This window comes from Sarcophilus harrisii, chromosome 2 (assembly GCF_902635505.1).
Source record: "Sarcophilus harrisii chromosome 2, mSarHar1.11, whole genome shotgun sequence".
NCBI classification, from domain to species: Eukaryota; Metazoa; Chordata; class Mammalia; order Dasyuromorphia; family Dasyuridae; genus Sarcophilus; species Sarcophilus harrisii.
In genome coordinates this window covers 2,804,895-2,857,528 of record NC_045427.1, presented here as the reverse complement: position 1 = coordinate 2,857,528, position 52,634 = coordinate 2,804,895, and the positions used below count along the sequence as shown (strand labels likewise).

The 52,634-nt window shown below is 53.5% G+C and overlaps 1 protein-coding gene and 1 pseudogene across 1 annotated transcript; one reads left to right on the top strand and one right to left on the bottom strand.

Moving 5' to 3' along the window:
- Positions 1–2,876: 2,876 nt before the first annotated feature.
- On the bottom strand, positions 2,877–18,496 carry LAPTM4A (lysosomal protein transmembrane 4 alpha). The gene is made up of 7 exons (XM_003758736.3): positions 18,232–18,496; positions 6,971–7,091; positions 5,975–6,051; positions 5,547–5,669; positions 4,837–4,932; positions 4,429–4,527; positions 2,877–3,334 (listed from the first exon to the last, which is right to left on the bottom strand). The coding sequence occupies exons 1-7, from the start codon at positions 18,331–18,333 to the stop codon at positions 3,260–3,262; spliced, it is 693 nt and encodes a 230-aa protein (XP_003758784.1). The 5' UTR covers positions 18,334–18,496; the 3' UTR covers positions 2,877–3,259.
- Positions 18,497–44,506: 26,010 nt separating this feature from the next.
- LOC100921216 lies at positions 44,507–45,637 on the top strand (annotated as a pseudogene).
- Positions 45,638–52,634: the final 6,997 nt, after the last annotated feature.

Sequence of the window (52,634 nt, the reverse complement as noted above, 5' to 3'; positions counted from 1 at the left end):
GCTATCTGGATGTGATACCTACTGAGTTCTCTCCCAACCAGAGCTATTTTTTCATTCTCCGGAATTGTGCATTGTCAAAGTATTTACACATGTATCGATGGTGAGTGGAATCATCTTTGCAAAAAATCTTTGTACACCAAAGAAAAAATAGGGTACCTTATGAAATGCTAAATAGACAACATCGATTACTTTAAATTGAAAGTTTTGCACAAGCAAAAGCAACACAAACAAGATTAAGAGGGAAGCACAAAGCTGGGGGAAAAAATTTACAGCCAGTGTTTCTGATAAAGGCCCCATTTCTACAAGACACAAAGAACTGTGTCAAATTTATTAGGAAACACGTCATTGCCCAGTTGATAAATGGTCAAAGGATACGAATAGACAATTTTTGGATGATGAAATTTAAGTCATCTATAGTGATACAGATGACCTCTCACACCTCTCAGATTGGCTAAGATGACAGGAAAAAATAATGCTAAACGTTGGAGGGGATTTTGGAAAACCGGGACACCAGTGCATTGTTGGTGGAGTTGTGAATACGTCCAACTATCCCGGAAAGCCATCTAGAACTCTGCCTAAAGGGCTGTAGAACTGTGCATATGTGTCATTTCTGGGTCTGTATCCTAAGGAAATCTTAAAGGAGGGAGAAGGACCCACATGTGCAAAAACGTTTGTAGCAGCTTTTTGTGGTAGCAAAATACTGGAAAGCGAGCGGATGCCCATCAATCCGGGAAAGGCTGAACAAGTTGTGGCGTGTGACAGTAATAGAATATAATTGTTCTGTAAAAAATCGATGAAGAAGCTGATTTTAGAAAAGTCTGGAAAAATTTTCACCAACTGCTGCTGAAGGAAACAAGCGGAACCAGGAGCACATTATACACATGAACGGCGAGATTGTGCCATGATCAGCCATGAAAGATTCGGTTCTTCTCAGCAGCCCAGTGATCCAAGGGGATCCCAATGAACTTTGGATAGAAAACGTCACCTGCATCTAGAAAGAGAACTATGGATATTGAATGTAAATCAGCACATGCTGTGTTCATTTTTTCTGGGGGTTTTTTTAATCTCTCATGATTTGTCCCTTTGGTTCTGATTTTTCTCTCTCAACATGATTCATGAAGAAATGTTTTTAACTTTTAAAAAGCATCTGCATCCAGAGAGAGCATTGTTGGGATTGAACGCAAATCCGCACACGCTGTGTTCCTTTTTTTGTTTGTTTGTTTTTATGGGTTTTCCCTTTTGTTCTCATTTTCTTTACCAACATGATTCATGACGTGTGTGCACCGGATATAATCAGAAAACCAAAACCATAAACAAAGTATTGCCCTTTTTGTAGCTTTCTTGCTGTGACCACAGGGTTGGGAAAAGCAATTTCTTTTTTAAATAACAGCTTTTGATTTTCCAAATCCATGCAAAGATCGTCTCCCACACTGACCTTTGTAAAATCTTGTTCCAGACTCTCCCCTCCCTCCCTCCGACAGCGAGTAATCCCGTATATGTGAAACACGTGCCATTGTGACCGTCTCCCCACATTGAGCAGCAAGCACCTTGCGTGGCGTGTCCTGGTGCCGGGCGGGCAGCCGGGCCTCACAAAGGCTGCCGGGACCCGCAGCAGGTGTCCCGCGGCCCGAGCCCCCTCTGTGCACCTTGTACTCGGGCTCCAGCCTCTTGGGGCCACTGGGGAGAGGGACACCCACGGGGCGGGGCAGCCCTGAGAGAGGTTTGGCAGCCCTGACCCCCACACACACGTGATCCCCTTGCAATGATCCCGTGGGAGGGGGAGCCTGGTGCTCCCCTCATCCTGTAGCCTGACCGCTGGCTCCCACGCTCCCCTCCCCCCGCTGGAGCCGGGGGTCCCCCAGGCTCCTCCCCCCGGATCTCTCGGGGACCTTCCAGCTCCTCCTCCTTCCCACTGGGGGCTTGGGGCCACCTTGGTCAGCTCCACATTTCTCCCGAGCCGCGCCGCCCACCAGGCATCTGGGGGGGGGGGGGTCAGGGCCTCCGGGGAGGCCGGTCCGAAACTCTGGCCGCAAGGTGGGCGGGGCTGGAGTTGAGGTCGGCCCCCCCCACGGTTCCGCTGCAAGGGCAACCGGCGTTGATGGCGGTGACCCGAGCTCCGGCCCCCAAGGTGCGCCAGAGACCCCTTTTCTCTGCTCCCGTTCCCAGGACCGTCTCCATGTGGACGCCCCCATTCCCACATCTCCGTCCAGCCTCAGTCTGGCCTTGGTGCCCGCAGATGCCTCCTCCATCTCCGCCCTTGGACCTCAACTCTCTGGGTCCCGAGCCGGGGCCCTCGCTCCCTCTCCCTCCCCCAAGGGCCAAGCAGAGACTGAGTCACCTCCTCACATGCTCCCCTGGGACATCAGCCTGGCTCTCCCGACCTTCCTGTCATTTTCGAGCAAGCTCTCTTCCGACTCCAGAACCTCCCAGACCTTTCCCAGGCCAGCCAGGGGTCTGCGGGGGCCCCCAGGCCTCCCACTGGGCTCTCTCCCAAGAGAAGGGGGCCCCAGGGGCTCCTGACTGGGACCTGAATGGGCCAAGGCCTCCAAGGAGCCCCCTACTTGCTAAGAGTAGACTGGCCGGCTGCCTCCTCCCAGAGGCCGAAGCCCCTCTCCACCTTTGTCCAGAGCCGGCAGGAGGGAGGGGACCCCAGCTGCTTTATGCCCCACTATCGCCTGGGCACCTACTGGGGGGCGCTGAGCCCAGAGGACCCACAATCTAATTGGGGGAAGGGGGTTAGGGGCCTGGAGGTGGGGCTCCAGCCCCAGAACTCTGGAGCTCGGAGACACTCAGAGACTCACAGCCCCAGCTTGCCTCAGTTTCCCCAAACGAGCGGGGAGAACACAGCTGAGCAGTCAGACAGGAGATGAGGCCAATTTTGTTGAAAAGGTTTATTAATGCATCTTGTCAGAGAGAGAGAGAGAGAGAGAAAGGTTGAGACCCAGAGCCCGGCAGGGGGGCCTCCCCCCAGGGCCGGAGGGGGCCGGGCGGGGCATCCGGAGGCCCAGGGAGTCCCTGCTCTGGCCCGGCCCGGGGTCCAGAGCCCCTTCTGTGAAACCAATGCACTTAAACCAAACGTCAACCACAACGAAGGCCAAAGTCCACTCTACAAATGCCCCCCTCCCCCCAACATCCCATAATACTCATAAAGAACAAGGGTTCAAGCAATCGGAAAACAGGTCGTAGTGTGTGCGGGGGGGCCGGGGGGCGGGGGCTCCCCAAGGGGGCCCAGGGCGGGCGTGGCGACCCTGGCAGGGCCTCAGGCTGGGATGTACGGAGGGGGCGGATCCTTCTCGGGCATCTTCACCGCTGTCTCGTAGGTGGGCAGGATGTACTGGGGAGGAAGAGGTGGCGCATTAGTGGGCGGGGAGGGGACGTACTGGGGGGCACGGATGCCCTGAGAAGCTGCAGGCTGGGGGGCCGAGCAGGAGCCCCATTTTGTCCCATCTGCCGCCTCTCCCCCCCCGGGGGCCCCCCATGCCCTTCCACAGCCCTGCACACCCAGGACAGGAAAAGGGGGGCTGGCTGGTCCGGGGGAGTCGAGCCCAGAACGAGGCACCATCTATGCCACACGGGGGCCCGACCTACAAGTGACTCCCGGAGTTTGGGAGTCAGAGCGGCTGCCGCGATACCTGGCACACAGCAGGCGCTTAATAAATGGGCCTTGGATCTGGAGAGAGGGTGAGGAGCAGCAAAGCCCGGCCAGAGCGGGGGAGGCCCCGGCCACTGGTTCCCACAGTGAGGGGCATGGTGCTGCCTCCTGGAGGCCCGGGGGAGCCCCGGCAGCCCACTGAGCAGGGGGCGCCCCAAAAGGCCTGGGCTTTGGGGGAGCGGGGGAAGGGCAGGGGCAGAGGAGAGCCCAGTGCAAGGAGGGGGAGCAGGAGCTCTGCTTTGGACACCAGGGACACATCAAGGGACTGAACCAGGAGGAGCGGGTCTGAGAGGACAGGTCAGAGAACCCGGAGGAGGAGAACGGGGAGGGGGCAAGAGACCCCGGGGCCCTTGGCAGGGGGCAGCCCCAGGGGATGAGCCGCTGGGCTCCAAAGGGCAGGAGAGGTTGGGGGAGGGGTCCTGAGGATGGGGGAGACTGAAGGCAAGTGAGGGAGGGGTTCGGCCTGTTGGGGGAGTATCCTGAGTCACCCTGACACACGGACCCAGCTGGGAGGGTCCGGGCGAGGCGTGTGCCCAGGCTGGAACCCTGGGCTCAGGCTTCACATCACATCTGGGCCAAGGGGGGGGCGGGACTTCCTCCAGGCTCCGTGAGGCCGGGCTGGGCCCTGAGCTCAGGAGGCCTCTCCCGCAGGGCCCGGAGCCTCCCCTAAGCAGGCCTCGGCAACTGAATGGATCGAACCGTCCCCGGCACCTCTGGCAGCCCCATGCTTAGCACTTGCCCAAAGGGGGCCTAGGAAAGCTCTGCCCCGGCCTCACCTGCAGAGAAGCCTCGAAGGCCGGGTACACGGCGATCTCGGGGAGGTTTCTGTGGGTGATGTACTTGTAGCAGTTCCAGACACAATTGATGAGATAAGCCTGAGAAGAGAAGGGGAGCCCGTCACCCCAGAAGCCGAACACCCACAATTTCCTGGGCCATCCCGATGCCCCGGGCTAAGGCCAGGGCCCTGTCAGTGCAAACAGGTGATTTCTCGGGCTGCTCCTGGCCCTCATCCCTGGCCCCCTGCTCCACTCCCCAGCCTCAGTCCCCAGCCCCTCCCCCAGGCCCTACTCCCTGCCCCCCATCGTGCAAGGGTCATTTCTGGATATGTCTCTTGGAAGAGACCAGAGGGCCAGGCTGGGCCACAAGCCCGGGGGCAGACGGGGGCGGGGGTGCCAGTCACCCACCTTAAAAACGATGAACAGGGTGAAGAACACGAGGATCAGGAAGAGGAGGCAGCTCGAGTCCAGAGCCAGCAGGTCGTCCTTGTAGGGGAAGGGGGGCTGTGGGGAAGGCGACGGCTGTGAGTGCCCCCTGCCGGGCGGGCCAGGACCCTCCCCCTCACAGACTCAGGGGCCCAAGGCCAATGTCCCCGGCTTTCTGGGGTCTGCAGGGGGGAGGGGATGCCCACCAGCCCTGCCACCTTCCCATCCCCAATCACATGGCCCAGCCCCACCTGCACCTCCTATGCCCAGGAAGTCGCCAGCCTTGGCCCCTCCAGGCCCCTCACTCCTGGGCTGCCCTCAGCCTGCTCCGGCCCACCTGCCAACGGGCTTCACCCGGGGGGGAGCCCAAAGGCGGGCAGCAGCCCCCTTGGCCCCCAGGTGCTAGCCCCAGCACTGTGTCAGCCTGAGACCAAAGTCACGCCCCGGCCTGGCTCCGGGACGACCCAAGACCAGGGGGCCTTCTGGACCTTCATCTCCTTCTCTGCGAGGTCCCCACCAGCCCCGTGACCCAGCGCCAGGGACCGGCCCCCAATGGGAGTGGTCAAGTTCCCGCCCAGACCATCCAGCCGGGGCGATCTCTGTCCGCTGAGGGGCTGGGGGTCAGGAAGCAAAGAAAGGCTGAGGTCATCACCAGGGTGACCGCCAGTCCCGCCCCCACCACGGATACTCACGAGCTGGTCCAGGTAGTCTTTGATCTTGGGCAGGTAAGTGAGTGAGCTGATGGCCACCAGGCAGCTGAGGACAAAGTCAAAGAGCCGGTAGCAGAGGAAGGGGATCAGCCAGCCCACGCGATGCTGCGGAGGGAGAGGAGGAAGACACGCGTCAGCCGCCGGGGGAGGCTCCGGACCAGGGGCCCTCCCCTCCCCCCGCACAGGCTCCTGAACAGGGACCAATCCCTTCCCTGGCACCACCTTTGGACCGTCCCCTCTCCCTGCACTCGGGACTGGGGTCACACTGACTTAGGAAGGCCCCTTCCAGCCCCGGGCCCCAACACCCCCTTGTGGGAGCCGTGCCCTCTGGAGAGCGGCCCCTACCCCACGCTCCCACCGCCAGCAGGGCCCCAAGGTCAGTGACAGACAGAAAGGGGGCGGGCACTCACGGCGGCGGCTCCATAGACCATCATGGCGCTGATGGTGAACATGAGCAGCGAGAAGGCGAAGAGGACGCAGGCGTTCTCTAAAGACAAACACAGGAAGGTCAGCAAAGTGTGCAGAGTCCCCCGGCCCCACCTCGCGGGCCACAGCCCCTCCTCTGCCGCAGATGCAGGAAAAGCTCGGCTGCTCCCCGTGGCTGTGGTCCCCGAAAACCAGACGGGGGTGTCAAGCCCAGCCTCTGGGGCCCCTCCTGAATGTCTGAGGGCCGGAGGCCCCAGATCCCAATCTGACCCCCAGACACAAGGTCCTTCCCCTGACTCAGTTTCGCCAACTCTAAAATAAAGAGACAAAACTGCTCCCTCCCCAGTGGTTCAGCACTTGGCACAGGGCCTGGCACACAGGAGGGGCTTGGCTGTCAGTTCCCGCCCCGTGGCCCAGTGCCAGCCCCCTTGGCATTCCTCATTCGTGGGCACTTGCTCGGGCCATGTCCTGCTGGAGCTTCTCTCTCTCAGCGAGCCTCCTGCAGTCTTTCTGCCAACCCCTGGGACCCATTTCCAGGACACAGACGCCCGACCGGTCACAGCAGAGACGTAACAACTGGACAACAGGCCCATGACCTAAGAAGTCCGGACCCTTCCCTGCCACGTGTCTGCACCCCCAGACTTGTGGCTTAGCGGTGCCAGGGGGGAAAAGCAGAGCGCAGACTGGCAGGGTGCCAGCCCGTGGTACCCAAAGGTCCTGGGGAAGGAGCAGCCCACTTGGGCCCCAGGCTGCCCCGGGCCATTTCCTTCCCGGTTTTGGTGAGAGCTCTCCTTGATGCACACAGAGCTCTTCTGAAACACGCTTGGAAGACAAAGGGGAGAAAGGCAAGGAGCCTCGGGCGGCCGATGGGCGGCTTCAGGAGTCCAGACACAGCTATGCCCCTCAGCGCCTGCCCGGGTCAGCCCCCGGAAGGCCCAGCAGGAGGGAGGGGCTATGCCAGAGTGGAGCCTCCCACTTACCAGCCATCCTTTCCGAGGAGTAATAGTTCCCGATGACTTCATACTGAAGGTTGACAGTGGCCACCGTGTTGGGGTGAGTCACCTCCAAGGTCAGCAGGATTCCCACCAGCAGATTCACCACCTGGGAGAGAAAGGGCCGGCTCAGCTATCCCCAAACCTGGCTGGGCCTCCAGGGGCAATCAGAGCCTCGCAGTCCCTGGCAGCCATTCCCTCTAACTGGGGCCATTCCACGTGATCCTGGCCCAGCCGGGCAGAACGGCCAGAACTCAGACTGAGAACCGGGAGGGCCCATGCTCTGCCTGGCTCCCTGCCCACTTGATCTGCTTCAGGCTCAGCTTCCTCCTCTGCAATACAAGGGGAAGGAGTGAAAGGGAGCAAAGGCTAACAGATCCTCCCGACACCTCCAGGAAGGAAGTGCCTCTGTGATCCCCATTTTACAGATGAAGAAATGATGCAAACAGAAATTTGGTGACTTGTCCAAAGTCACTCGGCTAAGAAGTTTCTGAGGCTGGATTTGAATTCAGGTCCCCCAGAGGTGTGTTGTGAGGACCCAATGAGACAGTGGGTCTGGCGCCTCCTAAACTGCCCCACAGACACTGACAGCTGTTGCCATTTTGTCACTGTCGCCAGACAGACATCCACACCCCACCGAACATCGGAGACTCCATGGGAATTGAGAGCTGACATTTGTTGCAGGTCCCGCACAGGGCTGGAGCTCAGGTATGGAGCTGGCCACATCGAGCCCCTGAGGGCTTTGTTTTTCCACCCAAAAGCCATTTGTATTTATCTGCCCTAAATAAATATTCTTTATTAAAAAAGAAAAAAGGATTACACATCCAGAAGGTAGGTCATTACACTGCGGGGACAAGAAAAGTCATCTACTTGATGGAGAATATTTTAACTCTTAAGTCATGAGGGTAAAAAATATGAAAAAAGAGCAATACAATAATTGCCTATGCATATGCTTTGTAAATAAAAAGTTTCAATAAAAAATTTTTTTAAAAGAGCAATACAATAATTCCATGATGCAAACATTGCCCTGAAGGCAGAGAAAAACCAACAGTGAAACAAGGCCCGGGGATTTCACACTATTGCTCTCAATTAACGCCCCCTTTTAGAAAAAGAAAACAAACTACTTAAGTCAGGCCCAAAGCCTCAGGAGATGTGGAAGTGCTAAAAGCTGTATATTCTCTCTGTACATGATCTGGCGCAGAGACCAACCTGCTGGTCTGACCAGCATGCCCATCTTTGCCCCAAATGGGTCGCAGGCCCTCTCATCTGTAGCCCCAGAATCCAAGCTCCGATACTGGAGGGCGGCTCCTGCTGGACTGCCCCCAGCCCGATCTCCTAGGTCACTCTCCAAGCTGATAAACCCCAACAGAGCCTTGCAGAATTAGACGGACTGGGGAGTGGGCCCGTTAGGATGGGGCGGCTCTGTGGGAAGTCCCAGGCCTTCCCCTTCACCACCACCCATAGGCTGCTGTTCCCAGAGGGCCTGCTGGCTGTCCTCAAGCAGCTCAAGGACTCTGGACACAGGTAGGCTTCCCCCTTGTGGTCAAAGCTGAGCACGCTTTAAATGATCATTTGTGCCACGTGGAAGCCCTTCATATTATCTACTGGGAGTGGATGCCATGAGACGCATCTTTGTGCCAGCCTAGCCAGCTTCAGTCCCTGGAACGGGCAGGAGGCACAGCCTGTACTGCTGGCCAGGCCTACGACCAAGAGCTGGAAGGCTGGGGTGGAGGAAACCCCGGGGGTCCCCGTTCCTCGGGTTTGTTTCACTAAACTGTTGCCCACAGACAAGCAGAAGCCTACATCAGTGCCCATACCTAGCAACCGATGGGGGATTTTGTGCCAGGCTATGTGCCGGGCACTGTGCTAAATCCTGGGGTTGCCCAAAAAGGCAAAACAGCTCCTGCCCCCCAGAGGCTTACAATCAAGCAGGGAGACAAGCAAAGCTCTGCACAAACGAGCTACAGACAAAAACGGGAAGGTCTTTAAATGAGGAGGGATCAGGGAGGCCTTCTAGAGATGGGCTCGAACTTGGACTTTGACGCCAGGGAGGTCGGGACTGGGAGCAGGAGGAGAGCATTGCAGGCAGGGGGAAGCTGGAGAAGGGCGGAGTCAACAGATCAGTGTCAACGTGCATTTAAGAAGCGCCTACTATGTGCCAGCAAACCACCAGACACACAAGATATAGACATGGTCGCTGAGGAGCAGTCTGAGAGAAGGCCTTTGTTCTTGGGGCATCTGCAGGACTCAAAAGCCCAGAGGAGGAAAGGAGAGCCTGGCAGCTGAGAAAACGAGCAAGGATTTTGGCCAGCATCGTCAACGGGATGCAGGAAGCAAAATGGCCATGAAGGGTTTGGTGTGCTGGATTCTGAAGGGGCTGGGGAGGCTGGGGTGCTAGCTGCTCTTCACAAAGGTCACCCTGGTGGCCAACTGGAGACAGACAGGAAACAGGGGCCTGCACCTGGCAGCGCCATGATGTCAGAGGAGAAAAGGGCCATAATCTAGAGATGGAATGAAGGGGACATCAATAGGTTTAGAACAACAACTAGAAAGGGGAAAGGATATGAGGGATGAGAGAGAAATCCAAGAAAGGGACGGGATGTGAGGGATGAGAGAGGGAGGAATCCAAGCGAAGATCTGGTTTGTAAACCCGAATGACTGGCAAGTGACTTAACCTGTCTGCCTCAGTTTCTTCATCTATTCAATGGGGATCATAATGACACCTGCCTCCCAAGGTAGTTGTGAAAAGAAAATATTTGAAAATGTTCAATCCAATACCTGGCACACAGTGAGCATGACATAAATGTCAGTTATTGGAAATAACATCAACTAGCATTTATAGTTTTAAGCTTTGCAAAGTATGTTACAATTTAACCTCACTAGACTCACAACCACCCTAGGAGTTAGGGGACATCATCCTCACTTACAGGTGAGGAATCTGAGGCAAAAAGAGGTTGACTTGCTCAGGGACACCCTGCCAGAAACTGTTTCAAACTGGATTTGAACTCAGGTCTGGCTCCAGGTCTGGTATTCTGTCACAATGGTGCCTACTTAGCAGAGGTTCTGAGGAAAAGATCAGTTCAGTCTCATGTTGAATGAGACTGAAGGTCAGGAGAGAGGTAAGAGCTGGATAAATGGCTCAGAATCATCAGCATGGAGATGGCCTGATGGGAGGAGAAGGTGGGCAAGTCAGAGTCCTGGGCAAGAACGGCTTGGGAAAACTTAGGAAGAAGGCACACAAGGAGAGAGGAAGGAGCCTTTGTGTGTACGGCAGCCACTGTGAGGAGCTCGGCAGGACCATGTTAGGCAAAAGTCTAGCCGAATGGAGATAAGTCAGAAAGCGCTGACTCTCACAAGGCCCTTCCAAAAGCATGCTGGGTGAAGAGCAAACAAGCCGTTGAGACTGGGCATCTCTTCCAGCCTGCGGGAAAGAGCCCCAGGCAGCCGAGTAGTCCTCAGTCTCTAGACACAGGGTTGCCAAGCCATAAGGATCCTTCCTGCCTGTGAATGTCTGGAACATTCTGCTTGCCCCCTTCTTAAGACACAACAGCCCAGTCCCAGAGGACTCATGGTGAACAAAACAATCCACCTCCAGAGAAAGAACTGACAGTGTCTGAATACAGACTGAAGCATGCTATTTTCCCTTTTTTACTTACTTTTCTTGAACAAAGCAACTAATATGGAAAGGTTTTACATTATTGCACACATATAACTTATGAGTGACATACACATAAATACACATCTAGATATATACCTGTGTGTATGTATATATGTGTGTGTGTATGTGTTTATACATACATATAAAACCTGTATCGGAGAGGGAAGGTAGAAGGAGAGAGAGAATTTGCAACTCAAAATTTAAAAGGAAAAAAGTGTTAAAAATTGTTTGTTTGTTTTTTTAAATATCATTGAATAGCATACTTTGGTCCGTATTCAGACACCATCAGATCTTTCTCATTGTATTGCAGAGAATAGCTAAGCAGATCAAGTATAGCCCTCAAAAACAGGCTATTGCAACAGTCCAAGGTAGGAACAGTGTCAAAGGAGAGAAAGGGGCCTACTGGAAAGATGCTGCAGAGATGAAATCCATAAGAGATGCTGCAGAGATGAAACCCCCAAAAGATGCTGCAGAGGTGCAAGCTACAAGACATAATGCAGAGTTGCAAGCTACAAGGAATGATACAGAGATGAAACCCCAGGAGACGCTGCAGAGTACAATCTACAAGAGATACTGCAGAGGTGAAATCCACAAGAAATGATGCAGAGATGAACCCCCCCAGGAGATGCTGTAGAGTACAATCTACAAGAAATACTGTAAAGGTGTAAGCTACAAGACATGATGCAGAGTTACAAGCTACAAGGAACGATACAGAGATGAAACCCCTAGGAGATGCTACAGAGTGCAATCTACAAGAGATGCTACAGAGTGCAATCTACAAGAGATACTGCAGAAGTGCAAGCTACAAGATATGATGCAGAGGTGAAATCCACAAGGAATGATACAGAGATCAAACTCCCAGGAGATGCTACAGAGTGCAATCTACAAGAGATGCTACAGAGTGCAATCTACAAGAGATGCTGCAGAAGTGCAAGCTACAAGATATGATGCAGAAGTGAAATCCATAAGAAATGATGCAGAGATGAAACCCCCAGGAGATGCTGCGAGTGCAATCTACAAGAAATACTGTAAAGGTGTAATCTACAAGACATGATGTAGAGTTGCAAGCTACAAGAAATGATGCAGAGATGAAACTCCCAAGAGATGCTGCAGAGGTGAAATTCACAAGAAATGCTGCAGAGGTAAAATCCACAAGAGATGCTGCAGAGTTACAAGCTACATAACATGATGCAGAGATGAAACCCCCAATAGAGGCTGCAGAACTGAAATCAACAGGCCTTGATGACAGCTCAGATATGGGCGATGAAGGAAAGCAGGGAGTCAAGCAAGTCTTGGTGACTGGAAGGGGAAGTGTAGTGTTCTGGTTGATTTTTTGGAGGTCTTGGACCAGCCTTCCTTTCAGCTTAGTAATCATCATGAGAAAAGCCAGGGATAAAGTCCAAATGCTTTATTATCTCCTTCACAATCTAGTTTCCTTGCCTGGGGCCTGGGCCAGCTTTCTTGAGGTCCTCCAGAATGTGCCTTGGTTTCTGTGGAAGAAGCAGGAAGACCACCACCACAGTCTCTGTCTTGAAGTCTGTCTCAGTCCGAGGGCTTTGTGCTCCAGCCTCCAGCCACCACAAAGGTGGGAGATGAAATGAATCTCTCTGGCTCAGTTTATCCCAGCTTATATGCAGTATACTCAATATAAACCAATCATTATATCACTAGGGAACCATTATTTGTTGCAAGATTAAATCAATCATGCTGAACTAGAGATCGATTAAGCACCATGCTAAACCAGATAACCATAGTCTTATCAATTCCACTAACTTCCACCTAATAAGAATCCTTGTTTCAAGTACAAAGTTCTGGCCCCTAACAGGGAAGTGGTACCCTTACCAGTAACAGGAACTTTTAAAAAGGGAGAGAGGACACTGAAAAATGAATGAAAATGTGTTAATACTTGAATAGAAATTCCTGAAGGCTCAAGGACAGAGACAAGGAGAGGTAGAGCTGAAGGGGAAAAGGGTAGTAAAGTTTCAGGAGCAGAGGGAACTTACTTTCAGTCAACTGGGATTCAGTATCACTGAAAATGAGAATAAGAGGGAATGGGAGCTTTTGAGTCAATGGGAATGAATCTAGGCAGAGTAACAAAGTATGGGAACAGTTCTGATGATGATGGAAGATGATTGAAATGATCTCTCTCCAGCTAATTAACTTATTTCTTCAGTACCATACCAAACTACCAAAGAACTATTTTATAGTTAGAAAAATTACAACAAAATCCCTCTGGAGAAACAAAAGGTCAAGAATATCAAGGGAATCAATGAATAAAAAAGTGGAGAAGGCACTAGTTGTAATCATCTAAAAATCTAGTACTGGCTAAGAAACAGAGTACTGGATTAGTGAAATAAAATGGGTACATGATACACAGAAGTAAACAGTTATGGTTACCTAGTGTATGATAAACCCAAAGATTTCAGCAAATAGGGCAAGAACTCAACATTTGACAAAAATTACTGAGAAAGCTGGAAAGCAGCTTAGTGGAAATTAAGAATAGACCAACATCTCATCACACATGCCAAGAGAAGGTTAACATGGGTACATGAATTGGATAAAAAGGTGATATCACAAACAAATTAGAGGCACATAGAAGAAATTATCTGCCTGATCTACGGAGGACAGAAAAGTTCATGTTCAAACAAGAGACCTTAGAAAGGCTCACAGGAAGTAAAGTGGATAATTTTGATCATATGAAATTAACAATTTTTTAAACAAAACCAATGCAATCAAAATTAAAAGTAAACCGAGAGGAAATTTTATTGCAAGTTTCTCTGATAAAGGCTTCATATCTCAAGCATATGGATAAGTGAGCCAAATTTGAATAAAGAGCCATATTCCAATTGATAAATGGTAACAGATGAACAGGCAGTTTTCAAAAGAAGAAACAAAAGCTATCAATAATTATATGAAAAAATGTTCTAAATCCTAACAATCAGAGAACTGCAAATTAAAATAATTCCAAGGTACTACCTCATACCCATCAGTTTAGCTAATATAACCAAAAAGGAAAATAACACATACAAGAGAAAAAGGAAGTATATTCATCCATTGTTGGTAGAGTTGTGAACTGGTGCAACCACTCTGAAAAACAGTTTGGAAGCATGCCCAAAGGACTAAAAACCTGCATGCCCTTTCACCCAACAATATCATTATAAGGCCAGTCCTCCAAAGAGATCAGTGAAAGAGCTAAAAAGGACCTATGTGTATAAAAAATTTTTTTTAGCAATTTTGGTGGGGACAAAAAAACTGGATGTTGAGAGGATGGACACCCAGCGATTGGGGAACGACTGAACAAGTTGTGGTATACTACCACTGAAAGAAATACTGTTGCACTAGAAGAAATTAGGAGCAGGATGGTTTCAGAAAAGCCTGGGAAAGCTATATAGATTGATGCAAAGTGAATGAAGTGAGCAGAACCGGAAGAACATTGTACATGGTGACAGCAATGTTATACAGGGATCAGCTGTAAATACTTAGCTACTCTGGAACTATGAAGTCTGATGCATTGTCTCTAAGGCCAGAAGGCAGCTAACATCCCGGGCATTCATGAAGTGGATTAGTCTGTACTCACGTACTCATAGTACTACCATGGCCCACTAACCCTGGCTAATACGAACACAACACTCGTTTTTAGGTTTGCAAAGCGCTGTATATATCCTCAAAACAACACTGAGAGGGAAGTCATTATTATATTATTACCCCCATTTCAAAATGAAAAGATCAGAAAAAAATATGGCTTTAACTACCTGAGTCTCAAAATCCGAGTCTGAAAATTCGCTGGGAGGTCATATAAATGATATGTAACAGCTGTATTTTAATTCTAGCACTTCCTGATGGGATCCTGAGCAATTCTTTTCCAGAGGGCCCCTGACCTATGATGCTGCTAAAAGCATTCACATAAGGGCTAACCTTCAGAGCAATCTCAAACTCCGAAAAGCAGCCATCAGCTTGTGCTCTGAAGGAATTTCTGCAAAAACTACTCCCCTCCTCTTGGCTCTGCTGCTTCCTGTTCCTGACCCTCAACAGAACTCATCACTGGGGGCAACCGTAGCTTGGTAGCATCCCCCTTCTGTTTCCCAAGGGCATACTCGGTCTCAAGTTCAATGCTTGCTGTTGAGATTGAAATACAGTGTAGGGCTGCTTCCTCTGTACCCTCTCAGCACTGGTCCTCACAAAACAAGGATGCCAGTGGCCTCCAGGGAGCAAGGCCATCAGCTTCTTGGACCGTTTCAAAACACCAAAAGGAAATGTGAGGAGACCAGCTTCCGCTCAGACTTTTCTAGGAACGTTTCTTCAATGAAATGTTTGCATATATGTTAAACTGGGATTCGCCAAGCCAGTCCTTGTGGCACTAGTAATTAACAATGCAAAGAAAAAAGATTTTTCAAAATTTCAAGCAACTGATAAGCTAAAGTCAGGGATCAGATAAAAAGGGGAAAGGAATACCACAAGGGGCCACAGGCTGTGAGGGGCAGGAATGGCGTCAGAGCTCTGACTTCAGGACCACGAGGGACTTCCTGCTGGAGGAAACTGCCGTGGGAGGTCTGCATCTTCTCGACATGGCCAGGACGAGACCTTCCTGCTTCTGTTCAGGGCCCTAGCCACCCTCCTACACTGTCTCTCTGGGGGATGTGAAATATGGAAACTTAAATTTGGGGAGTTAGAAAATAGTTTGCTTTGTTCACCTTTTAAACAAACCAAAAGGATGGAAGAAGTCCCAGTGGGATGGATCCTGTTTCCTCCTTCACATCAGCTACAGCTTCCCTAGAAATACTTCCTCCTGACACTCTAAAATTGAAAATTCACAATGAATAAACTGACCCAAAAGGAGGATTCCACCACAGCAAGGTAGGGTCGGGGGAGAGGCCGTTCAAGTGGGCTTGGGGGAAGAGGGCAAAAATGGGTAAGATCAAAAGGAAGGGGCTCCTCTGAAGAAACCAGCAATCCCGTGGTTTGGCTCAAACTCTGTCCACTTGCCAATGACAAGAATGCCCTGCACCAGAGGGTCCTTCCTCCAGTTCCCATCCCCTTCTTTGGGCTCAAGGGTCCTTCCTTCCATCAGCAGAGGACAAAAATGAGGAAAAAATGCCAAGTGCTCCATCGGGGCACCACAAACTCCCATTTCCTCTGATTTTCCTGTGGGTGAACCTTTTTAAGTGGGTATCTTCCCGACAAGAATGAAGGGCACTTTCCCCACTGGGGGTGGAATAGCAGCAGACAGGAGCTGTGGCCGGCTGAGGTGGACCAGAAACTAGCCTTAAACTAAAACTTCCAATCGGTGCTCACCTTAACCTATGCCAAAGCCTGCCCGATGAATGCTCATCTTTTTCTTGGCAGAGAACTAACCCCAGGGGTGGAGGGGGAATGTGTTTACACGGTGCCTCCCCGATACCAGGCTCTGGGCTAAGCACAGCCCTGGCCCCCGCTCCCACCGTGATCTCATTTGGTCCCCACAAGACAGAGGGTGGACGCCTGCTGCCACTGCTCTCCTCCACCCCCTGGCTGAGCCGTTTGGTACTTTTACCAAGGGCACTTTATCAAACTTGCTGATGTCTTCTACAAAGCTAGAGGCAAGAGCTAATCTTGAGGCACTGACAGGACAGAGAACTGGGCTGAACTGGAAACTCCTCGGGGGGGAAATGACAATCTTCCACCTAGGCCCTGTGAGTCAGCAGAGGGAGGTCCCGATAAGGCGGTTTGAAGGACGGAGGAAGGGAAGACAAGATGGCCCTCACCAAGCTTTAGCTGACCCACAGGAGGCCCGGCTAGGAGGACCACTTGCTGGGCAAGCAGGGACTGTCACACATGGGCGGCATTACATGGGATGAGGTGGGCCCCAACATCTCTCCAATTCTATGGTCCAGGCCTCAGAGACCAGGACACGAGCTGCCTTCTTGGGGCACACTGAGCTCATCCCCTCTCATTTGAGCCCCTCTGGGTCTCCGGCCAGAGGCAGGATCTCTGGGAAAGGGCCCGGATGGCTTGGTCCCCTTCTCAGCCTAATTGTAAACTACTTCACACAACCTCAACAAACACCTGCCTCACCCTGGTGAGGGAGAGTGCCAAGGTGCCGGGGATAGAGACTTAAAAAACAAGGAAGACAAGACCCAGAACGTTGCCACCAAGTGTGGGCAGAGACAGCAGAAAAGGCCGGGCCGGGGCCCCTGCTGCTTCCTCCCCCAGGCAGCTCCCTGCTGAGCCTCCCACATCTGGCCCTGGGAAGGCTTCCTAGGTCCAACAGGAGGAGGCTATTGCTGGCAGGGCCCCGTCTTTTTGCTTCCTTGCATTTCCACATTCATATTCTAAGCAGGCTGTCGGGCTGGGGACAGAGGGACAAAGTAGATGTCCGGCCCCCTGGGAACTTACAGAGCTTTAGAGGAAACAAGGTATAACTTCGTCAGGACAGGACTTTCCCTTCTTGTAACCAATGATCCCATGTGCCTTTTTGGCCTTGGGGGTGAGGGGGTGGAACCTGACCGGGACCCAGAGCGATGCGGGGGAGTCTGGGAAGCAGACGGGGGCCGCCAAAGGCTCAGAAGGGGAGACGGCCAGAGAAGCGGGTCAGTCTGGCGGCCCATGGAGCCCGGGGGAAAGGCAGCCGGGCCAGAGGAGAGACGGCGCTTTATGGAGCACCCAGGAGCCCTCCCTCAGTTCTGAAACACAAGCACAGGAGGAGGGAGAGTCTGACTCAGTCCCTCTGCGTCAGAACCGAGGAATTGGCCTCCCATGGCCCGGCCCCTCCCCACCCCCTCCCCCTATCAGTTTTCTACTAAGGGTCAGGGCCCCCCCCCAGCCCAGGGCCTTTGTCTGACGGACCGAGACCCCGAGGCCCGCGGCCCGTATCTGCGGCAGGAGCTGAGGCCGGACCTCTCCAGGGCCCGGGGCCCCTCCCCCCTCCAGGGGAGGGCCTGGCCAAGAACAGTCACAAGTTTATAAACAGCAAAAAACGCCAGTCTCGGACCGACAATAAATCTGGTCAGAAAAGAGCGCTCTCCCCCTCCCTCCCCCAGCTTGTCCGAGAATCTTTCTGTTCCCAAAGATACAATGGAGGAAAAAAGCAGCCGCGCAGAAGGCAGCGGGCCGGGCCAGGCTCCGAGGGGGAGGACACAGGACCCGAACCCCGCCCCCCCACGCTAGAGACCGGGGGAGGGGGGCGGCCTCCGGGGGGAGGGGCGGCCTCCGGGGGGAGGGGCACGCTGTCGGAACCCCAGCCCCCCCCCCCCCCCCCCCCGCATCATCTCCCACGGGGATGGGAGGCCCTTCCGACCTCCGGGCCTCGGGAGTTCTCTGCCTAAAGTCTCAGACCCCAGGAACAGACAAGCCCCGTCCTCCTCAATTCACCGAGCCCTCCCCTCCGAAACTCAACTCAACACGCGACGTTTAAAGCGGGGCCAGCCCACCGCGGCGCAGGCGCGTTCCCCAAAGGGCCTGCCGCCCTCACGGCGCATGCGCGAAGCTCCGGGTCCTCCCCCGCCCTCCCTCCGGCTCCGAGCGCATGTGCACAAGCGCAGAGGCGTTAAATTTCTCCCACACATACATACATACACACACACGCCCGCCCCGCCCCCTCCCTCCGCGGGCTCACCATGTACCAGGTCCCCAGGATGATGGCCCCGGTGCGGACATGGCACAAGCCGCAGCACCAGGTGCTGTAAAACCGGTCCCCGCGGCTCCGTTTGAACGTCATGGGTGCGGTCGGTCGCCTTATCGGCCTCACGCCAAAGGACCGGCTTCCCCGACGTCGAGCGAGCCGACACCCTGGGCCTCCTCAGCAGCTCTGCCTCCGCACTTCCTCAGGCCACCTCCTCCTCCTCCAGCCTCGGCCCCGCCCCCAAGCCGATGGACGCCTGCGCACCGGACAGCCCCGCGAGACCGCCCCGTCGGCCCCGCCCCCGACCCGGGGCCCAATGGAAGGGGGCGTGAGGAGCCGGAGGGGCGGGACCCACGCGCCTCGGCCAATCCGGAGAGGTCTCGTGCGCCTTGCTCCCCCTCCCCCCGCCCTTTGAGCTGGCGTAGCGGGGCGACGGCGGTCCGTTAGTGTACGTGAAGGACGCTCGGCGTCTTCGAGGAAAGGGTGGGTTTTTCCCGGCTGCCCCGAGGTTCCCCATTCTCCGGCTCCCGAGGGCTGGGGATCGGGGCCAGCGAGTTAGGAACCTCAGGGGAGCTGTGGCGAGGCGGGGCTGACTTCGGCCGAGGGGGGGGTGGGGAGGGGCATATGACTGTGGGAGGTGCCTTGGATGACGTCACCTCGAGGGCGGGGCCGAGGGAGCAAGAGAGGACCGTCCTTCTCAATCCCTGAGGGATGGAAGAAAAAAAAAACCTGGTCGGACCCGCCAGGAGCACCGGCCCCCGCCTCCCGCAGCGGCCTCAGTTTCCTCTTCTGTGAAACGGGCACAATGACATCCCCGCCTTCCAGGAGTAATGATTCGCAAGATCCCGATTTGCGGGCGCCTAATCGATGCCTGTTCCCTCCTCAGGCCATTGGCTGATGGCCCCCCAGCCCGCCTGCGCGCTTCCCGGCCCCCGCCTCCGCAGCCCCTCGGGGTCTCGCCCCAAATTCCCGCGGTGAACGGTCCGAGAACTTGGGGGAGTCAGAAACAAGCGGACCCCCAAAGTCAGAAAACAGACGTTTCCTTGAGAAAGTCCCCGGGAACTGGGACAGGAGCAGGCCGCTCTCTTCCCCCCCCCCCCCAAGGGATTGGTCGGTTCCCCTTTGGGTTACATCATCCCTCACATGCTACTGCCCCCTCCTTCCTCCTCATCCCCCGCACGCTCTGGGGCTCCGTGGGGGGTCCCGGCGCTCGGGCTGCGCCTGGGCTCGGGCCCGCGCCTGGCCCCGGGGGCCGCGCCTCGGCCTGCGGGGCCCCGGCTGGCGCTCCGGGGGGCCTGACCGCTCCGGGGCCCGCGCCTGACTGGCGCTCGGGCCCGCGCCTGACGCGCTCCGGGGGCCCAGGCCTGACCCAGCGCTCCGGGGGCCCGCCCGCTGGGCTGGGGGCCCGCGCGCGCGCTCCGGGCCCGCGCCCCTGGCGCTCCGGGGCCCGCGCCTGGCGCTCCGAGGCCCCGCCCTGGCGCTCCCGGGGCCCGCGCCTCGCTCCGGGGGCCCGCGCCGCTGGCGCTCGGGGCCCCTGACTGGCCCTGCGGGGGCCCCGCCCTGGCCTCCGGGGGAGCCGGCCTCCCGGGGCCGCGCCCCTGGCGGGGGCCAGCGCCTGACTGACCTGCGGGGGCCCCGCCTGGCGCTCCCGGGGAGCCCCGCCTGGCGCTCCCGGGGCCCGCCGGCGCTCCCGGGGGCCCGCGCCGCTGGCCTTTCCGGGGAGCCCGCGCTGGCTGGCGCTCCGGGGCAGCGCCCGGCGGCGCTCCGGGGGCCCGCGCCGCCCCGCTCCCGGGGCCCCGGCCCCCGCGCTCCGGGGGCCCGCCTGCCCGGCCTCCGGGGCCCGCGCCTGACGGCTGGGGGGCCCGCGCCCTGCCCGCGCTCCGGGGCCCCCCCGGCGCTCCGGGCCCGCGCCTGACGCTCCGGGGAGCCCCCGCCTGACGCTCCCGGGAGCCCGCGCCTGACGCTCCGGGGGCCCGCGCCTGACGCTCCGGGGGCCCGGCGCCCTGGCTGGCCTGCGGGCCCGCGCCTGGCGCTCCCGGGGGCCGCGCCTGGCGCTCCCGGGGCCCGCGCCTGGCGCTCCGGGGCCACGCCTGACTGGCCTTTGCGGGAGCCCGCCTGGCTCCGGGGGCCGCGCCTGCGCTCCCGGGCCAGCGCCTGGCGCTCCGGGGCCGCGCCTGGCCTCCGGGGCCCGCGCCTGGCCCGCTCCGGGGGCCGCGCCTGACTGACGCTCCGGGGAGCCCGCGCCTGACTGACGCTCCGGGGAGCCCGCGCCTGACTGACGCTCCGGGGAGCCCGCGCCTGACTGACGCTCCGGGGAGCCCGCGCCTGACTGACGCTCCGGGGAGCCCGCGCCTGACTGACGCTCCGGGGAGCCCGCGCCTGACTGACGCTCCGGGGAGCCCGCGCCTGACTGACGCTCCGGGGAGCCCGCGCCTGACTGACGCTCCGGGGAGCCCGCGCCTGACTGACGCTCCGGGGAGCCCGCGCCTGACTGACGCTCCGGGGAGCCCGCGCCTGACTGACGCTCCGGGGAGCCCGCGCCTGACTGACGCTCCGGGGAGCCCGCGCCTGACTGACGCTCCGGGGAGCCCGCGCCTGACTGACGCTCCGGGGAGCCCGCGCCTGACGCTCCGGGAGCCCCCGCCTGACGCTCCGGGGAGCCCGCGACTGACGCTGCGGGAGCCCGCGCCTGAGGCTCCGGGAGCCCGCGCCGCCCTTGGATCTGGCCAGCTTAAGCCAGTTTCTAGCAGCGAGTCTCCGTCTGAAAGCTCCTTGGTCAGACTTTACGTGACCTTGAGGCTCCGGGTTTCCGAGGAAGCGAAGTTTCTGTGAAGCTCTGCGGAAACTTGCCCACGTCTGTCCCACGGAGCGCCGGGCCCAGAATCCGGGAGCCCCGAGTTCGGATCCGCCCTCAGACGCGTCCCTGGGGGCCCCCCGTCACCCCTGGGCCTGCCGGCGCCTCCGGGGAGTCTGAGCCTCCAGCTCGCACAAGGGGGAAAGCCGGCTGCCCGCGGCGGCGGGGAGGGCTCCCCCCTGGGATGCCTCCCCACCTTTAGTGGGATCCCGACTGTTGTAGCCTGCGGGAAGGGGGCGGGGGAGGCTCCGGGTTCCGCTTCCTTGAGCAGGTCTTTATAATAAAGTTAATAGAATATATACAATATAATAAATGAATTTGGTGCATCAAACTAACGCAATGACTTGTCCGACACTTGCGCTTGAATGGAGCGGAGAAAGGAGACGTGGGGAAGAGCCCACATGGCCAGAGAGGCTCACAGACCCTCCAGGGTTCTAAGGGCATTTCTGCCCGGGGACTCTGCGTGACCCACAGCCAGCTGGAGGGGAATAACACCAGGGTGTCTGGAGAGGGAGGAAGGAGTCGGGGGTGGGCAGGAGGCGCCCCCTTCTCAGAAACAGCCGGAGGACCGGACACTCGCCACACGCTTCTGACAGTGGGCCTAGAAATGGGCAGACTCTACCCCGGAACCAGGAGATAAGGAAGCCGGGAGACAACCCTGGAGGAGACAGTCACCGAGGCCCCACCGCAAGGGAGACATTAGAAGGAAAAGGAAAGAACAGGCATCCCAAGCAATGCCAGTCAATTAGGGAGTGGCTAAACTGGGTCATCGGCAATGCCCCCTGACCCCTCTCTGCCCCCTCCCTCCGCCCTCCTCCTGACCGGACTGGAAAAATGGGAAAATGTGCCTTTTTCTTGTGTTTCCCTTCAAGGCTTGGTCTGGTATATTTTCTAGATCTCTTTGGAACAGTTGTGAAGAGCACAGCAATCCCCGCACTCCCATTGTCCGCTAGGGCGGACCTGTGTCTAGGGGATGTTGTCCGCTAGGGCGAACCACGATGCCCAGAGCGCTGGATCTGGACTCAGGAAGGTTCACATTCCGCCATCGACCCCATGTGACTTGGGGCAAGTCATGAACCACTATCTGCCTCAGTTTCCCCAATGGTATAATAGGGATAGTAACAGCTCCTACCTCTCCAGGTTGTTGTCAGGATCAACTAAGAACCGTTTGCAAAGCACTTAGCACAGTGCAGCCCCAGGAGGAGCTTAACAAGTTTGTTTCCTTCCTTCGGGGAGCATCTTTTCTGGGTTCCTGCCCCGAGTCTGAGAGCAGGGCTGAAGCATTCTGATTCCTTCCAGGGCAGCTCTCCCCTCCCCCCGAAGGCAAATATTCCAATATCTTGGTTCATAACTGATCCCAAAGAGTGATATCCGCCACATATGCTGCTTGTGGAGGCGTCAGGCCAGTTCGCCCATCGGAACTGATCAGGGACTTCAGGGCATTTAGTGTAAAGCCTTCAATTGACCGATTCGCCTGAAAGATCCAGACTTTGCTGAGACCTAGGGAAAAACCAGGGCCGATCTCTGGAGGCTCTCAGAGGGCAGGGAGCCTTGTGGAGCCCAATAGTTGTGTGGGCAGGCCCCGGCCTCCCTGTTCTGAGACGTGGCCCATCAGGCGATTGCCAACATCCCCGGGCACCAAATTGGGATTGCCCAACTCGCTGCACTCTCAGGGGTGGGCAGCTGCCCAGTCTCCTTAAATAGAGCCCTTCTGAGGAGAGATGTGCACCCCTGCAGGGGCGGATCTGTCTGAGGGGACCAATGTCCACAAACGGGGCCGCCTGCCTGCGGCAGAGCTCGTCCTTGCCCCCGACCGGAGTGCCGGCAGAGGCGGTGGAACAGTGGCAGCTGCTGGGATTGGGAAGGTCTTCCTCTCCCCTCCCTTCCCTGCTGCTAGTCTGGCTCACCCAATGCTGTCACTTGCCTCTCATTCACACTTGTGCTTCTAGAAGACCCTTGTCTACATCCTCCATCAGCTGGTCACAAGGGCTCACCCTCGCTCCTCCTTGCCCTGATGTGGAAGGGATGACAGAGACCCACATCCAGCACCACTCCATGGCTCCGACCCGACTCCCCATCTCACAGAACTAAGCGGTCTGTTCCCATCCTGGCTCCCGGCTCCCCTTGTTCTGGAACCGCCCACATGCTCCCTCTGTCTCTCCACTGCCCGCTGACCTTCAGTACTTTGGAAACTGTTGGGTTCTATGACTCACTGTCACCTCATGAGTCCAAAATGTCTCCACCGATTCGCCCACAGTGCTAGGGGAAACAGCACACAGAATGGCAAAAGCAGGGAGAATTTTGCTTTTTCTTTTTAAGTACAATTTCTGAGAATTTTTCTCAAATTGTAATGCTGGAGAAACTGAGGCAAGATAGAGAGATCTAATATTTTGAGTTTCTGAGAGGGAGAGATTTTCGGGGGGGGGGGGGTTAAATCAGAATCCATTATTCCCCCCAGGGCTGAATTGGACTTTCAAAGAATTCAGCATGGAATGTGAGATTCCAATGATTTTTATATGGCGTTAGAGATTGGGGAGACAAAGGCAAGGGGGTGGAGTCCGAACACTGGTGAGCACGGGAATTTCCAGAAAGGGACCATTAATTCTGTTCTGACAGGTTGGGGAGTGAGAGCCATAAATTCTTGATAACTTAGGAGGGCTTAGGAGCCAAGATGTCAGAAATAGATCTCCCCCTTATCTGAAATTAAACATTTACAGTTTATGACCCCAGAGTAGCCAGCCCTAAGTTATATCAGCCCTAATAGTCAGGGAAGGGTTGCAACCAGGGGGATTGAAGCAGAACACTTTAGGGAAACTGAGGCACAACAAAATGATCTCTACATTTACATGTGACTGGCAAAGAAACAAAAATAAAGCAAAACAAATCTGCTTTATGAACATGCAAATTTAAGCTTGATAGCAGGAAACGCTTCCTACTACTAGGAAATTATCTGAGAGTGACATGGGTCATCTTGAGAGGTGGTGAGCTCACCGTCCTTGGAAGTCTTCAAATAGAAGCTGGAGGACTCCTTTGGGAAATAATATAGAAGGAATTCCTATTCAGAAGTGAAATAGATTCAATGGTGACAGTCTCCTTGAGCTCTGAGACTTGGAGATTGCCTCTTCCGGCCCTACTGATCCAAATGGCCCTTTTGATTCCTTCTACTAAATCCAGGAATAACCCTCTGTGGGCTGGGCCGAGGTTACCCTAGAGCAGAACTGTGGCAAATACAGTGAGTACTTTCTCTAAGACCACTCTTGGAGACCCACTTTGGTCCTGGGTACCTCTGAGGGGACAGGGTGACTCTCTTCCACCACTGGCAGCTCAAATCTCTACTCCAGGTGTGTTCCCCACCATTGTTGTTCTCCAGGGAATAGTGCCCCATGGAACCACACACTGACTAGCTTTTACAAAGGGCTTTATACTTTGAAGATCTATCTAAAGCAGAAATGCAAATATTTCGCACCCACAAAACCCTTGGGGACATTCTATACCAACTTGGTCTCAGGGGATGAGCTGAGATATAGCAGTTTCTACATGACAGAGGGCCCACCGAGTTCATCTCCAAATGCCATGTTGCAGCTAGACAAGTGACATTCTCAGTTGCTCTTGAGTTCGCCCCACGGAGCACCAACGTTGGGTTTGGTTTTGGAGTCCCACACCCTTGACCCCCAGCTCTGTGATTCCAAGACTCCATTTGTCTCACTTCCCTCGAAAGGAACTCACAAGGTTAAGAGCCCCTAACTTCTTCACTCGAAAAGCAGAAAGGAATATGGAAGCGACCAAAGAAACGAGGGGCCCCATGTTGGTCTCCAAGGCAGAGAAGGGTTGAAGTGTCCCCCTTTGCAGCTCTGTATCTCCTTGGATTCTGTCAGCCAGAAGGAAGGCAGCTGAAGAAAAGAAGCTATCTTTTAAATGAATTCAGTTTTGTAGTAATCTATCTTATAAAAATGAGCAGAATCTCATCCTTAAAATAAGCAAATCATTGTAATTCTTGTATAATTGTAATAATAATGTAATATAATAACTGTAATAATAAAAAATAAGCGAATCAAGTGTAAAAATTGGGTTCTGATTTTTTACTTGCATTTGAATTGCCTAAATATAATCAATAATTGATGGAATTATCAATATAATAATCAAAACTACAATTAACCCACCTAAAAATGGAAATTCCCTGGTCCAAAAGTTTCTAAATCTGATTTTCTAATAATAGAGACATAAAGGTTGAGGTAACTTCCATTATTTGACCTGGTTATTGGCAAAGTAATTAAAATTGTGTTTTAAGATCGATTTTGTAGGAGACTTTTAAGAGAGAAAGAAAATCTTTACAAGTGATTTGTCTGTGAAGATAGTCAGCTGGAAACTGCTTTGAGACACCCAGACCAGAAAGCGCCATCAGATGGCGTCCTAAATCAGATGACTGGAGATGAACCTTCTGAGCTTTAAAAGGACTTTTTTTTTTTTTTTTATTTATTTATTTTACTGCTTACTTTTTCCCTTTGCATCTTTTGACGTATAAGGTTTACTTACCAAAGGGAATTTCTCTGGCTTTATCAATGTGTCCATCAATTCCTCCCTTTTCCTCCCTCACTTTGTTACCCGTCATCATAGTTGGGAACCTTTGTTCGTTATACCAATTAGTGACTCATTAAGGAGACTGCCTTTCAATTAGAGTCAAAAGGGAGAAATGATTATTTCTCTTATATTTAGTAGCTAATTATTATATCAGGGCCAAGGTTTTCCCCCCTTTCTACTTCCTCATCCAGAAACCACCCAGGGTGGGAAATTTCTCTTGAAGATTTACCCAGACCAAGAGCTAGTCAGACAGCAAAAGAAATTGTAAATATGGGCTAATGGGTGTATTCCTACTCACTTTGTTCTCTCAGACAGAGCCAGAGAAAAGCTGCTTCTCCCTATTATCAAGACTGATAGTGTGGAAAATAATATACATTTGACCAAAACTTAAGCGAGCCAAGTCACATACCCCAAGACCTTCATTTTGATACATCCCACACCGGTTTTTGTGTTAACCAAGGTGAGTTGACTGCTGCCCCTCAGGAACACTTCCTCTTCAGAAGGCATTAATCTGTGACCTCACTACTATTAGGATCGTCGGTGTAAGAGACACAGCCAGATGACCATCTTTTTATTAATAACCCGCCGGCCTTATTAATAAAACTATTAAATTACCCAGAAACTATGTCTCTCAAAACTCTTAAAATGTCCATTGGGAAACTTCTTAATTTCCTTAGTTGTCTATTCTTTCTTCATCTTCAAATTATATTGGATTTATTCAAAAGTCACATACCACAAATTGAATGTTAACTTTTTCCCACCTTGATATTTCCTGTTTCTAGCACATAGTAAGTGTTTAATATATGCTTGTTGAATTGAATTGCACACAGTAGGTACCTAATAAATGTTTGCTAAATGTAACTGAACAGAACTGAATGTTTATTTTGCAATTTTCCTGACTCCTGTGGGTTTGATTATCACTTATACATAGAGAACTCTCAAAACTTAAAGGGAAGGAGGGAGAGAGAGACAGAGAGAAAGCTAGACCAGAGCCCTAGAAAGCCTTCAAAAGGCAGCCCTAGTTGTAGTTTCATATTCATGGCCAAAGAGGCCGCTGCTAACCACTGGGTAGCAGCCCCCTACTTGTTAAGGAACCTGGAGGCCCTTCCCTTGCATAGAACTGTGACTGTCCCAGAAGGCTCCTCAATCTCTGGCTTGGCTCATTAGCCAGTCCCCCGTTACACCATCCCTGCACGTGAACATTTTGCAGTCCTTGGTAAGTCAGTGGGTGTGTTTCACACGCAAGGAGTCCAAATATTGTGACACTTATTTTCCCCCAGATTTTCCTTTCCTAACCCGAACCAGCTTGACCGCTGCCTCCAGTCTCTCCTCACTCATTCAGTTGAAAGGGATTTTGGTCTGGCCCTGTCACCCCCCACTCAGAAACTGGCTGTGGTCTCCAGCTGGCTGAGGGCATTGCCTCAGCTGGATTTGGAGAAGGATAACCAGGAGGAGACAGCTGACGGCTTCTGTCATTGGCACCTGTGACTAGCCATGAAAGGAGAATCCTTCCTGGGGGGAGTCAGAGGGATCGAGGGGTCCCTTAAAGGGCTGCCGAAGAAAGCAATGGGACTAGACTGAGACTGAGGGAGAGATTATCAGTCAATTTAATTTTCTATGTCTGGCACTGTCTCCCTCTAAGAAGCAATTCTTCTTTAAAATAACAATAGGCGCAGCTAGGTGGCTCAGTGGATAGAGCCAGCCCTGAAGTCAGGAGGACCTGAGTTCAATCTGGCCTCAGACACTTAACTTTTTTGCTGTGTGACCCTGGGCAAGTCACTTAACTCCAATTGCCTCAGCAAATAATAGCTTTTTATTTTTCAAAATATATGCAAAGAGTTTTCAACATTCCCCCTTGTAAAACCTTTGTTCTTCCCTCCCCACCTCCCCCTTCCTTAGACAACAAGTAATTCAGTATAAGTTAAACATGGGCAATTCTTAAAATAAAATAATCTGAATTAATAAAATTGGCTTGGGCAGGCTTGGGCCTAAAATACAGACTACAGAATTTCCTGACCCAGACACAGCATGTCAGAGTTAGAAGTGATCTTGAACTTGGGAACCCCCCTTTCTGAAGATCTCCCAACGGAATATATGGCAGAAGGGAGAAAGAGGAGCTTCCTCTAGTCTGGCTGAGAAATCACCAAACTGAGGCCATGGGGGGCTAGATCTCCTCCCATGAAGGGGTTTCCCACGTAGCCAGGAGACCGGAACCTACCTCTCCCCTGTGGGTGGCTGCAGTCCCATGGAGCAGTTCAGACACAGGACAGGCGAGACCCAAACAGAAGTGTCCTTCATTTCAGAGTGAGTAGGATGACGTTCCCCCGAGGGGGGCTCACCACCGGGGGGCCAAGGGCAGGCCTTCTGTACTGGAAGTGGGACGGATGATGACATTTGTTCTAGGCTTTGAGTTCCAGTTCCCGGAGCCCTCTGGGAGCAGGGCTGCCCCAAGCTTGGCCATCGTGCCCACTCCCCTGGGCACAGAACCAGAGTTCTGGGGTGGGGCAGGAGAGCCCTAAGGAACAGAGCCCTGGGCTGTTTGGGGCGGCCCTGGGGGAGCTGACTCGGTGACTCCCTGCTGCTGGTCCAAGCCAGGCACTCTGGGGGGGGGGGGGGGGGGGGGGGGCACAAAGGATCACCGTAATGCCGACCTCAGGACACAGCTGCCGGCTCTGGGAATGGGGGTCTCTGAAACACCGATGCCAGTAAGGCCCTGCTCAGGGGTGAGTTGTGGAGGGGTCGGGAGCGATCATGTAAATATGGCAGAGCCCCCAAGAAGGCCCGTGTGTCCCCCACAGTAGCAAAGGCTCCTCCTTGGGTCCTTGGCTCCCGAGCCGAGCTCTCCCACCTTTCCGGAATCATGAGAGAAGAGGCCCACGGACGCCCTCATCCCCAGCGGCTGCCCCAGGGCACAGCGAGGGCGCAGGAGCTCCCAGACTTCCAGCCCAGCCCGGGCTCTTGTCGGGGGCCTGGCAGGTCAGCGGCTCCATGCCCAGGAAGGCGTGTTCAAAGTCCCGCCCCCTGCCCAGGGTCCACATCTGAAAGTGGCAGCTCCTCAGTGGAAACAGCAGAAGGCAGAGCTTGCCCCAGGCCCTTCTGCCTGCCGGGCACTGAAGCCTTCCCTGGAGTGTGGGGGCTCCAGGACTGGCTGGCGTGTGAGCTCCTGGAGGGCAGGCGGTGGGACTCTCAGCACGGCCCTGGGCACGTAGGGGAGGCACCCAGGAAATGCTTCATTCACCCACGGGGCTTTTCCTTCATTTTAGGTCACTTGCCTCTGTCTTTGGGCAGTCAGTGACCCAGTGCCTCCTCCCCGCCCCCAGGCCCTTCCTCCCCTCCCTCTGAGTGGGACCAGCGGCTGTCTCCCCTCTCCAGCCTGGCCCAAAGCTCGACTCTCCCCGGTGTGTGGCCAGCCCTTCTTCTCCATGGAAGGAGACCCAGGGAACGAGCAGCCGGCCCGAGGGGGGCTGGGCATCTTTGCTTCCATGCCCACTTCAGACCTCTTCCCCAGGGGCTGGGACCGTGGGAGGGGCTTCCTCCCCAGTCTGACGGCTCAGCAGCCACTGCCCCCACCTGGCACTGCCAGCCTGGCACATGCCGGGCATCACTCCATGCTCCTTGCCCTGACCTGTGCTGCCCTAGGGCCTCCCACCATGCTGGGAAGCAGAGCCACAGACAGGTGGGGGCCCAGGGACCCCGGCTCCTTCAGGAAGCCTTCTAGATCCCCGCCACAGTGAGCAGAGGGTCAGCAGGAAGCACCAATCAGCCGTCTAACGGCTTAGAAGAAGATCCGGAGCTCAGTGGGGGCCCCGGCAAACGGGGGGCCGCGCTCCTGCCGCCTCCTTCTGCGTATGGTCTGCACCGAGCTGCCCTGGGCAGCGGGGCGGTCTCACAGCCCCCTCTGCCACCGCCTCGGGTGGAGCCCCGCTCCGCAGCCGGGGGGAGCCTTTCCTTCCGGAGCCTTGGACCAGGTCCCGCCCCGGTCCTGAGCAGGCGGGGGGAGCTGCCGTCCAGTCAGGGTCCCTTGAGCCCCGCAAGGGCCCGATTCCCAGCCCGCGGGCTCCTCTTCTCCCTCCCGGGCCCTCCCTGGGCCATCTCCTCAGCTCCCGGCATTGCAGTGACCGTCCCAGAAGCCGCCTCCGGCCCGGGCTCGCGCCCCCAGTCATCCTGAATCCGTGCTCCCCTTCCCCGGCCGCCCCTTCAAACCTCCCTCGCCGGAGGCCAGCTTGGAGGCGGCCTTGCCTCCCCCCTCCCCCGTCCCCCCCCCCCACGCTCTCCAGTCCGAGGCCCAAAGCCCGCCGGACCCCCCCCCCCGTTGCATTTCTCATTTGTGCCCCCTCCCCTCCTGCCCTCTTACTCCCTCGCGGGCGGCTCTGCCGGCAGCTTCCCGACTCCCTCCTTCCCGGAGCCCGCAGCTGACCCCGCTGGAGCCGCTCCGCGCTCCCGCTCCAGCAGCACCTGGGGCTCCCCATCCCCTGCAGGGCCCGGTGTCAACCCCCCGGGCATCCCCAGTCCTTCCCGCCTGGGCCCCTCCCCCTCCAGACTTCTGACACGGACGTCACCCCCTCACCCAAGACGCCCCCCTCCCGACTCCAGGCGGGCTGTTCTGTTCAGAACAGGCAGTTCTCAGATGAAGAAATCAAACCAATTTATCGGCATATGAAAAATGCTCAATTATTAGTGATGAGAGAAATTAAAATAAACTCGAGATACCCTGTTATAGCTACCAGACCGGCTAAAGGGGGAGAGTGACAAACGCTGGGGGGAGGTGGGAAGAATTAGGACCCGAATTCATTTTGCTGGAACTCGGACCGGATCCAACCATTTTTAGAGCAACCTAGAATCCTGCCCAAAGAGTTCTCAAACTGCCCGTCTTCTCCGAGCCGACAATCCCCCTGCGGGGTCTGTTTCCAAGGGGATTTCCAGGGGAAAAGGGAAAGGAGCTCTGTGTGGAGAAAAGTACATTTATATTATAAACTATTTTGTGGTGGGACGGAATTGGAGATTGTGATTGTAGTGGAAATTGGGGGGCGGCGGCCAAGTTGTGCTCCGTGATTATGATGGAATACTACCTCCACTATTCGCAATGAACTCAATGACCTCAGCAAAACCCAGAAGGGCTTGCCTGAAATAATGAAGGGAGAAATGACAGAGCCAAGAGAACACTTTGATATTGATGGCAATATGACAGACGAAAGAAGATGCTGTCTACCGCCAGAGAAAGCAGAGTTAACTAGAAGTAGGTACAGAATGATGACATATAGATAACATATATATACATGTGTATGTACATGTATATGTACATATATAGAGACACACATACATATTTGTGTCTAATGGGAGCAGTCTCTAGGGTAGAAGGGAGGGGAAGAGGAGAAAGGAAATTTACATGGAAACTATTATATATTTGAAAGATTTAGCAAGTTGGACGTAATAGATTTGCAGTCATGTGCAATCATCTTTTTATGATTATTATACTTATAATGGTATATAATATAATACATAATAACTATATATACTATATAATAGTAATATAATATAACGGAATAATATAAATTATTCCATAACTTTAAAATAAAATTAAATTTAAAAAATTTTAAAGAACAAAAAGTTAAAAATATCAAAGGAATCAAGGCAAAAAGGTGAAGAAAGGTGGTCTCGCAGTACCTGATCTCAAATGATTATAAAGTAGTAATCATCAAACTATCTAGTACAGACTAAGAAATACAGTAGTGGATCAATGGAATAGATGAAGTACAAGAGACATAGTAAGAAATGACTATAGTAATCAAGTGTTTGATAAACCCAAAGACCCCCGGCTTTGAGGAGAAAAACTCACTATTTGACAAAAATCTCTGGGAAACCTGGAAAGAAGTTTGGCAGAAACTAGGTGTAGACTAACATTCACACCACATACCCAGATGAGGTCAAAATGAGTACAGGAGTTCAGCATAAAAAGTGATAGTATAAGCAAATTAGAGGAGCGTGAAATAGTTTACCTGTCAGATCCATGGAGAGGGGAAAAATCCATATTCAAACAAGAGACAGTGTATTGCACCGTGTAAAACATACATTGAATTTAAAAGGTTGTGCACAAACAAAATCAATGTAACCAAGATTAGAAGGAAAGCAGAAAACTGGGGTGTGGGTGTGATGGATTTTGCAGCAAGTTTCTCGAACAAAGACTTTATTTCTCAAAGAAGTAGAGAACTGAGTCCAATTTATAAAAATAGAAGTCATTCTTCAGCTGATAAATGATCAAAGGATATGACTAGAAGTTTTCAGAAGAAATTGGAGCTTCTATAGGATATTAAAAAACATCTCTATTGACTAGAGAAATGCAAATTAAGACAAGTACCACCTCATACCTATCAGATTGGCTAATCTGACAGAAAAGGAAAATGACAAATGTTGAAGAAAAGGTGGAAAAATTGGGACATTAATGCACTATTGGTGATGAACTGAGCTAAACGTTCTGGAGAGAGAACTCCTCAAAGCTTTATCAAACTGGAAAGACCCTTTTGTTCCAGCAATACCACTGCCAGGTCTATATTTCAAAGAGATTAAAAAAACAAAAGGAGAGGGACCTATAGTACAAAAATACTGATAACTCTTTTCTCAGAGCAAAGAATTGGAAATTGAAGCGATGTCCATCAATTGGGGAATGGCTGAAAAGTTGTGGTATACGATTTTGAGGGAGTACTATTGTGCTATAAGAAATGAGGAGCAAGATGTTTTCAGAAAAAGCTGGAAAGACTTACCTGAACTGATGCAAAATGAGAAGAACCAGGAGAATACTGTACACAGTAACAGCAATATTATATGATAATCAGCCGTGATTAAGTTAGCTATTCTCAGTAATACAATGATCTAAAACAATTATAAAGAATTCGTGATGAAAAATTCTAGCCACCTCTAAAGGAAGAACTGATGGAGTCTGAATGAAAATGAATACTTTTTTTAAAAACTTCATTTTTCTTGAGGGATTCTTTAATAGTTTTCTTTCACAATATAAGTAATATGGAAATACACTTTGCATGACTGCATATCAAATATTAAATTGCTTGCCTTCTCAGTTACTGGAAAAGGAAGAGAGATGATTTGGAACTCAAGATTTTTTAAAATGAATCTTAAAATTATTTTTTACAAGTGATTGGAAAAAATATTGTTAAAAAAAAAAAAAAAAGAAACGATAAGTCTGTTCCTTCTGTTATTCCTTTTTTCTGTTATGGACCCACAACTTTTGGTCCTAGGGAAACCATGTGATTTGGGGTTAGAAAACTCTTTTCAACTCCTATTATTTCCTTGATTATGAATAAATATGTTTCCCAAATCCATTCAGAGAATTCTGCCCAAACCAATCCCGTGGGAGCTTTTTGAAAAATGGATCACTGAGGTTGACCTTGTTCCTATAGAAGATGGCATTTGAGCTGAATCTTAAAGAAGCCAAGAATTCAAGAATTCGGCATTCCAGGTATAAAGAAGAAACCACGTAAAGACACAGCGGTGGGAAGTGGAGCCTTGTGGGAAAGGAACAGCAAGACAGCCAGTGTGGTCTGAAAAATTGGATGCCTTGAGGAGAACGAAGTAGAAGAAAATTTGGAAGTTAGGAAGGGGCCAGATTCCTAACTGGGGCTTTAAATGTCAAACCATGGATTTTACAGGTAATATTTGGAGATGATTGGGAACCTATTGGAATTTGTGGAGTAGGATGTTGACAAGATTAGATCTAGTTTTAGGAACATCACTTTGGCACTTTACATAGAAAATGAAATGGGAGGAGATCCAAGGCTTGGAAATCAGTTAGGAGCCTGTTGCGATAGGTCCTGACACAGGTGGTGAGGATCTGGATTAGGAAAGGAAGTAGGCGAGTGGAGAGAAGGGGACATCTTGGAGAAATTTAGCAAAAGAAATGAAACGATCCGGATCCCAGTGGGGATGCATCCAGGTGAAAGTCCAGGATAGCAAGGGAGGCCAGGTGACTATGAAGGTGGCGCCTTCCATAGCAATAGATAAAGTAGGAGGAGATTGGGAGAAAAGACAATAAGTTTGCTTTTGAACATGATGAGTTTGAGGTTTCTCTGAAACTTCCAGGGTCAAACAGGATGATTTCAGAAAGGCCTGGAGAGACTTACACGAACTGATGCTGAGTGAAATGAGCAGGACCAGGAGATCATTATATACTTCAACAACAATACTAGATGATGACCAGTTCTGATGGATCAGGCCATCCTCAGCAACGAGATCAACCAAATCATTTCTAATGGAGCAGTAATGAACTGAACTAGCTATGCCCAGAAAAAGAACTCTGGGAGATGACTAAAAACCATTACATTGAATTCCCAATCCCTATATTTATGCACACCTGCATTTTTGATTTCCTTCACAAGCTAATTGTACAATATTTCAGAGTCTGATTCTTTTTGTACAGCAAAATAACGTTTTGGTCATGTATACTTATTGTGTATCTAATTTATATTTTAATATATTTAACATCTACTGGTCATCCTGCCATCTAGGGGGGGGGGTGGGGGGGTAAGAGGTGAAAAATTGGAACAAGAGGTTTGGCAATTGTTAATGCTGTAAAGTTACCCATGTATATATCCTGTAAATAAAAGGCTATTAAATAAAAAATAAATAAATAAAAGAAACTTCCAGGGTCAGCTGGCAATGGAAAATTGGAGCTCGGCAAGAGAGGAAGTGTGGCCCCATGGAAGTGTGAGTTACCTACATAAGGATGCTGGGAGCTGATGAGGTCACCAAGACCTCCAAGAGGAGGGAAGAGGAAGGGCCCTTGGAGAGGTAGAAGGTAGAAGAGGCTGCATCTTAATTCTCAAGCCAATGCATCTTCTCCACTTCATCTCTCTTCTTTCCATTGGCCCCTTCAGGTGCTTTTCTCGAGTTAAATTGGGGGGATACTTTCAGATAGAATTCCCAACTACAAGTCCGTGTAACCACACCCCAGCAGCACTAACTGAAGCTCTGAAGCCCTGAGGACTCCTGACCTGGAGGCTCCTCCTGATGAGGGACGGGGTTCCTTGGAAGTCGTCTGGATCGTAGGATATTCTGCCAGGTCGGGACATGACCAACGTCAGATATGCGTTGGTGAATTGTAAAATTGCACACAGTTCCTGTCTTATATGTGGCATCCGTGTCCTGGAAATAGAAAAGGAGCAAATCCAGAGTTAGGAGGGTTTGAAAACAACCTGTTCTCTCCTATTCCAGCCCCTTTGTGGTTTTCTAAGTAGAGAGAGCTCTCAGGACCATTTGAAAGCATGTTAGAGTCCCGAGTCAGGTCGTGATAAGGGTTAAAAGGCATCACAGATGCTTGCTTGCTATTTTTTCTTGCTTTCTCATATTTTTCCTTTTTGATCTGATTTTTCTTGCGCAGCATGCTAATTGTGGAAATACGGATAGAAGAATTGCACGTGGTTAACATAGATAACTTGCTGTCTAGGGAGATAGGCTGGGGTGTGAGAAATGGCTGTGCATTTGGTTTCCACAGTAATGAACATTAAATTGTAGAAATGAAACTTAAATAAGGAAACTGAAGCCCACAAGGACATCGAGGAACAATCAAGGGGGAAGGTTATCTTCCCCCAAAATAAAGCAAGCTCCTGACTTTTGTAATCATGGTGGGGTAGCCTGAGATTTGAAAAGCATCTTTTGTCTTTGCCTTTAGCCTTCCTGTTACCTTTCCCCTCCTAGAATAAAGGACAAATAGATTTTCGTTCATTTTTTCTCTCAAGGGAACGGAATTTCTTGGAGTTTGTGGATTTCTTCTGGGGGATAAATATAAATGATTTCGATCTCGATGATTTGAAGTTGGAACAAGCAGATGTTGATAAGGGTCAGGCCGGCAATGTGAAGTCAAGCTGATGTTTCTAATTGAGACATAGCTTTGGCAAGCTCCTTGGGAGCAGAGACTGGATATGTAATGAGGGGTGCAGATTCATGTCATTAACTTCTGTAACATCCAATTAATGGGGAGTCAGGGGAGGGACTTGTGCTTCAGGAGAGGAGATAAAATGCTGCCTTGAGTTTGCAAAGTGTCTACTAGCCTAGGCACCCGTGCTTGCAAGAATGTAAAACGAAGGTCTCCTGCACTCAGAGAGTCAGTGGAGTTCTGGGTAAGATATTTGTTTCTTACAGGGGGAAGGGAGAGAAAAAAATGGAACACAAGATTTTGCAAGGGTGAATATTGACAACGATCTTTGCATGTATTTGGAAAATAAAAAAGCTATTAAAAAAAAAAAAAAAAAAGAAATTACAGAACACAACTCTCAGTGAAAATGCCCAGCACAGAGCCTCAGTGGAGATACTAGCCCCCAGAGGGGGAGCAGCCCGGGATCCAGCTGCAAAGGACTATGGAGTGTTACGGGCCAGAACTCTGAACTCAAAGGATTCTTACAAGGTGCTAAGTCAGTGGATTGATAGAGACAACAATTCTCTCATTTAGCCTGGTTCAGGATGATTGATCTGACCCTACAAGGAGATGTTATGAGCCAGAACTTGAAATAAGGTATTAAGTGGGATTGAGGAGACAATGTTTAAACCTAGTTTAGCACTGATTTAATCCTACAACAAATAATGGTTTCCTAGTGATGTAATGATTGGTGTGTACTCAGTGTGGAGCTTATAAGCAAGAAGCTCTTGGGCCCAGAAGGGCAAGTGCACTAGAAGCTCTCGAGGCTGAGCCAGGATTCAGTCGGGGAGATTCAGAAGGCAGAGGAGGCAGGCGGGAGCTCTCAGAACCAAGGTCAGACTGAAAGGCCTCCAGAAAGCTGCCCAGACCCAGGGAGGAGGTAATAAAGGATCTGGACTCTAAGAAAGTTAAAAAGCTAACTAAGACTTGGAAAGAGACAATAAAGGATTTGGACTTTAAGCCCTGGCTGCACTTGAGGTGATTACACTGAACTGAAACGAAGGCTGCTCCAGAGACGCCAAGGAAACCCCAACAAGAGATTACATTTTAGAGAAGATATTACACTGGAGAAAGCTGTTGTCTCACTAGCATCATCATCGCTGGCTCCATCCTGCCAGAGGCATGAGCACTGACCATGTACGGGCCCTGGATGCATGTGTTCCTTTTTTCATACGTTCTCTGACCATCCAAGTGTGTCCCCGACGCCCGGCCTGTGGTCTCGTGTGCCCTGGATATGCCCATTAGGGCTGTGTAACCTGTAGAGGGGCAGACCCCTGCATGAACTGCTACAAGGACCAACTTTTATCACTTACTTCATTATATTTGTGATTAAATGTCTTTTGCTTTGAAGCAGGCGCTCTCTGACTGGCTCCGTGAGAGTAAAGACGTCAGTGGGGGCTTGTCAGCTGTGGATTGAAGTGTCCGCTGACCCAGAATGCTTGGAATCAAGAGGAACTTTCAGAGGCCCCGTGGAAGGGAGATCCAGCTGCTGAGGCTCTGAAGGGTGTGTAGGACTGGGAGGGAAATCAAGGCTTGCTCCCTGGGGCCAGCTGGCAGCAGGCTCTGATGGAGATCAGTTTAGCTCCATGGTCCCACCCTCTGGGGAGGTCCTCCAGTCTGAGATCCAAGTGATGCCACATCCCTGAGACCCCCCCCTCCATGGAGGTCTCAAGCAGCCTCACCTTGCCATGCTCTGTCAGGAATCCCACTCCTGTCCCTGAGGCGAAATTTTCCCTATAAAATACACTTATGCACCATTCGCCCTCCTTTGGGTCTGCCCCCCATGGCTCTCTGCCTCGTGGGGTCTTTCCCCCTCCCCTTCCCCCATGCCAGGTGGTATCTCCCCTGACCCCACTGTGCTTCCCACCCCCACTTCTCCTCCTCCTAGCTAACTCTTTTAGGGGGCTTTAGCCCACCAGCTAAGGGTCTGCCCCAGCCTCATGGGGGCTCCCTTTCCGCTGGGTAATTGCGAGTTCCCCGGAGGAGCTTGTCCTCCCCATGCTCTCCCACTCCGTTTCACATTCATCACCCCCCTTCATCCCCATGCTCTCCCACTCCGTTTCACATTCATCATCCCCCCTTCATTTTGTCCGTAACCCCTTCCCCTAAATAAGTCCGCCTTTTGCCAAAGAGAATGGCCATTGGGAATTCTTCCTGTGACCGAACCCCAACTTCTGGTGCCCGCTGTCCTCTGGCATCTGCACCAATCACGTCACGTCCCTGGTTAGAATCTCCTGAGTCTGGCTGAGCCCAGATCCGGCCAATGACTAAATGAACGCATGACTATGGGAGGGAAGCACTGGGGGGTGAGCTAATTGTCAGAAGGGGGAGGCGGCAGTGGGAAGGTGATGGACGGGAAATGATCGTGGGCAGCTGGTGTCACAGGTCACGGAGCAGAAGCTGGAGGTGGCCTTTCTAGTAATGAGGGACATTGATTTAAATACTCTTGCCAGAGCCAGAGATGAAAGATGGGGTGGTGAATGGCACCTGCTTTGGGTGTTCCCCATTCTGTGGGGAAAGGGGGCGGCCTGTGAAAAGAGACAAGCCCCTTTTCTGTAGATGGGCAAATTTTCCTCAAACCCGGGCTCAAGGGATTGGTTTAGTTCTTCCTCCCTGAGGCCCATGTTCTGAAGGGACAGCCAGGTGGTGCAGTGGGTAGAGCACTGGCCCTGGAATCAGGAAAACCTGAGTTCCAATATGGCCTCAGACACTTAACTTTTCTAGCTGTGTGACCCTGGACATGTGATTGAATCCCAACTGCCTCAGCAAAAGAAACAAAACAAAAAAGTTGTACCTTCGGGATTTTATCCCAATTCCCAGGGCCCCTCAGGGAAACCTCCCAGACTGAGGCTGAGCTGGATGGCAGAGGGGGAGCCCCGCGGTGAACTGCGCTGGGAACCTCGAGCTTTTCCGTGGTGTTCGCCGGAGAATTAGGATTCGTGGGTGTGACTCGATAGGGACCCGGCCAGGATCCCCGAGGGGGAATTAGCCGCGCACAAAACGGAGGCTCCTGAAAACGGGGTCTCCTCAAAACTGCCCCAAGTCATTATGGCCAGCGGCTTCTCCCTAGGCCCGGAACACGGGGAGGAGGGAGCCCACGAGGCGGAGGCAGGAGGTGCATTTGGACCCTGCTTTCCCGGGCGTGGGGGCGCAGCTGGGACGGGGAGCTGGGCCCGAGCCCAGCCGCCGCCCTCTCTCCGCCGCCCCGGGAACGGAGAAATTTGCACTCAGTCCCCGACTGCCCCGGACTCCTCACTCTGGACAGTTCCGACCAAGGCGAGATTGCCGAGCTGCACCCGGGGCGGGAGGGAACGAGCTGCACCCGGGGCGGGAGGGAACGGGCTGCACCCGGGGTGGGAGGGAACGGGCTGCACCCGGGGCGGGAGGGAACGGGCTGCACCCGGGGCGGGAGGGAACGGGCTGCCCGGGGCAGGATGCACTGCATCCTGGGAGGGACGCGCTGCACCCCGGGAGGGTTGGGTTGTCCCCGGAGCTCAGGCTCGGAGGGTCAGTGTTCCCGGTGGGGAGGAGGGACTGGGGGACCTCTCTTCTTCCTGGATGTTAGCAGAGGGACTTTGCTGCGAGGAGTCTGATCCTCCCATTCAGAGGCTCCCTTTCCGGCCTCCTTCCGAAGGCCGCCCCGCCGAGGGCCCCGGGGAAGGCGCTGGGGCTCCGGGAGGCTCCGGGAGCCCGCGCCGGGCAGGTGGGCTCCGAGGCCATCCCCAAGTACCCGACTAAGGCAGGCCGGAGCTCCGGGACCCGGAGGCTTGTGGGAAAACCAACGAGGGCCAAGGACTGAACATTCTGGGAGCTCGGGGCAGGAAGGATCTCTAGGCCCCGCGTCATCGCGGCAGATTCTGGGCTCCCGGCTCCCGAGAGCGGAGGGACTGGCCCCGCCGCCCCGCAGGGGAGGAGCCCCGTTAGGCCCCGGCTCCCCGCGCCCCCAAGCCCGGCTCCCCACACCCCAGGCCCGGCTCCCCGCGGCCCCAGGCCCTCCCCAGACCCGGCTCCCCCAGGCCCGGCTCCCCACACCCCAGGCCCGGCTCCCCGCGGCCCCAGGCCCTCCCCAGACCCGGCTCCCCCAGGCCCGGCTCCCTGGCCTAGCTCCCCGCGCCCCCAGGCCACCCCCCCACCCCACCCCCCGCTTCCTATTTTCTGCTTCTTTGGGAACTTTGGCCTTCTACCTTGGGGAACCCGGGGCCTGGACCGAAGTTTTTGCCCGCAGGGGTTTAAGCTTTGGCCCTGGCCTCCTCCGCCCCCGCTACAGGCCCCAGTTTGCTTTGTAGCCAAATGCGGAGGATGCGGAGTCCGGGTAAGGTACCTGGCGGGCTCCCGGTGCCTCGAGCACAGCCGCTCCACGGCGCCACCTGGTGGCCCGCAGCTCGCACTCGCCTAAATCAAAGGTGAGCGAGGGAGGCCGGGCCTGTCCCGGGAGCCCCCGGGGGACCGGATCGCGGTGTGGCCGAGGAGGGCTAAGGCTAGCCCGGCTGACGTCACATAACCTTGCTCTTCCTGCCCAGTATTCTCCGCGCTCTGCCCGTTTCGCTCGGCGTCAGTTTGTCTGAAGCCCAGCGCCTCCCGCTCCCCCCCCCAGCACGGAGCGCCCCGTCCCGCCGCCCTCCCCCCCCCCCCCCCCCCCCCCCATGGGTCACCACTCGACGTCTGACTCTTGGCCATGAGTGACAGGGCGGCCACGCCCGTTTGCGGGTGGCTCCGCCCCCTTTGTCCCGTCCCCTCTGGGACTCGGCCGGCGCTGATGCTGCGGGGCCGAGGCCGGGCAGCTTCCAGCCTGGGTCCCGGCTCCACACCGCTCCGGTGACGGTTGGGTTCGTTCACAGCTCCATCCACGACAAATCCGTATCCCGGGGTCCCCCCCCCCTTTTTGGTAGGTCAGCCCGAGGTGCGGTGGTCGGCCCGCGAGGCAGAGTGTGTGGACCCTGGAAGAAAAGAGATAAGGGCAAGAGAGAGGGAACGTGCAAAATGGAGGCAAGTCAAATCCATCTGATCAAGCCTCATTTTAATGGGTGCAATAGTACAGATATCTATAGCAGGAAGGCAGGGTTGTTCAAACACAGTACAGGGTGGGGGTCCTAGACAAAGGGTTGGTATCCCGCCCAAGGATGAGCTGCTCAGATGTTTCAGGTGGCAGGAAGCTCTATGATGCGATTAGGGGATGCCTAGATATCTGCCTATTCAAAGTTAGGATGTGATTAGGAGATTCCTATTCTGGAAGTCTTTGGTATAATGTGATTAGGAGATTCAGCCTATTCAAGGCTGGCCTTATGTGGCTGTAGATTAGTGCCGGCTCCCCACAGGGGTCTCCCCCCCCCCCTTTTTGGTAGGTTAGCCCGAGGTGCGGTGGTGGCCCAGAGTTGGTCTCCGGGCCTTCCCTGACGGAAGCGACTTAGGCCGTTTTATGACGTGCGCGCCTTTCATTTCTTCCTTGGATTAGCAACTGGAGAGAACTTGGCCCAGTTCTTTATACATAAGGAGGGGAAATCTCACTGTGGGGCTCCGGGAAGCAACCTGTGGCGGGGGGAGGAGGCGGGAGCCTTTGGGAAGCCCGGAAGGTTCGGCCCAGAAAGGGTGCTGTGGGGGCGGGGTGGGACTGCAGGGCTGAGCCAGGGACCTGAGGAGTGGGGGTGGGGACGGGGGGTGGGGGGCACTCACTGCTTCTGGCCTCGGGCGCGCGTTTCGGGATCTGGGCTGCTCCCATCGCACACGAAGTTTGCCTCAGCTCCCGGGCAGGGCCTGAAATCTATAGTTTGGAGGAACCCGGTCCCCGGGGAAGCCAGGGGGCGGGCGGAGAGGGTTCTGGGGCCACTTGGTTCCTGCTCAGCTGGCGAGTCCACTCTCAGCTCCCACCAGACGCTGACTGAAAGACTTCCTCTTGGCTCAGTTGTCATGAACTTCCGAGTGAGGGAAGGGTGGGGTCACGGTCAGAAGCCCGGCCGTGGGCTCAGGCAATGACTGATAGTTAGGTGGGCTCCGAGAATGGGACGGCGAGAACCGCACAGTCTCAAAGCCTCGTCCCCCTCAGGAACACACAGCTATTAAGTGCCTGGGGTGGGATCCGAACTCGGGTCACTCGGGCTCCACTCCCACCTTCTCCATCATCCCGTCTCCATCAGGAGTCCCGGACTGAATTACTTAGAAGAGAATTCAGAAATTTGCTGGGGATTGAGAAGACAAAACCTATTGTTTGCTGGATGCGGTCGGATTTCCCTTTGCTGGGGATGCAAATGAAGCAGAAAGTGACAGTTCCTGCCCTCAAGGAGTTTACAATCTAATAGGAAAAAACAAGGCATTGAAAGGAGTGGGAAAGTTGAGCTAAGAAGTTACCCAATCCCCAAAGTTAGAAGCAAGTGAGGCCAGAAGGAGAATGAAAATTGACCCCTGAACAAAATAGGGGCTCTCAGCACTAGAGGAACTCACCTATGGGGTCTGCAGATGGGGACAGATGATCCAGGGTTTGACTTCTGAGCAATGAGAGCTGTCCCAAAGGGAGTCAAATTGTTCTGGACAGTTTTTGAGGGGAGACTAGATGGTCACTTAAGATGGTATGGTGTGAAGGGGATTCTGGGACAGCCGGTAAGCATTTATTAAGCACCTCTGGTATGCCAGGTACAGTGTTAAGTGCCGGGGATATGAAAACCAAAAATAACATCTGCCTTCAAAGAGAGCACAGTGAAAAGGGGGAGGGGAAAGGCAGGGGAGATAACGAACATAAAAACGTTATTCATACAAGATCCATACAGGGCAAATTGGGGGACTTAACCAAAGTGAGGATGCTAGTATTTAGGTGTGAGTTGATCCAGTGGTTGCTGAGGTCCCTTCTGGCCCGGACACTCTGCCCTTAGGTTCTGGAGCAGTGAAGGACGGCCACTACGACACTCTCCCCTGGGCGGGGGGAGCTTAGCTGTGCCAGAGATGCTGGTCCCCCAACCTTGGTCCATCTACCTCCAGACTCGCTCCCTGACCCAGACCCCCGTGTCTGCTTGTGCTAATGAGCACGGTTTTTGTCTCACTCAGCTCCCACCACCACCTGACCACTGGGCTTCTTGTCCAGTAGTCTCCCAATTTGTCTCACTGTCAATCCCCGGCTCAAACATCTTCTGAGACTCCCTATTGCATCCCAGGACAGAAGACCAATCTTCTGGGCAAACGTGCATTGAAAACCCTCCACAATCTGCCTCCCGCTAACCCTCCACAAGTCATATTTTGCCCTTTCACACACTCCATACTCTGGCCAAACTGGAGGTTGTTTCCACATTCAGTGTTCTATATCCCAGGCTCCTAGTGAGTCTTTCTGTCCCATCCAGATGAGCAATAGTGGGTCGCAAACACAGCATCCCTTCACCTTTTGTCCTAGCAAGAGAGGGGAAGATGTGCGTATGTAAAGGAAGGGGGGGGGGGGGGGAGAGAGAGAGAGAGAGAGAGAGAGAGAGAGAGAGACAGACACAGACACAGACATTAGAGCTGTTTTAGGAAAATCGTTTAGGCAATGGGGAGCAGAGGATGAAGTGTTCTCCATTGATTGTCACCCAAATGCCAAAGAACCCATGTTCTTTCCTCTCGTGCTTGGATTTTTCCTCTAATCCACTCTGCCCCAATTTTTACTTACCCGGTTGTTTTGAATAAAGTGCGTTCTTCCAGAGTTAGATTGTAGTTGTAGGTGTTACCCACCAAATCTCCGAAATACCTGTGAGATCATGCTCGAACACTCAGTTCAGGATCTACAATTCATCTTGGTTGCTACCCATGGTCTTCAGTGCATTCTTTATGCATTGACACCTGAGACCATGGTTTTACCCCTTTTCTTTAATTTTAACTCCTGAGGACTTCTGTCTCTATCTCAGTTACTCAATTGCTCTGACAGCATAACTACTCTGGATTGTAGCTGGGCAGATCTGCACAGGAAGTTTTCTGCCTTTCTATCTTCTTTTTCAGGGACGAGCCCTTTTGATTAGATTTTTTAAGAATCCAGATAAATATATGATCACCTCCCCTTTTTAGGTGCACTCCATCCCTGATCAGGAGACTGTCATTCCTATATTTTAAGCTGTGCTTCAGAGATCCATATTTTGCTCTCATTCACCATCTTCTTAACAAGCTATCGACTTCCCAGATTTGCCTTTCTTTCCTAAGACTCTTGCTCTCATCTGGCAGCAGCAATAAAAGGCTAGCCATTTTGTAGTGGCGAGGAATTGGAAACTGAGCAGCTGCCCATCAGGTGGAAATTGGCTGAATAAGTTATAGTATATGAATATGATTGTTCTGAGAAACGATCAGCAGGACGATTTCCAAAAGACTTGGAGAGACTTACAGGAACTGATGCTGAGGGAAGTGAGTAGAACCAAGAGAACTGTACCTGGCAACAGCAAGATTATACAATGATCAATTCTGATGGGTGTTGGAATCCTAGTGTTAACTCAACTTGAAACAAGGTGACAACTCAAGGGAGATGTTAGAATCCTAGCATTAACTCAATGGAATTGATACAATGCTTGCTTGTGTTCACACCTTTAGAGAGCGCATAGAATGCGCATAGAAACACAGACTTCTGTATGGAAGTACTCTTTTGGAGTTCACAAGTATGGAGATTCCAATTCACACCTCCCTTAATCCCTGCCTCCAGAAGGAGGAGTCAACCTTTGAGAGATCATATATATAGAAGCTCTTAGAGCTTCGAGTTACTTTGGAACATTGCCAGGGGTCCGAGAGGAGAACTCTAGGAGGAAGCCCACAAGCCTATTCTGGGAGGTGGAATCAGATTCATTCCAACTTTCACCTTGGTGCTGGCTGGAGACTGAAGAAAGCAGAGGCAAAAGCAAAGGACAAAGCTGCAAGAGCAAGAGCTTTTAGAACCAACGACAGAGAGAGGCCTCTAAGAAAGTTAACCCAGCTTGGAAAAAGATAAACATTTGCATTTATAATTTAAAGAAGAGAACACCACATTTAGGTATTTTAGGCAAACCGGAAAGACTCCGTTGGTCTGGTACCTCAAGATGAACCCACTGACCAAGGTGAAGCTTATCAATGAATTGAACGAGCGGGAGGTGGAACTCGGGGTGGCCGAAAAGGTATCCTGGCACGCCGAATACAAGGACAGCGCTTGGATCTTTCTGGGAGGACTCCCCTATGAACTGACTGAAGGAGATATCATTTGTGTGTTTTCTCAATACGGCGAAATTGTAAATATTAATCTTGTACGAGATAAGAAGACCGGAAAGTCCAAAGGATTCTGTTTCCTTTGTTACGAAGATCAGAGAAGCACGATTTTGGCCGTCGACAATTTTAACGGGATCAAGATTAGAGGAAGAACTATCCGAGTGGATCATGTAGCTAATTACAGGCCTCCCAAGGATTCCAAGAATCTGGATAATGTAACCAGAGCACTCCGGGAAAAGGGCTGCGGGGTTAAGACCCCGTCTCCTAGTTCGTCGGAATCCTCAGAAGATGAAACACCTGTGAAAAAGCATAAAAAAGAGGAAAAAAGGAAGAAAAAAGACAAGGATACCAGAACAAACATGGATAAGCAGGAAACGCCCACAACATCGTCCGTAGGGTCCCGCCACAAGACCAGGAAGGAGGAGGAGAGTTCTGGTCTGGCTAAGTCTGCCACTAGAAGCCTGGACAAGCACTCCAGCCCTGAGCGGCGAGAAAGACGCAGACACTCAAGCGGCTCACCTGGGCTCCACCGAAGTCACCTTGAGAGAGCCGAATCTACCTCGAGGAGGGATTCGAGAAGGGATAAGCCGGGGCATACGAAATCCTCAAGCAGCTCCAGCAGGAAGGAAAGGAGGAGGAAGGAAAAGCGCAAACACCGGGAAAGAAGCCACAGCTCGGACAAGCGCTGGCACCACAGTGACGATCATTCTGAAGGCAGGTCCAAGAAGAGGCACAAACACAAGTTGGAATCCTAATGTTAACTCAACTTCAAACAAGATGGGCGTGGCTCTTTTCGACAATGAAGCGATTCAGGCCATTTCCAAGAGTCTTGTGATGGAGAGAGCCATCTGCAGCCAGAGAGAGGATTATGGGGACTGAATGTGGGTCATAAAACAGTATTTCCATCTTTTTTTTGTTGGTGTTTGCTTGCTTTTTTTCTTTCTCATTTTTTCCTTTTTGATTTGATTTTTCTTGTGCAGCAAGATAATTGTATAAATATGTATGTGTATATTGGATTTGACATATTTTTACCATGTTTAATATATATTGGATTACTTGCTAAGGGAAGGGGGGCGGGGGAGGGAGGAGGGGCAAATATGGAACGCAAGGGTTTGCAAAAGTGAATGTTGAAAACTATCCTTGCATATATTTTGAAAATAAATGTCATATCCTTTTAAAAAATAATGAAAATCTATCTATGCCCATAAAGTCTTTAATTTGTTGCCTAAATCTCTGATACCTTTAGAAAGACTTTTTTCTTTTTTAAATTGAATGTTTTTGTTTTTACATCACAGTTTTTCCCAGGCTCCTTTCAGATTCAACCTTTCCTTGTGATAAAAAGAAGCAAAAATGCTTCATAGAGAAACCTTATCTGGTGGCAGCTAGGGGGCGCAGTGGATAGAGCACCAGCCTTGAAGTCAGGAGGACCTGAGTTCAAATGTGATCTCAGACACTGAACACTTCCTATCTGTGTGACCCTGGGCAGTCACTTAACCCCAATTGCCTCAGCAAAAAAGAAAAAGAAACCTTATCTGACAGTGTACAACAACAATAATAGTAATGACAGCTGCCATTTACATAGCACCAAGAACATGCTACACACTTGACTAAACACTGATCACCACAACAGCCCTGGAAGGTCGGGGCCATTATTTTCCTCATTTTAAGGAGGACAAAACTATAGCCAACAGGGGTGAAGTGACTCACCCCAGGGTCACACAGGTAGAAAGCCTCCAAGGTCATAGTTGAATTTAGGTGGTTCTGACTCTGCACCAACCACTGAGCCTCCTCACCTTTACCATAAGCTTGGAGGAGGTCTATTTCTCTCCCAATACTCAGCGTTCCATTTTCTTTCATCTATTGTCATCTATACTAATCCATTGGGGGACGTCGTTTTCCAGGTTCAGCTTATTATTCTCGGCAGCATTTCACCTCAACCTCCCCAGATTCCTTTGAGTTCCTCCTACTCCTCGTTGTTGTGCAATGGCACCCACCACCACTCATCAACCACACTGGACGGGCCCCCTCTGACCCCAGGCCTGAACCCCCACGGGGAGCCCTCCTGCTTGTCCTTGGGACCCAGGAGTGCCGTTACCCGTCAAAGGCTAAGGCAATTTGGTCGCTTTTCTTGTATAACTCTAACTGAAACACAGACCGGGCGGCCAGTCCCCAGCTTCACCACCGGTGTCTCAGTCCCCCCCCCCCTTTCCCCGTGACCCAGAATCAATTATTTGCACTTTCTAGAGTCCTGTGCCCGAATAACCTGAGCCTCATGAATCACCGAGAGTGGGTGGAGGCGATGTGTTCCAACAGGTCTCGGGTGTGTTCTGTAATCCCTCCGCTACCCGCCCTGGAAAGAGCCTGCACCGGCTGACAAAGAGCTGCCTCAGTCCTGCTCAGCCAGGAGTCAAGAACCCCATTGCTCAGATCTCCTTCCCTCGTGCTGCCCAATGATGTCTCACTTGACAGAATTTGGGGACCTGAATCACCATTCCTCAGGGATAAACAGTAACTTCCTTTCTTCCTCCTCCTCTTCTTCTACCTCATCTTCCTCTTCCTCCTCCTCCTCTTCTTCCTCTTCTCCTTCCTTCTTCTGTTTCTTTTTCTTCTTCTTCCTTTATTTCTTCTTCTCCTTCCTTTGTTTCTTCCTCTGTTTCTTCTTTGTTCTTCTTCCTTTGTTTCTTCTTTATTTCTTCTTCCTTCTTCTTCCTCTTCCCATGGGAGACACAGCCCAAGAAAGAGCTAGAACTGAGAGGTGCAATGTCTTGTGAGAGGGACAGCCAGGAGTCCGGGGTCACTGAGTCACAGGTGGGGGGGGGGGGGAAGAAAGGTGTAAGAACATGAGAAAGGCAGGAGGAGGCCAGATCATGGAAGGCTTTAAAGTCAAACAGAGGATGTTGTATTTGCCTCTGAAGGTGACAGGGAGCCACAGGACTTTATTGAGCAGGGGGGTAACATGAGCATACTGAGCTTTACAAAAAAGTTCTGTTGGCCAAATGGGGAGCGACCTGGGGCAGGCAGACCACCCTCGGCAGCTACTGCTGAGGTCCAGGTGTGAGGTCATGAGGGTCTGCACCAGGGAGGAGCAGGAGCAGAGAAGAGGAGGGAGCAGAGAGGAGGTAGAGATAACAGCCCTTGGCAGCGATCGGCCAGGAAGTCCCAGATGACAAGCAGCTTGTGAGCCGGTGACTCAGAGGACGGCCGTCCAGCTTGTAAAGGGTTTGAATTTTGACATCAGCGTCTCCGTCCCCCCTCCCGACCTGGGGCAGGCAGACCACCCCCCCCCCCCCCCCCGCCTCCAAGGAACACGTGGACAAGAGTCCCCCAAGATGGAAGTGGCCGCGGTTTGGTGGGATGAGGCTGAAGCTTGGGCATTAGCAGCAGGGCAGTACCAGAGCTCCGGACTCAGGGTTGGGAGGAGCGGGTTCGAATCCTGCCTCAGCCACTTCCTGACTGGGTCACCACGCCCCCACTTTCCTATCGGGAAAAGGGGACAATAACTCCTCCCTCCCAGAGTTGAGAGGATCGAGTAAGTGGGCCTCGGACTAGTGCTCTGCAAACCTTACAGCCCCTAACTCCGGGCGCTGTCCCCACCTTCGTTGTCCGAGCGCTGATTCGGGGCTCGGATCTCGCCAGGATTCTCTGCCCTCCCGGGCCGAGTTTCCTCGTGTGGGAAGCCAGTGAGTCAGGCCGGGCTCTGTTCCCTCTAAGCTGTGGTTCCCACATTTAAACACCGTGTTTCCTGGTGCGGAGAAGAATCGCCCGCCTTTAGCCCAGAGTGGATTATGGGCGTCCCGAGGAAGGGGGGTCGGAACCCGAGGTTTGCAGGGGGGAACGCTGAAAAATAAGAGGCTGCTAGTTTTTAATTGTATCTTCTTCGGGCTCTTCTCCCTCCTCCGGGGAGCCAGCCCTGCCCAAGTTCCCAAGATGGCAAAGTGGGTCACGTGGGCGGGTCACGCGGGAGACCCCCGTGGGTGCCTCGGAGCCCTCGCTCTGTCACAGCAACCACGGGAAGGGGCAGGGGCCGACCTGACCCAGAGGGCAGAGCCCACTCTCTGAGGGGCCCCCATGAGGACAGAGCCCACTCTCTGAGGGGCCCCCATGAGGGCAGAGCCCACTCTCTGAGGGGCCCCCATGAGGGCAGACCCCGAAGAGCTGCTGCTGCTGCTGCTGCTGCTGCTGGGGGCGGGGGCGCTCAGAAAGGGGCCCGTCCCAGCCGCCTCCTGGGGAGCCCTCCGCCCCTGCAGGGGGCGCCGCGCCGGTCTCCCGGTCAGCCCCCAGCCCCGCCCCCACGAGGCCTCCACCTGCCTCCACAGCCGCCTGAGTCCCTTTCATCTGCGCTCCGGTCCCCAGGTAATCGCTACAGCCCTCCCCAAGCCCCGTAATCAAGGAGCTGCCTAATGACCCTCCTCGGCTTCATGAGGGCGAAGGACGTGGGCTCGGGGCACGGCCCCGGGGAAGGAGCCCGAGGCAGGCCCGGAAGGAAGATCCGCGATCGGAGACCCGGTCAGGGGGGGACCGGCTTCCCGCCCGAAGCGGCAGCCGCGCGCCCTCTGCCCCCGCCCTCTCACCCCCGGGCTTCGGGGGGGCCCTTATTCCCTTCCGGGGGTCATTCTCCCGCCTCTCCTCGGTCACTTCCGGGGGGGGGCTCCTGCCCACAGATGCTGGAGCACTCGGATGGGCCTGACGTCACGCAGGAGGCCCCCGGGCCCGGCTCCTTGGGGAGCCTGGGTGATGGGAGCCGCGCGAGCAAGGACTCGGCGTGGGAGGGGCGGAAGCCCGAGGTCCGGGCACAAGGAGAGTCCGGGAATGTCACAGACCGACGCTTTCAAAACGTTCCCTGACTTACGGGGGCCGCGGAACCCGGGGGGAGGTGACGGCCGGAAGCTCTGCACGCTCTGAGCAGGGAGGGGGAGGGGGAGCTCCGAGCTCCTCGCCCCGCCCCCCGGAGTGTGGCGGAGGGACAGACCGGCAGGGGGCGATCTCCTCTCCTCTCCCAGCTCCCCTTAGGAGGCCTTTCCCACACCCACCGCCAGGGGGGGCTCTGGGACAAACGGGGCAAAGAATGATCCCTGGGACCCGCGGCACGTGGGGGGGGGGGGGGGGGGGGGGGGGGGGGGGGGGGGGGGGAGGGGTCTCCCCGCCGGCCTCTGTCTGAGGCTGCCCCCAGTCCAGCCCCGGCCGACTCCCTCCTGTTAACTTGTGTCCTAAAATCCTTTGCCCTTGTTGGGGCGTTTCTCACGGGGCCCGGCCTGGAAACGGCGTCCGCCGGCGGGGGCTCCGGAGCTCTCCGGACGAGCAGGAAGGCAGGAGCGAGCTCAGTCCGGAGGTCTCGGGTCCCAGTTCTGCCCCGGAGAGTGTGGGCGGGCCTGGGCTCTGGGTCCTCGCCTGGAAAAGCAAGGACAATAAGGCGGATTCTGCCCCTCGGTTCCGAACCGTGGAGTCGTAAGGGGGGAGTAGTGCCCCATCGGGCCGCCAGGCGGCGCCATGACGCACAAAGTCCTGGAGACTGACTCCTCCCGAGCTCACGTCGGGCGCGGGACAGTCCGGGTGGCCCCGAGCATCGCTTCCCCGCGCTGGCCCCGGCTTCCGCATCTGCGAGACGAGCTGCCGGCGGAAGCGCCCGTATCTTGGCCAAGAAATCCTCAAAAGGGCCCAGGGAGAGGGACGACTGAACAGCAGCAGCGCGAGGTTTCCAGAAGGGGGCGTCGCCGTCCTCACCCATCCCTGCGCCCTCGGGATTGAGCCGGAAGGCGGCGGCCTCGTGCAAGGAGCCTGCCCTCGTGCCCCGCCCCCTGGCGGCGGGGGCTGGGGGCGCCGAACCTGAGAGCTGCCTTCCAGTGGCCGGCCGCAGAGAAGAGGTGGTTTCTGGGCCGGCAGAGGGCAGAGGCGGGGGAGGGGGGAGCAGCCCCAAGGGAAGCTTCAGCCCCGCAGAGTCTCCCCGCGGTGAGCGGGGCTGCCCCATCCCGGGAAGCTTCCGGGCTCCGGGGGGTTACTCCGGAGGGGCCCCTTTGTGGGGCCTCACTGAGCTTTCTTCCTCCCCAGAGTCCTCGGGCGTGAGTCACCCCAAGCTTTCTGCTTCCTAGCGAGGCCGCGGGGGCGCAGACACCACTTCCTCCCCTCGTGGTCCTCGTCTGCAGCGGGGGGCCGCTTGGGGGCCGCGGTTAACCACGTCGGGCTGCCCCCCGGCGCGGGCGCGGGCGCGGGGGCCGCAGGGCAAGGCGCGGTCTTGTTCAGGTCCACACGGGGCAGGAAGGGGCTCGGCCCCGAGACGCTGCCGAATTCCGGGGCAGAGACAGAACCAAAAAGGAAGAAAGGGAGCGTCCCAGCCCCGGAGCCCCGGAGCCCCCTCTCGGGGCCTCGGTCTATCAGCTCGGGGGTAGGGGGAAGCCTCCGGTCTCCCCGGCAAGTGCGTGCTCACCCCTGCGGACCCCAAGTCAGGCCCAAACCACCGGGAGGGTCCCGGGCGCCCGTGGGGGCCGGAGCCACAATCCCGCAGACTCAGCTGTTATTTGCGCCGCGGATCAGACTGCCCGCAGGCCGTGTTCTAGATCCAGGGAGGGGGACAGAGCTCATCTGCAAGAGCGTCAAGAAGACAAGGGGACTCGTGGGGACGGAACAAGGAGGGTGCCCCGCCGGGCCCGTCTGAAACCACGTTATAAAGCGGCGGCCGCCGCTGGGGGCCGGGAGGAAGCGGGGCGCCCTCAGCGCGATAGGGGAGGGTCGCGGGACAGTGTGATCAGTGACCGCAGGGTCAGGGTTTGGCAGGCCCCAGCACCCGGCTTTTGGGATAGGGACTCACCTTTTGCCAAAGACTGCTGGGAGAATTGGGAACTAGCACGGCAGAAACTAGGCACTGACCCACACCTAACACCGAGATAGGGCTGAAATGGGCTCGTGATTTAGACATAGTGATATGATGAACAGATTAGAAGAACAAAGGAAGCTCATCTCCCCGATCTGCGGAGAAGGAAGGGATTTGTGGCCAAAGAGGAAGCAGAGCACGTTGTGGAACGCACAATGGGTCGTTTTGGTTATATTCGGTTAAAAGGGTTTTAAATAAAATCAATGCAGCCAAGATTAGAAGGGAAACAGAAAAGGGGGGGGGGGCAGGATTTTACATCCAAAGGTTCTGACAAAGGCCTCATTTCTAAAATATATAGAATTGACTCTATAAGAATTATAAGCATTCAAGCCGTTCTCCAATTGAGAAACATATGAACAGAAATTTTCAGATGGAGAAATTGAAACCACTTCTAGTCACGTGAAAAGGTGCTCGGATTCACTATTGATCAGAGAAGTGCAAATAAAGTCAACTCTCACCCTTGCACCCCTCTCAGACTGGCTAAGATGACAGGAAAAGATAGTGATAAATACTGGAAGGGATGTGGGAAAACTGGGACACTGACGCATTGTTGGTGGAGCTGTGAGCACATCCAGCCATTCTGGAGCACAATCTGGAACTATGCCCAGAGGGTTATCAAACTGTGCATAGCTTTGATCCAGCCGTGTCTCTACTGGGTCTGTCTCCCAAAGAGATGGTAGAAAAGGGGAAAGGGACCCATGTGCGCAAAAATGTTTATGGCAGCTCTTTTTGTAGTGGGAAGGAACTGGAAACTGAGGGGATGCCATCAGTTGGGGAATGGCTGAGTCAGTTATGGAATGTTATTGTTCTGTAACAAATGATCAGCAGGAGGATTTCAGAGAGGCCTGGAGAGACTTACAGGAACTGATGCTGAGGGAAGTGAGAAGAACCAGGAGATCATTGTACAGTAACATCAATATTATACAATGATCAATTCTAATGCATGTGACTTCTTAATGAGATGATTCAGGCCAGTGCGTGAGAAGCCCAGATTTGGTCCTCCCAAT

Bases quoted from the DNA above. Each gene is read 5' to 3' on its own strand.
- LAPTM4A (XM_003758736.3), bottom strand. From the start codon at position 18,333: ATGACGTTCAAACGGAGCCGCGGGGACCGGTTTTACAGCACCTGGTGC. The intron at 7,092-18,231 runs GTGAGCCCGCGG...TTTCTCTCCCAG, and splicing joins TCCTGGGGACCTGGTACATG to GTGGTGAATCTGCTGGTGGG. The intron at 3,335-4,428 runs GTGAGGCCGGGG...CTTCCTCCCCAG, and splicing joins CCTTCGAGGCTTCTCTGCAG to TACATCCTGCCCACCTACGA.